The following is a 72,089-nucleotide window of genomic DNA, read 5'->3' on the forward strand; positions in this document are numbered from 1 at the left end:
ACAAGGTGTGGAGAATTGTAGAGAACACTCAATGCTCTCCTCCAGTGATTACCACACACAAACGCACACAGACCACACGCACGCGCACACACACCCCACACACTTATATAAAAACTCCAACAATTTCCTATCTGTGTTCTTTAGAGTTTGCTTTTCTTTGCTGCCATGAACCATACAGCAATGTTCCAACCAGTGAAGAGTATGGAATGTATGTATAATAATGGTCCAATGGGATTAGAATGAGACGGAAAAGATTCCTTTCACCCGGAACCAACGTAGCCATCGCAGGGCTCAGTGCAATGCGTCACTCACCTGTCTGGGACACTGCTACTATAAATAAGCAGGCTGTACAGCCAGTTATGTAAGAGTTCAGCATGTGCAATATGGGAGAAGGGAGCATGTTTCTGGTTTATTAGGCTGTAATTTTTATTATTATCATTTTATAATGTATTCCTTTTATTTTTTTTGTAACTGATGTATCAATTCAATCACAACAAAATTTAAATCATATATCCATATAATAAATTAGTCCTGTTACCTTGCGCAAGCAAGTATTTCTGTGTATTTCTGTGAAGCCTTTAGAAACAGAGGACAGCAAAGACATGTTCATAGAAGATGCAGAGCCCGTGGGAGGTGCTGGGTGGCATTAGATCACTTACTCCAGTGAACAGGTGCAGGGACCGCCTTAACCCCGAGTGTCTTCCGGGAGAAGAAACAGTACTCACACCCTGAAGAACTTCTGGCAGCAGGAACACGTCTACTGGGGAATTAAATGATCTATGGATGCTTATTGTAAAACAAGGGGCCACTTATGCCAGCAGCAGCCTTGCACAAATGTTTGCTAGACTCCTTGACTGCACGAAGAGATCACGTGACGTGACTGACCTGTGTCGTTTGTGCTTGGGCAAATACACTCCACGATGATGAAACACCCCATGTGGCGTGTCTCCGAATGTATCCCTGCTGTTGTCTGAAGCATGACTGAAATCCAGTTGACTGCAAACGTGTGTTATACATGACATCATACATGTCGATGATTTAACTGATGAGATTGCAAGGGGAGCAAGTTTGAAATTTGTAAGGCAGGCTTGCCAACTGGAAACTCTCAGGCAGGGGATATTATTAAGGCTGTGAGTCGCAATTTCCTCTCCTCAAAGAAAAGTCATTTTGTGCTTTAGTCTTTTCTACTGGCCTAATGGGAGTCACTCACACTGTCAAATACCTACTTTCTTTCAAGGTGTTATTGTAAATCTTAACCTATCTCTAGTGTGCCTCCACATCAGTGTTAGTATTTTGTTGAGGAAGGAGGAAAGAAGCCTTGCAGAGCTGTCATATAAGCAAACAATTACTTTATAGCTTAGCTTAGTCCTCTATCTTGGGTGACTAAAAGGTAGCTGGAATTGAGCAATTAAAACACTGCTTGTCTAAACTGAAGTGTGCTGGAAGGACAAAATCTGTGCCAAATCCATGAGTTATATGACAAAATAAAACGAATATAAAAGATCTCATTAATATTTTATTATGATTACATGTTAAAGTGATAGTGTTTAGGTATGTTACATACATTCTAATTACTGAAATATTTTCACTGTTTCTACTCACTTTGCTTTCATTTTACTTACATGTGTACACTAAAGATTTTAAATATGAATATATGATACATGTTACTTTTTAATGTTCTCTTTCTAGCCTCTATGTGTTTTTTAATCTAGAAATTAGACTCTATAAGATTAACTAGAGCTTCATTTCCCTAGTGGGCTTATGTTATAGATGGTATTATACACTTGATTATACAGTAGCAAGTATCACCTGGACTACTGTTAGCTGTTTAGAGTGCAGCCATTAGCCTGAAGGATGCTCTTTTAATTTCTTTTTTGATAAAATTACATTTTTGGTCCTTTAGTCAGGTAGCGCTTCATATCATGTTATGTTGTTGCCATGGTTTCTCATCAATAATTTATCTAATGATTTTAATAGTAAGTGCTAATAATTAGCATACATTATTTCCTAAATTAAGTTAGCCAGCTTGCTTGAAGGATCCCTTGTCTCTACCTGCTATACCTGGAGACCCTTTGTGTGACAGGCACTTCATCTGCTGAGCCATTTTCCTAGTCCCACTAAGAGCCATTTTATTAGCGTTTGAAAGACAAACCATAGGTCAGGCAAGCTATAAATACTGGCAGCTGCCAGAATGAAAGAGTTGGAGAAGCCGGCACCAAAGTCATGCTCTAAGTTGGGAACAGCAATGGGTTCTGCAAGCTAAAAGCAATAAGAAGGCTCAGCATCAGGGCAAACATTCTTGGGATTCCTGCTGGTGTTCAAAGAGAAGAGAGAAAGGGGAAAGAATGTTAACACGGGGAAGTGGGCAGACTTGGCAATGATCTGGAAGCAACTGTCTCAATAGAAGGAATTCTAGTGTGTGTGAGAACATTATCCCATTACAGGGATAATTATCCTCTCTATCTCCTTAGCCTGTCTTCAGGTAGACCAGCCTGCCTGAGAGCCGCTCTTCTAACCAGGAGACTGAAAAGCCGTGTTGATAGAACTCTTATGGGAGAGTCAATAATCTGTGATGTTCTAATGTTTGGGGCAGATCAGAGTGTCATGTTACCAGCTAGAGCCAAAAGTAGAACTCAGAATCCAACAGACAACTAACTCTTAGCAAGTTATCTTAATCTGCTCTAGACCTTTCCATTTGTTTGTTTAGATGTGGTTGGATTCAAATGCAAATCTAGGTCTTACTCCTTTCTCTGAGTTCCTTACCTCCAAAGATGGTATTGACTTGGGAGCTGAGAAAGGTGCCTTGTTCATATGAGAATTGCCAAGTTCTGTAGATGAAAGCATATGACACCCCCTTTCAATATACCCACAGCAAAATCTGTGTCCTCCACTCTGTCACCAGGTATTTGTAGGCTACGCTACATCAACCCTGTGGCAGAGAGAAACTGTTAGGTGTGGTAATACACAACCACTACCGACACCTGGTGGGACAGTGACAGTGTAGGATACTGTGACCCTTCCCGGAGGCCCTGGAAGGTACAAGAGCATCTCTTGCCTGTTCCTCTCATTTTTTCTTTAATGCTGGCTTCTCTTTAAAATGTTTTGTCTCCCATCTAATGCAATAAATACAACTAGTTTTGAAGTACAGGGCCAAAGAAAATTAAAACAAAAACAAAGCGAAACAACATTAACATAAACAACTTTGTGTTAATGTTTCCATATTTATTTTGCTGAAAATGTCTCAGGAGACATTTGCCACTTTGTACCTTAGCGTCTGCTCTTTTCTACCTCTGAGATTTTGCTAATATGTTCCTTTTACACAGAGTAAACACTCTCACCCCTGTACCAGGACTTACAAAAAAAGTAGACATAAATATTTATCTCTTTCTTGTCTATATTTCAGGTCTACAGTTCTGTGACACTTATTTTATAAACAAATATTAAGTATCTGTTACCAGAGTTTATTCTCTTTTATCTGAACTAGATTGCATGTATTTTGAAAGGAGAATCACCATATGGCTCATAATTTTTGTTTTTTAAAAAATATTTTTATTAATTCTTTGAGAATGTCATATAATATATTCTGAATATTTTCACGCCCTCCCCCATTTCTCTCATAACTACCCTTTCCACTTAATTTTGAGTTCTTTTATTTTTTCCCTCCCATGGAACTCAATGCATACTACCCAACTAGTCCTAAGAGAGGGGTCTTCCCTAGTTTGTGATCAACCTACCAGGGGTTGGTTTAAAGAAAACTGACTATCACTCTTCCAACAGATATCAAATGCTAAAAGCTCCTCAGCTAGAGGTGAATGGCATGCTCACCCTCCGGCTCCATGCTGAGACTTTGTCTCCTTGAGTTTGCAGGGGTCTTGTGCACACAGTCACAATCACTGTGAGTGCATCTGTGCAGCTGCCCTATTCTGTCCAGAAAACTCTGTTTCCTAGATGTCATGCAACACCTCTGACCCTGACAGTCTTTCGGTCTCCTCTCCCAAGACTCTTGAGCGTTGGTGGAAGACATAGGATTATGTATGTCCCGCTTAGGGTGGAACACTCCACATTCTGCACACAGACTAGCTGAGAATGGGTTGCCTTCTTTGGAGTTGTTGATCACTTTACTTTTTCACTCAGAAATATTTTGGAGTGAAACCACAAGACACAACAGGAACAGTAAACATAAAATGCCCACTGCCCAGATCACAAGAATCATCCTTCTCTCTTCCTCATCATATAGGTTCATGATGTCTCAGTTCCTGGCTTCTTTCTCTTCTCTTAAAACTTATTTTCATCAGTATCTTTTTCATCTGTTCCTTGTATGTATTTCTACAGGAACTATGTCCAGTCTCAGCCAAGATTTTCTATGAACCTTCTAGTCTAAAGATAATCTCCTCTGAATCTCCCTGGGACCCTGATGCACAGTGAGCTCATTCTGCCGTGTCTAGTGTGTTTGCGCTGGTTCTTTCCACTCAGGTTCCAATGTGCTGAACCTTTAAACACTCCACTCTTTGCTCTGGAATATTGCTACTGCAATATCTCATCTCTTATTAGACCATCCCAAAGCTGTGCTCCAGCACTGCTGAAGTCTCATCCCTTGGCTCCCTTCTCTTTGCTTCAGGTGGTCTTTCCATTATTTTCTTAAAGAAAACTTAGTTTTTTTGCATGCGTTCTTCATGCCTCAGCTCAAGCATTCAAGGCTCTGTACAGTCTTGTAAGCCTCTTACAGAGGAGGACTCACTCTCTCCCCTTTATAATTTCATCTTGAATCCAGTTGTATTATTTGCTGGAAACTCGGCCTTACCTTAGTTATAAGGTCCTTACTAGCAGCTGGGTCATATTACTATGGGTACTTGTACTGGCTGCCTATGGTCGGAGGTGCTAAACACTGGAACTGAATGCTTGAGATGAATCATTTCTCTACCTATAACCAGTGCACTGAACTCAGGAAAAGAATCCCATGATCAGCCTCGCCAGTGTGCTCCTCCTGCAGCCAGCCCTGGAAAGGGCAGCATGACCTTGGCAAGGTTGTGTCAGGTACTAAATAGGAAATTAGCTAACTTTCCTATTTGTATAGTACTCCGGCCAAAGGAAAGAAGCCTGTGTGTGGTGAGGCCAGCAAATGAAAAGGCCTTCTGTGCAAGGAATGTTCCTCTCTCTCATCTCATTCAGAGGTGGCGCCTCCTTGGAACGAAACCCTCGGCAGAGGAGGGTTAAAGCAGATCTCGCCCACATGGGCAAAGACAAGGACTCAGTCATGGAAATCTTTATCTAATGTCTGAACCTTCTGGTAAATTGAGCTGGAAAAGCAATAAATGCATGATCACTCATCTTGGTTACCAAGTCTTTCTACTATTTATTGTGAATAAAACCTGTGTTACGATCCTTTAAACTCATCTAGAAAAACCAAATCACTTTCCCTGGACAATTCACATCATAAGGATGACCTAGAGCAATATTAACTAACTTGGCCAAGATCCCACAATAATAATACACCGTTATTTTTTCCAACTTGGTAGCACATTCTTTTCTACTTCATTATGTTAATTATATGAATACATTTAAAAAAAACTACATGGAAATAAGGGGGTGACTGAGATGGTTGAGTTGTGTTATGGTATCATGAACATAACAGTGTGGATGTGCTTCCAAATATTGCTGAGCTTGCTATATCCTTATATGGGTATGTGGTATATTATTGATCTTTTCTAGCCCTGCAACTATTATTAGCTTGGAAATAATTATGTGTGTCTTGGTTGTTGAGTTATAAAGTACATGATTCTGCTCCTGGAAGGATTGTGGAACAATGGCAGAGGAAACGAGAATCGTGGCATTTGTTAATCAAGCCGGTGATTTGTCATGTGGGGTAGCTGTGAAGAACTGGGGAGAACCTGGGATTTTCCCGCCTTTTAACCTCACAGCAGCATCATGGATGATGGCAAAGGACATAGCAGTCCTGCGTAGGATCAAACGCTTACTTAGCAGTAGCTAGACTATAGGAATTCATATCAGCTTCCTAAACCTCAGTTGCCATGGAGTAGGCAAAGAAGACCGGCTGCTATCTGCACTCCCAGGAGGGAAGCCTCAGCTGAGGGAACTCTTCTAGGAGGCATTAAGATTATCTGCCCTTTGCCCCAGAAAGAGAGTCACCAACTCTGTCTTCCAAAGCCATCCACTGTACAAATGGACAAAACTGTCTGTCTTCAAAGATCTGAAACAAAGAGTTTGGGGCCACAAGACATGCAGAAGCAAGAGACCCACAGAGTACTGTTCCCCACTGACCTTCCTTCCATTTCGATATGCAGTGGCTTCTGAATTCATCTGTGCATGAGTCACTTCATTATCCATCACCTAACATAACACATGGGGCGATGTCACACAGCATCTAGTTAAGGAGAATGGTACCAAAACATCCGGCAACATGAAGAGGTCATTCTGTAGTTGTGATGCCAACCATGCTTCTGGGGTCTCAGATGCAACTAACTGTACCAATCCCGTTAATCAGCAGTATTTTCTGAAGGAAGGCATGTGGGTTCCCTTTGTGTTTCTTGGCTTGAGACTTTAATGTAAGTGCAGTGAAGTGTCTCAGAACGTACAGGTCCACTTTGACCAATACAATAGAAGTCTAAGGCAATTGTGTCATCCTAAACAACTCTGGCCAGTGACTTCATGTTCACCTAAAATCCAGGTAGTGTCCTCGATAACCTTGGCTGATGTAAGGAGAACATTTTGTGTTGTCTTTCAAACTGGAGGATTTCCATTGTAGGGAATTTGACCCTAGAATTCACAACAATAACAAATGAGTTACGGCTCATCACAGTTGTCTGAGGAATACAAAATCCATAGGTGACATGTTTGAAAACACTTCCAGTTCTCTTACAGCTACATCTAGGGAGCAAAGCATTATGTTTTAAGCAGGGGTCTACTGCACAGTTTGCACAGTCCTGGGGAAGTAGCTGCAGTTTACAGTCATCTGGGTCAAACAGTGAGGCTACAGGTTAAGGGTTCCTCCTCAGTAAGCACAGGATTCTACACTTATTGAAATAATTAAGTCGAAGCCTTCTTTTGGAGAGGGTGTTGGAGGTAAAGAGGGTTTTCCAACCTCCCTTATTTGCTCACCGCAGCAGCTGGGTGGCATTTACCCCTCCCATGGGTGAGTGAATATTGACTGTGGGGATGGGGAGTATTTGAATGGAAAGTGGGGCAGATGGGGCTCCCTTGGGCTGTTCCTGAGGTCTCTCAGGATTAGCAGAAGTGGTACCCACACCAGGTCAGATCCATCTGGTGGTGACTGGCAGACTTAGGAGTTTTAAAATTTCATGTTGCCATAGTTATAGTGAGAGCCACATGGAGGGATTTTCTCCCCAAGGAAAGCTCCTAGGTAGATCTGACAGATAAATACCATGAGTGTCTTTCCTTCCTCTGTGACTACTAAGATCTAATGCACTTCTTCTCTGAGAGTCAGCGTGGTAGCTCTCACTCCACGGCCGTAACATCCTATTTTAGAAGCAGTAACTCTACTTTCAAAAAAAAAAAAAAATCACCACTCACTCCTAGGTCTTTACCCAATGTAAGATAGTGAAGAACATCTTTATAAAACATGGACAGTTTACCCCCTTCTTTGTTCTTTATTAGACACTCAGCAAGCAGACTAGTCTTTATGATCAAGGACCAGGACCAAAGAGAACCATGTAGTTCTGACAGAATTGAGTTTGAATTCTTCAGGCCCTCTTCTGGTCTGGCTTTCACCTGGAGGGTAGCCCAACCAGTCAGTCTGTCTTGAAGTTCCCTTGAGAAAGGAAGAGGCTTGAGTCCACGTATAGTGATGACGAAATTGCAAGTTTTCCAAGCAGATTTATACAGTCCTGGGGCTTTCATCAGATTATTTCCCAGGATGCAGCTGAGGAATAAGTTCTTTCTAGAGACAGCCACAAGAGGAGAAAGAAGTTGTTTTAAAATTATATTTCAGTTCTGGGGATATTGAAGGCAGGGGACCAGGCAAAAAAGGTAAGAACTGCCACCGGATTTAATCCTCAATTCTATTTTCCCTTTTACTTTTAAGCCAGGATTCAAGTTGAATAGACTGCTCTGAGTTTCTACAGTAGCCTGGGCACAGTAACATCAATTTCATTGTCTCAGGCTCTCTTGTAGCAAGGATTTCAGGCCTGTGTCCACCAAGACCAGGCTGTCTTTGGAGAAGATTTTCCCAACATTCCACACTGCAGAGTGCTATACTTCCTCTACTAAGAGGAAGTAAAAGGCCCATTAAATACTTCAACAATTATCCCATTGTCCTGAACATCTGTCGTTGAGTGGCTTTATGATAGATGACAGACATTTTTTAGACCCTAAAATTGATCCAAAATGAAAATAGAAAACAAATTGATTTCAAGGGTCATAATGGTATGGTTAGAATTGGCTGATAGCCTTGTGACAATGACACCAAAAAAGTGTGCCAGTGCAGAAAAGCTGCTGGTAGGGGAGGATGTAAGGTCCAGCTCAGCCAGTCTGTTGGGAGCGGGTGGAATACACACAGCTCACAGGGTAGTTTCATCCATGACAAACAGGTCAACTTTGAGCCACAGTTGCAGGCACAGCCTGAGGCAGTAGTGTTGACAACAGAAGCAGAGATCCTTACTGCTCTCCTGTTCTTTGATGGTGGGTACGTTGGCATGTCTGGTAAGATCAGAGCCCTGAGCAGAGATGGCGGCAATCTGAGAGACACAGAGACTTGATTCTAGTTGATCTTGTAAAAGAACAGGCTCTTCCTGTGGGCTTCTGCATGAGTAGCCCAGATGTTCAGATGAACAGCTACAATTCCTTTTCATATCTTCATAGTAGAAATAGCCTATTAGCAATATCTCAAGACTGAAAAAAATGAAGCAAGATGTATCAAAGGGAATATTAGCTAAAGTGCTTACAAAAAACGGGCTTGTTTTCTTCTGATTGAGACAATGATTATGTCTGCTTTGGGCTCTGTATTGATGACATCGAGGCTAATGCCTCCTGGTTGCAGGATAACTGAGTCATGAATGAAACAGGTTCAGCCGTTTAGAAGAACGTCTATGAACTGTGGGGATTTCATTGAGTCAGCAGCTTTGCTTCAAGCAGCATACCCGGGAATAAGGCTTCCCTCGTGAGCTTAGCTGCCACTTCTTCATGCAAAGTCAAGATCCTGCTTGGACAAGGATGGTGTTTCCATTTGATCAGTGAGGCTAGTTGTGGAATCTGAGCTGGTTTAGAGCAGGATTGCCAGGCTGGAGAATTACAAGGTCTCCACTGATTGGATGCTCACTGTCAATAAGAGCCCCGTAAGCCAGTAGCTGCTTCCAAAAGGTGTGCCCTGTGAACCATCTGAGGAAAGTGGCAAATCTGCTCCCAGTGTAAACTCCTTTCCCCAGATACTGCAATCACAGGAACTTATAGTTCTGATGTGGGATGTCCTTCTATATATGTTTTTCTCTTATTGGCTAATGAATAAAGTTGCTTTGTCTTATGGCAGGGCAGAATATAGCCAGACTGGAAGAGAGCTATATAGAGTAGGCAAAGTCAGGGAGACACCTTGTAGCTGCCAAAGGTGACAGGCACCGGATCCTTACCAGTAAGCCACAGGCTCATGCCGATACACAGATTAATAGAAATGGTTTAATTTAAGATGTAAGAATTCATTAATAAGAAACTTGAGCTAATAGACCAAGCACTGTTGTAATTAATATAGTTTCTGTGCGATTATTTGGGTCTGAGTGGCCAGGAACAAATGAGCAGTCTCCACCGATACAGTTCACAGTGTTAATGTCATTGTTGGACCTGTCTTGGGATGGTGAAGAGAGATGGTTTACAGTCAGCTCTTTACGTGGTCCTTTGCACTTCTAGGTATGCCATTTTCCCCTGGTAGGACTGCTTCTAAAAATAATGGAATTGGGAAATAAAGCATAAATCGTTGATTCTGGATGTTGCTTTAGATGTACTACCACCAAGCACAATATACTGAATTGGTTCAGAAGGCACACTACAAAGTCACACGTATAGTCCCTATGTGTGGCCCAATCCTTATTGGCATAATTTTTGTAATAGACCTTCATGTGTGCTGAATTGAACACCTGGACCTAATAGAACCAAAAAAAGTTTCTTTTCAAAATTTTCTTTAAAATAAAAGTCTCCTTTCCTCTGTGATGTGTCTTTGCTCATTCCTACTATTGTATCCAAGCACCAGAAAAAGGGGAGATTGCAAACAAATCTTGATCATTATTACTCTTAAGGCAATTTGGATAGGGAAGAAGGGACATAACAAGGGGCCTAATAGGTTGAAATGCACCCAGACCCTAAGTATATCTGCATTTGCTTTCAGTTACGAGTGTTGGGCTGTGGCTTGTGACTCAAGCGAAGAAATTTGAACTATTTGGGGCTTGCCTAACGCTCTGTATGAGAAGGTGGGATCATCACTTGGAGAGAATCTATGATTGATAAATTGGATGACACTGCTATTAATTAATCCATCTTAATCTATGCTCCTTTTCCATGATGGCATCTAAGAATCCATGTGTCAGGATTAACCCTAATAATCTACCTATATTTTGAATACATTTTATGTAGTGAGTTGCCTGCACTAGCTTTGTAAACCCAGCCCAAGAGAGCAAAAGGTGATAGAGTATTCAACACCTAATCTGTTTCCTCTTGAATGTTTAGCCTCTTGTATGTTATATTGGAGATATAGGTATATTTAAAAGGATTCAGTGGCTAGGCATATATCAAGTAGTCAGCCAATATCCAAGTCCCCTGTCCTTCAACAGAGGAACAATAGAATGGATTAAATGTGAGCCCTCAGTTTAGGGGTCTGGGTTCTAGAAGTCTGAAGTTAGAAATAGATATCAAGTATCTACTAGGTATTTATTTTCATTCATCCATCGTGATGTAAAGGAAGAAGAATAGAAAAGGAGGAGGAAGAGGAGGGAAGAGGAAAGAAGGAGGATGAGAAGCAACTTGATAGTGAATTGAGCTTCAAGGTTATAAAGACCAAATGCAAAGGAGTAAAATTTGGAGCTAAAGGTAAAAAACCTAAAATAGATGTGAGAACTCTTAGTGGCTGAGTAGACTGAGAAGCTAGAGATTTGAGGCAGGAAGTCTTTACAGGCCAGTGGGCATCACACTCTCCTGGGAGAACAGGTTTAAGATAACCATCTCTCTCTTGGGCTTCTGAAATTGTCTAGCTGGCTTCCCTGAGTCCAAACTTCGCTGCCAATTCCTGCCTCGTGTGGCTGCCAGAGTTCCATTTATGAAATTCAAGTCTGGTTATGTCAGTATGCAGCTTGCAAACCGTTCTTTGGCCTCCCGCAGTTAAAGGACAAAGTCCAAGCTCCTTTGTATGACATTTAATGTCCTTTCCAAGTGCAAAGTTTGCTTTGCAACCTCATCTCCTTTTCTCCCTGTTATGCATGTGGTGTTCCAACAACATAGAGTTACAGGCACGTCTTCCTTCTAGGTATACTTTGGTCTTTTATACTTGTTTGACTTCGTTTCCTTGATTGGGATGACCTTGTCTCTCTGTGCCTGGGAGAATACAAGGCTAAGCTCAGTTAACTTAATAACAGTTCTCTAACCTGCACACTGTGCTTCCTTAATATCATATGCACAACAATTTTGTTATATTAGTGTACTCTCTGTGACTAAATTGCCCATCAGACTGTAACCTTCCTCAAGGCTTTATTCATTATAGCAACCTACTATAGACTTTATCGACTTCTACAATCAGCATTTGTTAAATGAGTTAACATATATGATGCATCAAATTGTTTCTTTCAGGTAATAAACATTTTATGTGTTAACCATCATACGAGAACCCATATGTATATAGACAGCACAAATTAGACTCGGTAGGTTATTTACAAAAATAAAGTCTCAACATGGCTGCCTAAGCATGAGCTAAGCAAGGACAACAATAGGAATGTCAGAGAGGACAAGGAAAATCACACAGTGCCTCAGCCTTTCACAAATAACTACCAGCAGCCACGGAGAGCTGAGAGCGGGAGGAACAGTCTTTCCTAGAGAAGAGCACACCAACTAGGGATCCAACACCGAGTGATCAGCCCTCACCACCTACATACAGGCAACATTTCACATACCAAGCAGGTTGTATCAAAGAATACATATGTGCATATATATGTAACAACAGTTAATAAAAAAAAGAGGCCATGAATTTAAAAGAGCAAGGAGGGGTGTATGGGAGGTCTTGGAGGGAGGAAAGGAGGAAATGTAACTGAATTATAGTCTTAAAAGTAAAAGAAATAATTAAAAATAAAGAACATGAAGTTGGGAAGGGGTAGGAGTATTGGGTGGATTTGAGAGGCATTAGGGGTGGGAGTGGAGGACGAATAATATCAAAATACATTCTATTCATGTATGAAATTATCAAAGAATTAGTGAAAGTACTGTGTTAAAATCATATAAGGGATCTTGAGTCTGACTACTTCATTTTGGATACTTATTTTTTTGTTTCTAGTACAATCAAAAATAGTGCTGCCCTTGTGTGATCTAATCCTGATGGCTGTTGAGGCTGTTAGCCCAAGTTACCCAAGTGACAACAGGTGAACATTTAGGGATGTGTTGTAAAGAAAGACACCTAGGTCACAGATACACTGACCACATCCTGTCTTCTGCTACTACTACCAGCTCCCAAATGTGGGGCCTCTCCTCATCTTCCTTCTCTCTTTGAACATACTCCAGCTTTTAATGTCTATGGGTTAGAAACCAAATACCAAAAAGAATAGAATGTTTTGGATCAATGCTTAAAAATATAATGTGTTCATGGATACAATATTTGAAGTTCTGAAGGAAACTTTCTAAAATGTATTTATTGTGTCTCCGGCAATAAATCCAGTCTGGTGAGTGCACAGACAACTGACCTGAATGACAACTAGCACGGACATTTCATGCAAAATCACAGCCAGTGGATGCCCACAAGCCTTGATGAAATGGCATGATTTCCTGGTGTCTTGGGCATTGTGTAGCTATTTTGTTAAAAAATAAAAGTTGACAATGACCTTATCTTATTGTAGTATTGAAATAAATTTAGGGAAAATTTTTGTGTCCCTAAATACTCTTTTGGGTCTTACACCCCCTTCCTTGTCCCTAAACGGATAGGTGGGACACAAAAGGTGTGTGTATCACTCACATTGGTGGCTGTTCGTAGGAGTGCCCACTCACCCACAGTAGACCCTCATCAATATGCATTCAAACCAGCAAAGGCTCTCAAATATATGTAGAATTCATTGCTACTGAGTGTGAGGAACAACTATTAGTGAGCCTAGGAGGAAATTTCCATTTTCCATTTTTCTCTAGGGAATAAGGTTGCACTTTCAAGTGAGAAAATACATCCCAGCTGAAGTGAAGAAAATCAAACAAGTATTAAATGGGTAAGGTGACGTGTTTTGGGGCAGGCTCATTTACTATGCTTTCCATGCCTTTTCCTACTTGCTGAAGGCAGAACACCACACTTCTATGTAGCATGAATTCTAATTGTTCTTAATAATAGAAACCTAGAGTCAAATATAGAGATTAATGCTGAAGATCAGAGAAGCAGAGAGGCTAGCCTCTAGAGAGTTCTTTTACCTCTACCAACGCTCAAATCGAAGGGGCAACCCTGTCCTCAGACTGCATCTCCAGACTGTATCTGTCTCCACCAAACCTCAGACTGCACTGAGCTCCCATCTCTTACTGCCTTGTATTCATCTCTCTGCCCAGCCATATTACTCTTGTCTCCACCTCCCTAGTGCTGGGATTAAAGCCATGGGATCCCAAGGTCTGGGACTGCCTTTGTGTGAACTCTGTTTCTCTTTTAGACAGATTCAATCTTGTGTAGCCAAGGGTGGCCTTGAACTAACAAAGATCCCTCTGCCTGTCTCTGGAGTCTTGGAATTAAGGTGTGTGCCACCAGTGACTGGCCTCCAGTGGCTTAGCTCTGCACTCTGATGGTCAGGCAAGCTTTATTTGTTAAAACACAAAATATCACAATGCTTCTACACTTCTTTCAGTTAGTGTGCAGCGATGGAACTTACTTAGATTCTGCTGCCAGATTTCCCTCAGGAAGAAGGGAATTATAAAAGAAGAAATCTGGAGGTCTTCCTTTAAGGAGAGCTCTGCCGAGCCTCCAGGACCGCGAAGCTGGTCCTTCTGGTATTGCTGAAGGGTGGGAGATGTGCTGTCAATCTGTAAGCACTGGGTGCTGTTTCTGACTGCAGCATTCTTATCAGTACATTTTGTGACGTCATTGGACACTTTTCAAGTTTGCCTTGCTTGTGGCTAGGTAGTAGCCAAACCCTGTGCTCTAGCTCTTCTGGAGATTTGTGAGTTACCAAAACTCCCTCTGCTGTTTTCTGTTTGTGGCCAAGAATTCTGCCTGCCTTTCCTGTATCAGTCACAGTCTCTGTTCTCTGGTTTATTCTAAGCAGGGAAAGAGATTAAACACAAATGAATAAAAGTCTCCAACTGTAATTAGCAGCCACAGAGTTGAAAGAACAAAGTGGTACCTTCGGGAGGGAGTGCAGCTTTAAGTTGTGGCCCCACCTTTCTGTTATTCAGGAGTGTGTAACGGATGATTAAGACAGTTTAATGCAAAGCTGGAGTCTGCATACTTCATAGCCAGACTATGACATAATGGCCTGAAATCTACGATAGGAAACAGGTTTGGTCATGAGGTCTCTAATATATCTTCTCTGATTACAAGTTAGCTCAAGATCAACACATGTACAAGAGTAAATTATGTGTGTGCCACATCTATCGAATGGGTCTTAGCACGTGACATCACATTCTTTGTCAGCTTCACAGAGTTGGTTCACTATAACCAACGCACTCACAGCTCCATTCTAAAACACTGTTTTGCTGAACTAACCCAGAAGTTATAAACAGTAGATACAAAGGGGATCAATCCAGACAGCGTCTGATCACTGAGAAGGGAAGTGGACAGGAGTTGCCACCCCAATCAAGGAACTATTTCCAATTGTTATCTACTTGAGAAGGAAAAACTAGCTTTCTTCAATGGAGGTTGGTATGTCAAGCAACTTAAGAGAAGGCTCCATGCTCATCAGTGGACGGCCAACACTAAGGGAACCCAATGGCATCTTATAGACTTTTTATAGACTTTTATTTTGTTTTATACTGCTTTGTTTAGGCACTTTTTGTCTTACTAGTCTTTTTGTTTGGATATTATAGTCTCCAATTTTGTGTTTTTATGGTGTGTGTGTGACATGCTTTCTCTTTGTTGTTCATTTTTTAATTTTTTTTTTTTTTGCTTTTTAAGGGGCTGTTTGTACAGAGAGAAAGAAAGAAAGAAAGAAGGCATGGAGTTGGGTGGGTTGTTGGTGTCTTAGTCTGTGTTCTGTTGCTGTGAAGAGTCACCAAGACCACAACAACTCTTTTTTTTTTAATTTTTACTTGGTTTATTAGCTATAAATATCCACTCTAAAATAATATCTTCCCTCTGCATTAGAATCCCTGTAGGAGAAATTCTGGAAGGCAATATGACTAGGATGCAGCTAAGATTTGGGTTCACCCTATCCACATGTGCCTCCTGTAATTTTTCCTCAATCATTGTCAGTTCCTTTTCTGCTTCAGCTGTCAGTTTTCTTGGGAAAAAAAAAAAGCAACTCTTATTTTTAAAAAAGCATTTAACTGGGGCCTGATTGCAGTTTCAGAGGTTTAGTCTTTTATCAGCATGGTGGGAAGCAGCAGTACACAGGTAGACATGATGCTGGAGGAGCTGAGAGTTCTATATCCAGATCCAAGGCAGCATGAGAGAGAGAGAGAGAGAGAGAGAGAGAGAGAGAGAGAGAGAGAGAGAGAGAGAGAGAGAAAGCACCACTGAGCCTGGCTTGGGCTTTTGAAACACTAAAGACAACCACAGGGACATACTTCTCCACAAGGCCACACCCACTCCAACAAGACCACACCTCCTAATCCCTCTCAAGAAGCCCTACCCACTAATGACCAAGCATTCAAATATTTAAGCCTGGGGGGCCATTCCTATTCAAATCATCACAGGTGGGGGGGGAGGAGCTGGGAGGAGCTGGGGGAGAGGAAATCATGATCAGAATATATTGTATAAATAATTTATTTTCAACAATAAATAAATAACTAGAGAACAACTTAATTAAAAAAAATCTATATATCTTTGAAAAATGAAGTCCAATTTGAGTAAATTTTCTCACCATACTCAAATTTGAAATATAATATATTTCAGATATAAATTCTGGCATGAATGTGGTGGCATGGGTGAGGGAAAGACGACCTTCCCCCTTTCCTTCACCAACTAGAGCAGGTAGGAGAGGTGGCCCAGCCCCTCACCAACTGAAGCACTAGGGAGAGCAAGCCTAGCCTCGCACCTGAGAAGCACAGTGGAGCTGACTGTGTTGTCAGGGCTGAGGGTGAGCCCGGTGGAGACTGAGAGCATGGGAGAACTGGTCCTGCTCCTCATCTGATGCCTCTACCCCTGCACTCCTACCCCTCATCACCTGTGGTAGGTGGGAGACCTGACTCTGAGATCTTGAGAATTAGTGAGATGCCCAGCATCTCACTGACGACAGCACCAGGGAGAGCAGGTCCTGCACCTCACCTGGGAACCACAGCACGGCTGACCCCATTAATAGGGCGTGGGTGAGCTGGCCCGAGAACATAAGCATGAGAGATCTGACCCTGCCCTTCATCTTCCCTATGGTGACATAGGCAAGGGAGAGAAGCCCCCCTTCTCTGCACCCCTCTTGGCCTGTGGAAGGAGGAGAGCCGTCCCTGAGGTCATAAGAGCTAGAGAACTGGCCCTGCATCTCACTAACTGAAATACTCTTCAGAGTGGACCCTACACTTCACCTGGGCAACACTGTAGAGCTGGCCCTGGTGGTGTAGATGTGGGCAAGCCAGCTCTATGTCATGAGAGCAGGAGAATGGGCCCCACCCCTTGATGCTTGCTATATAGGATGAGCTAGCGAGGGAGTTGTTGGGGAGCTCACCCTGGGATTGAGGATGAGGGAGAGCTGGCAAGCCGACCAATAGAGGAACCACACAGACCCAAAACCAAGGTTATGAGTTGGCCCATCCCATCAACCACCCCATCTATGATCTGATGGAGCACGTGAAGGGGCCAGTCCTGCAAGATCCAAAGCTGAAGGATCTCCACAACACAGGACAACAACAGGATGTCCAAGAGGAGTCCCAGTGAGGGTGCAGGATCGATGGTGTATCAAAATCCGGAGCCTTGAACCAAACCAGTGACTCTTTGCAATGAACACTTGGCAAGTAATGATACATGGACTAAAGAGTCTGCTATATGACTCACTGTGTCACGCTGCAACTTCCACAATGAGGGTTTTCTTTTCTTTTACATTTTATTTTGTTTTATCCCAGGGGTGGGGATTGCAAGGGCAGAGGATGGATGGGAAGGGATAAGGAGAAGAGTGGGATTAAGATGCCTGAACTGAAATCCACAAAGAACCAACAAAAAAGTAAAATTGGAGAGTAATTCTGGTATGGACAATAATAGAATTATTTCCTCACCAATTTAAACATAAATCTTTGTATCTATTTATGGATGTGTCTCTACAGCTAGGAAGCAAATTTATTTTAAATGTGGAAGGAACTATTTGTGTCTCACTCTTTCATATATTACCTCTAATATCATGATAATGTTACTAATTTCTAAGAATATCATTTTGCAATAAAAAAATAATATCTGCTGGGGTTAGACTTTAGTGAGTATCACTTCTTTTTGTATCATTGCCGTTGTTATCCCTGGATCCCAAAGAGTCCAGGGATGTAAGCACTTGTTTCATTATTTTGCTAATCCATTACATAAATATTTATTTGTTTTATGTATTTATATGAATAGTGCCATTATATCTTGAAAACAAATATGAACACTTAAAAATACCATTGTACCCTAAGAAACGTTTCTAAAAACTCATTGGATAACCTCCTATTTTTGTCTGACTTGTGGGATGATTTCATTACATCAAGTAAAAACCTGAGATAGGTCCATTGTTAATAATTTTTTATTGATTCTTTGAGAATTTCACAGAATGTGGTTTGGTCATATTCACCCCTGGTCCTCCCCATAACTCCTCCCCTGTCCTCTTCCATCCCTCTCAACTTTGTGGCCTCCTTTCAGGAAAACAAAATGACCCACCAAGTCCAATTGGTGCTGCTCATCCCTCCTGGGTGTGGGCCATCACTGGAGCCTGGCCGGCTACCAGGGGCCACACCCTTTAAGAAAACTGACTCTCCCTCCCTGAAAAGTCATCAATTGTCAATAGTTCCTCAGTTATTCAGAGGATCTATTGAATTAACCCTGGGAGTGTTAAAAAAAAAAAGGAATCAATTTAGTGACATTTTGAAATTCAAAATCTGTATGACTGGCTGAGGTCAGCTCAAACACTGACCTCAGTCAATCATAATAATGGCTCATAAATGCCCAAGTTAATTAGTTATTTTATTAACAGTAAGTTATAAATCAATCTTAAAGGATTTTTTTTCTTACATGTGAGTCATTTTAAGGCCAAGGAAAAACATATAAAATAATATGATCTTGCTATGATCAAAAGGCAAAATTTTTCCATCAAAAAGGACTAATTATCCCTCCTTCTGCTCCTCCTTGGGACAAGAAGTCAGGACCACGAGGGGTGCACCCACCCACGGAGACAGTGGGGCTGATCTATTGTGAGCTCACCAAGGCCAGCTGGACTACGACTGAAAAACCATGGGATAAAACCGGACTCTCTGAATATGGCGGACAATGAGGGCTGCTGAGAAGCCAAGGACAATGCCACTGGGTTTTGATCCTACTTCATGTTCTGGCTTTGTGGGAGCCTAGCCAGTTTGGATGTCCACCTTCCTAGACCAAGATGGAGCGGGGAGGACTTTGGACTTTCCACAGGGCAGGGAACCCTGACTGCCCCTCAGACTGGAGAGGGAGGGGGAGAGGAGTAGGGGGGAGGGGGAGAGGAGAGGGAGGAGGGGGGAAAAGGGAGACGGGGAGGGAAATGGGAGGCGGGGAGGAGGCGGAAATCTTTTTTTTTTCAATAAAAAAATTATATTTAAAAAAAAAAGGACTAATTATTTCCTCAAGTTCCTCCATCCCTTTCCAGCCTCTCTTCCCAGATGTTATCATTGCTGAAATTACTGTTGATCACTCTTATGATAAATGATTGGTAACTGGAGTATGTGTCTGTGCATTTAGCCATTGTTATGGTCCCCATGCTTGTAATAATATGTCTACTCATCAAGCTTGCTTGTATCACAGACTCGACAGTCACGGAGCTCTCTTCAGCCAGCGGCAGACGTGCACACCGCGGTGGGAGTTTTAAATCCTTCTTGTGTCAGCCGTGACCCTTCTGTCTGTGTAGTGCCGAGTTCTCCACATTTTCCTGTGCACCTGTTGATGATGTATCCGCTTGGAGTGGAACCCAAGTGGTACTGGAGTGCAATCCAGCGCTCCTAAGTGGAAGGACTCCGTGAGGTACCTCATGCAGAAAATATGTGTTAGAGAAGCATTGGTAGGCACGTGTTCCTGCGGTGTTCATCATAAGTTCCGTGCGACACACCTACAAGTGTCTTTAAATAAAAAGCATGTAAGACAAAGAAGTGTTGATCAGTTCATTGAAACGTGACGAGAGCATTTCGGGTCCTCTATTTCCCCCAGGAGCAATGGTTCAGCATTTGCTAATTGTTCATGGAATCTTTGTCAAACAACCACAAATAATGAGAATAAACTGTATTTATAAATCATAAATGAGCTGAGTAGTGGTGGCGCATGCCTTTAATCCCAGCACCCCTGAGGCAGAGGCTGGTGGATCTCTGTGAATTTGAAGCCAGCCTGGTCTACAGAGCAAGTTCCAGGACAGGCTCCAAAGCTACAGAAAAACCCTGTCTCAAAAGACAATGACTTAAAACAAAACAACACAAAACAGACAAACAATTTTTTTAAAAAAAGATGCAGTTTATATTTCAGGTTAGAATTCTATACTATGTTCTATTTATCCTTTGGAGACTGTCTCCATTCAACACTACTGTTAAGATTTGCACATGGGAGCTGGAGAGAGTCCAGTGCCCTTTCTGACTTCCTTGGGCACAAGACATGCAAGTAGTTTACATACAGATATGTAAACAAAATATTAACACACATAAAATGATAAAATAAATATTTTTTAACTTAAAAAGATTAAGACATGAGGAAATAAAAAATACATTATACTTTACAGTATAAAATGATATTAATTGTCTAAGAATAAATTGATCTACAGCATAAAATAATATTAATTATCTAAGAATAAATTAATCAATTCAAAATTCTCATAATTTTCTATTGTACTTTCTTTCTAATTCATCTGTTTCTTACATTTTGTAAGGCAGAGTGGGGAAGATTCCTGTAAGTTCAAGGCTGCTCGGTCTACACAGTGAGTTGTAGGCCATCTGGGAGTATGTAATGAGGTCCTTTTAAAAAGAAAATGGTAAAAAAAAAAAAAGAAATGTGATAATTTTCAACTATGTGGAATTTTTCATTTTTCTCTAAATTAATTTCTTGCTTCAGACAAAGCACACTAAATAATTTCAATTTTTTTCCTGAGATTGTGCATTACTGATGCAATTATGACAGCAAGCCATGGTTGCTTTATTGTCACTGATACAATCACCTGCTTGCTCTAGTTCAAATTATTTATTGAGAAGCAGTGCATCACAGTCATTGGTGACTGTGTATTTCATACACCTATAAACACCATACTTGAATAATGAGTGTAAGATATGTGCCTACAATTTCACGGGTGCTACAATTTCCAAAGAGATGGGAGTGGCTTATTCTCCATGTGTGAGAAACCAAAGATTTTGGTAGTTCAGAAGCTTGGCATCAGTAGCAAGCCTTGAACTCAGAGCTTCCCTTCTCAGCCTCCTGAGTGTTAAGATTACAGGCATGTGCACTCATATCCACCTCTGCCTATACATGTTAAAATATTTTTAATTTTTAAGGAAATTTTTCATAATTAAAAATATTTTAATGTGTTCAGGTAGAGATGGATATGAGAACACATGCCTGTATGTTCCTAGCAGCATTATTCATAATAGCCAAAACCTGCAAACAACCTAGATGCCCCACAACTGAAGAATGGATAAGGAAAATGTGTTACATTTACACAATGGAGTACTACTCAGAGGAAAAAACAATGACATCTTGAAATCTGCAGGCAAATGGATGGAACTAGAAAAAACACCAGATTGAGTGAGGTAACCCAGATCCAGAAAGACAAATACAATATGTACTCACTCATAAGTGGCTTTTAGACATAAAGCAAAGAAAAACAAGTCTGCAATCCACAACCCCAGAGAACCTAGACAACAAAGAAGACCCTAAGAGAGACATGCATGGATCTACATAGGAAGGAGAAAAAGACAAGATCTGAGTAAATTGGGAGCGTGGGGGTTACGGTAGAGGGTAGAAGGGAGTAGGGGAGGAAGGGAGGGGAGCGGAGAAAAATGTATAGCACAATAAAAACAACAACAACAAAATACTATTTTGATTATCTTGTTCAAAAAAATCAATTTATCACTAATTATCTCTTTTCGGTCTAATCTATTTATACAATTTCAACTATAGCAAGTATTTTGGTTAAAAATGATATGTGCTGTAGGTAGTTTCATATTTCTTCAGAGATTTATTTTCCTAGTTGGGGGAAATTTAGGTAAATGGTGATGGGGTGTGGGGTTTTTTCCATCTTCAGCACACACATGGGACTCTGGCGAATGTCTCAAGGGAGAGGCAGCAGATTACAGGGCCACGTTTCCCAGACTCCTTGTCTTTCCAGCTCTGTGGAATTCTGCATTCCTTTGTTCTTCTGTCAGTTTTTCTCATTGCTTTTATTCCCTCTACTAATCTTTACACTTCACTGCTGACTTCAGCTCTCCTCTGTGACTCCCCTGAAGCCCGGTAGTCTCCAGTTCTTAGCAGCTATGAGCCAGCCCGCTTTCAGATCAACAAATTTCTTTCTGGAAGATTCGAGGATAACCTGCCTTTCCAACCCTTTGTACTTAGCACAATCCTTCCAGCCTTTCTGAGTCTCCTTGGTTATTCTTTTAAATCTTGGTTTCTGCTGGTGAATGGAGATTTGCTTGGCACAGTCATGCTCCAGAACCCTCAGAGCAGACAACGCTGTGCCTGAGCACAGATGCTCAGTAAGTACTGTTTTTGGATAGACAAATGGATGGCAGTCAGTCTAAGTTTCTAGACCTGGGGAGTACTTCAGTTTTCTGTCTCTCAAAAGATGATCAGAAGTGAAAAACAAACTTCGAGATGATGAGACATCAAGACACTTCTGTCCCTGCTTTTTCCTTAGTATAAAGTTATTCAGATGATGTGTAATTATTTCCACTTTATTAGAGCCCACAATAGATCCTGGTACAATGATGAATAAAATATCTTATTTGGATGCTTGCCTGCTCCTTGCACCTTGACTAAATGTTTGAAAATTTGTGTAAGTGAATAGATGAGTCATAGATTTCACTCGCTTTGCATAATTTGCTTTCTTTTACTGATCATATCTGCAGGTGTTCAGTGTCCCAGATAAATATATCAAATAATCCGAGAGTACTGTATTTGCATAACTGAAACGTGTGCTCTTTGATTTGCACACGACAGCATGCTTGTAGCCAAATCCCAGCCAAGCAAACCCTTATGCAACAAGGGAACCAGGCTGAAGATTTGTCTTTTCTTTTCCCTCCCTCCCCTCAGTAGCTGGAGATTTTAAGGCCCTTTCTTTAACATAAGTCCACTTTCAGTCTTGTGACTGACTACCAATGCTTTTTCAGAGCTCTTACTAACGTTATTTAAAGGTATGCACACAAAGGTATAGTTAAGCCAGAGTCTGTATCTGTGAAATCTAGAATATACTAGATTTTCCTCCCCACTCCAAAGGAATAATAGTTTTTCCCATGCTTATGCCTCCTGAGAGGATGATGAAATGCCAACCGGTGAACTGGTAATGCGATCACTCAGCACCTGAAAAGTTACCTTGGGAAGTTGAGATAAGAGATCTTTTGAATCCCAGGCCGGATGGGCTCATAGTGAGACACTGTCTCAAAAATAAAAAAAAAAAAAAAGAAAAAAGAAAGAAAAAATCAAACACACAATCTTTTTTCTCTCTCTGAGAATTTTATTTCATGGAGCAGCTACTAAAAATAATGTGATTCATATAATCCACATAAACTTAATGAAATTACATAAAGCATACCCTGAAGAGTTTAATTTTTTATGGAAATCAGATTTTGAGACCGTGAAAACATTATAAAATTAGAGGTTAAGTAGAGGAGGAGATTATTACTATATCTAAAAAATCAAACAGAGGAGACATTTGAACATAAATTCAGTCTGACTTTGGACTGTGTTGTTATGCTTTGTCTTTAAGACAAATGGAGATGCTGATTTGGAAAACCGTTCTTGTTAAGGCTGTGTATTGAAAAGTGCCGTGACAAAGGAGAGACTTCTTCGGGCCTGTTGTCATGATGCCAAAGCCTTGAGGACTTTGATAGGACATTGTGTAGCGGGAGTTTCCCCAGAGAGGCCTCACTGGCTAGGTAATTTGGAACATTAAGTTGCTTGATCTCCGTGGGTCTCAGAATTTTAATTTGGAATAAGGCCATTACAATGCCCATTTCACGTGTTGATACTCAAGTTCAAAGAATATGCTTCCTGCTTATAAAACCACAAGCAGAGAGATAGAATACAGTGAAGTAAATAAAAGCTGCCATTTAGGAGGCCAGGTCAACCTAGGTTAAAATCCAACTCAGTGACATAGTGACATAGTGGCTGCTCCTGTGGCCGAAGTCTTTGGCTTCTCACTACGCACAGAGAATGAGCCTCTCCCATGTCTTTGGAGACTGTAGCACATGGGAAATTGTAGGCACATGTCGTACACTCATTATTAAAATGTAATATTTATAAGTGTATGAAGTACATGGAAACGAAGGATGGCAATGTGCTGCTATTACTGCCGCTCTCTTAGCAATGCGCATAGCTGTGTGGAGATGGCATCTTTGGGCTATAGAGCCCGAGCATCAGCACAGGGGAAGGCTGAGCCTCCCAAGTACTTACATGAAAGTGACATTTTGTTAGTTTTCTTTTTCCTTTCTAGTGGAGGGTTGCGAACATAAAATTTTATAAGCTTTGAAAGCCCTCCCCTTAGGTCACTGCCTTAAACTGCCCAGCAAACCATTGATTGCAGTCTAGAGCCAGGCCTTGTTTCCACTGACAGTAATAGTGAAGTAATTTTTCTTCATTCTACTCTTTTTAGTTATAGTAAAAGAAGAAATTGCTAGATAACCATAAATCTTAAAATATTTTGTTTTTAAAAGGAAATGCTTTAAGATCTTTGCTTAGAAAGATCAAAGTGAATATTAAAAGTATGTGGGCCACTGTATCTTCCTTCCTTAACAATGAGAGTGTAATAATTTTTTAAAAATGTTTGAGAGGTCAAATTGAAATGAAAATATTTGAACCCCATTTCATCTACTTGAGAAACATTAGTTTCTAATTTTAAAATTTATTTTATTGTTATATTTTATGTGTATGACTTCTCAGCGTGTGTATCTGTGCACTATGCATTTCTGAGGCAATAAAGCTTAGAAGAGGGTGTTGGGTTCCCTGGAACTGGAGTTACAGCTGGTTGAGAACTGCCATGTAGGTGCTGGGAATCGAGCCTGGATCCTTTTGAAGAGCGTCAGTACTCTTATCTCCTGAACCATCTGTATAGCTTCAAGTTCCATTTTCAAAAGGTCGTTTTTGCCTTCTGTGTATTGATCACTGTTTTTTGGGGACCAGGCGTTGGTAAGGAAAAGGCAGAGGGAGGATTACATCATCAACTCCTAAACTTTCTGAGAGGAGAACAAAACCCTTCAAGATGAACCCCAAAATGTAGGAACAGTAAAGATTGGAACCCAATTTGATCTCTGATTTAGCAATAGAGATTCTGAATAAAGACTTCACTGATGTCAATATAAGAATAAATAGCTCAGGTGGATAGAAGGTGAATCCCACTCCAGAGCACTCTCACGCTGTATGGGCAGCACGTGCTTGTGGAGATGGTGAGGCGTTTACATCCTGGGACCTGCCAGCGTTTGCTACTGAAGGGAAAGCCAGATTCTGATGTTAGAACTCTGAGGATCTCTCTCTCTCTCTCTCTCTCTCTCTCTCTCTCTCTCTCTCTCTCTCTGTGTGTGTGTGTGTGTGTGTGTGTGGTGTTAGGAACAACAAAGTCCTCTTGGAAAAAGGTGAGATCTCAGTTACAACAGTTACAAGACTCAAAACAATAATCAATTTTGAATTTTCTGAAGGGAGGCGGTAGTGTGAAGTAAAAGTGTTCCACGAGCATAGAAGGAACCCATATCTCAGCACTTAAAAGATCGCTCTTGTGGTGTTCGATAGTAATAGAAGTGGCAGATCCAGGATTACCCAGAGGCTAGCTTTATAGAACAGCAGGCAAAAGCTTGGGGAAGCAGAGATGGACAGAAATGGCAAGAGAGAGACCAAAGGGAGGCTCTTGAAATGCAGTCTGGGGACAGAAGGAAGTCACAGTTAGAGGGAGCTGCCATTCAGGAGAAAAAGGAAGTGAAGCCAGGGCTAGACTTCACAATATGTTTTCTCAACATGTGCTTTTGTGTCCTACGGTGATTTCATGGAAGACGTCCCCCAGGGAACAGCGGGAGTCGATTTTCTCAATTAATTTACGGAAAATTGACCAGATAAGCCAAGTCATTTTCAATAAATATGCATTTCCTGTCATACACTTGAGAGAATTATTTCAGTAAATGTTCAATCTCATTCATCAATCATGAGCCTAAATACAGGACTTACGTAATTTGGTAACAATTTTATAGAAAAATAAAGACTCAATGTACTCTATATGCAAGGAATCTACGGAGGAAAGCAAAACGCTCCTCCTCTGACAAGATGGACATTTTGTGGAATTCATGCTCTAGCAGTGGCGTGACACAGAAGGCCCACTGCAGTCCTGCACGCTGAAATTGCTTTGACTTCATGCTTCTTTCAAAAGAGATTATGTTTTAATATTTAATGGAAACAAAGTAAACCTATGAAAAGCTTTTCAGGGTTACAATGCTGAAATTCTTGGGTTACTTCAAATAAAATGTCAGGTTATTATAGTGTGTATGTAAATAAGACTGGGATTGTAGCCACACACTATAAATTATGAAAATGTAGCAAGCTATACAGTTCCTTTTGTGTAACTGGCTTGTGGTTCAGGAGTGAGGACATTGGTCACAGTCCAGGTGGCACCCCTGCTCTGACTATTTTACCGCTGCCCAGGAGCAGAGGGTCATTAATGTCCAACTTGAAAATGCTCACCTCATACTTGCCTATATTTTCCCGCGTCTTCTTAGAGATTGTTGACTCACGAGTTTTGCTGGTGTGGATAATCGTCTGCTTTGCCTGTGTATATGTGTGTTCCTCCCCTCCCCCCAGTCCCTGCCCTCCTGAGCTCTGCTTCAGATGGCAACAGTGACTCAGAACTAATCAAATCAATCTGATAGGGGAGTCTGTGGCAGTTATTAGTTAGCCAGAGAGATATCCAGAGAGAGACGTAGCTAAACCTAGGCAAAGGGATCAAGGAGCAAGCAGGAAAGGAGGAAGGTCTAAGTGATGAGTCTCAGTTATAAGAAAGGGTACAATGATGAATCAATGGTCTCGACTCATTCACCTGCCTGAAGAAAAGAGAGGTTTACATTTTGTTTTCAACATTGACTGTTTCCTACCATGTAGGAAACTGAAGGCATAATCCTAAATTCAAATTAAAAACAAAACAAAAAACTCTCCTGAAATGAGGTGTCTAACAGGAAGGAAGGAGCAATTACAGTAAGATTGGAAAAGGATCTGAGATGATAGCCCACATGGGAGATGCTTCGTGTTTGGGTATTATTAAAATAAACGTCTATTGCATTCTTACACGCAAGTGCATGCCAAGTGTAGACATGAGAGAAGGAAGAACTTCGCTTCAGGAGGCAGGAAACCCTGTGCCCATGATCAGAGATAAGGACGAATACAGGGCTCCTCAGAGGTTGCAAAGCTGGAGCAAAAGTCAACCGTGTTTGGAAAATCACTTTTATGCCTGTTTAAACTAAAAGTTGAAAATAAAAAAGTTAGTTTTAGTATGATTAGCCTTTTTCTGCTTTAAACATGCTCTTTTCTTTTTTACCTTTAGGTTAGAGTTGGAAGGTGAACTACTTTGTCATTTTCTATGGAAATTTTTATGAAGTTATAAAACATGCATGCTAAAAGATTTTTTAAATCTCCCCAAACTTCCTCTGAAATCTTAAGTTGCTTTGAAACTTCTAAGCAAACAAGCAATTTTCACTCAGTCTTACCCAAATAAAATTAATTTATGAGTTCTATTATTTTTATTGTAAAGTTTTTTAAAAAAATATGCTACCTTAAAAGTAAAATTTTCATTATTAGAAAATTAACCTGGCAGGACGACTAGAAAGTGTGTGTGTGTGTGTTTGTGTGTGCGTGTGCGTTTGTGTGTGTGTGTGAAAGATCTTAAGGAAGGAGGGATAGTAGAGTACAGTTGATATGAAGGGGTATTATAATAATAATAAAGAAAAAGGTTTAAGTGGGAAGAGGGTGGGAGGGTAGACATAGAAAGGGAAGCAGTAACTAACACTGAGGATGTTGACAAATGCCATATGGAAATCCACTATTTAATAAGCATCATGTACACACACACACACACACACACACACACACACACATACACACACATTCATATGAAAGAGACAGACAGACAGATTAACTGGAGTTACTGTACACAAGGTGTTACGCCCATCTAAATAAAAGCCATAAACTGGCAAATCAACAGCCCAGTGCCATGTGTGGGATACCTCCTCTAGAACCATGGGTCAGAGATGTCCCGGAGACTCCCCCAAACAATGCTGTCCTTTGCCATTGCTCATGACTACCTACCTGAACTTGGTTATAAGTTCCTATTGCTGAAGCTACCACATACTTTGGCTACAGAACATGAACACATCAGCTTTATCATCTGTTGTCCAGAAAGCTTCTTTTCTGCTTGGTGTGTTCTGCAGGAGATGCTTCGCCGGCCTCTGGGAAAGAATAGCACCAGCAGTCTCATCCCGCTGCGAGCCTGTGAGCTACAATGATGACCAGCCAGGCAGAATATGCCATGCGTGTAAATGGCATGGGTATTGCGGGGAAACTGCTTTCCGACTGGATTAAAGATTTGCTCTACAGGGAGAAATGATTACTGTAATTCTAACCAAGGCTCTGTGATGGGGAGCTCAGAGGTCCCGGGGTGAACGGCTATTATTATTTTGCTAAATAGACTGGCATCACCCTGCCCTTCCAGGGCTTAGCTCTGTGCCATTAGTGCCGTTCTCAGACACGAGGGAAGCTGCTCTGTGCACCGAAAGGGAGATAATGCAGACACCTGGAACTGGTCAAAGTGCCGCGAATGGATGCCTGTGGAGTGCTCAGCCGTAAGTGGGGCATCTGTAGCACACTCCCTTTCTTGAAGGCTCAGGAAGCATCAGGGAAGAAGTGAAGATAATGTAGCAAGAGCCAGAGATCAGAGAGGCTGGGATCAAAACTGTCCTGGACTTGACAGAACCCAGGTGCTTCTAGGCCTCAGCAGCTGGGTTTGCCTGCACAAGATCCAACCAAGATCAACCCAATCAGTATTCCAGCATGGAGGGTGATAGGTTCGCAATTCCCAGCCCCTGGCTGGGAGCTGTCTGACAGGTGGTGCTGCTGAGAGAGGGAAAGTCGGTTTTCTTTAGTGGTTGGCTCTTGCTATGTTGACCAGACTCAAGCGTATGGCCCCACACGCAGGCATATACGGGCAGCGTAAACTGAACTCAGTGAGTGGACTATGCTTTTTAAAAAGGGGGACGAGAAGTTGAGAAAGGGTGGGGGTCGATCTGGAAGGACCAAGGTGACTGTGATCAAAACACATTGTATACACGTATGAAATCCTCAAAAATTAATAAAAAATACTATGTTACAAATCAGCATGGTAGGCCAGGCGGTGGTGGCGCAAACCTTTAATCCCAGCACTTGGGAGGCAGAGGAAGGCGGGTCTCTGTGAGTTGGAGGCCAACTTGATCTATAAAAACTAGTTCCAGGACACCAGGACAGGCTCCAAAGATAAACAGAGAAACCCTGTCTCAAAAAAAAAAAAAAAAAAAAATCAGCCTGGAGATTAAAAAAACAAACAAACAAAAAAAACCTTACATTATGACAAAATTGTACCCTATCATTTACATAGTGCTGTAGCTTCCAGGCAAAATTCCTTCATGTTTATTAGTTATGCCTAAGGGACATCTGAAAGAAAGGTTAGGGCTTGTTATTCAACAATGATCGAATAACCTGATGGGACAAAATAATCCGAGTTATTTCTTCCAGCTTCTATGAGAGACTGCGTTAAAATTGAGTTCTAACGTTGAGACAACAGGTGAGAGGCATGGCAGGTTATCTGGAAGTTGTTTCTAAGGTGAAGTCAGTATTAAGAAACATAAAGTTGTTTTAAACGATAAATTAGTTTTAATTACCTAACACGAAGGCTTGTAAAGACATCAAAATTTGCCAGCCTGGATTTTTCCTCAATAGGCTTTCCAAGTTGTGAATTCCCCAGCACAGTCTGTTCCTCTCCACAAGCCAACAAACCACACCAGGCCAGGCTCTCCCCGGAGGTCTGAGCAGGACCCTGGCAGGACTCAGAGTGCAGCTTCCAGATTTGGAGGGCCCCTTCCCAGATCTGCTGCTCCCTCACACCTCTAATTACCGAGACCTGTGACCGGAGCCACACTTTGGCCCACTTTTAGGGCAGAGGCACAGGGGCCCATGCAAAACAAATTAATAATAGCAACAGCAACAATAATTACTATTGTTATAATAATATTCAAATCCTTCTTTAAAAAACAATGCTAGAAAGCTCTTTTAGATGCTTAGTAGCTTTCTCATATTAGATCAAGAACTATACTATAACAAATCTACTAATTCTCAGTGAAGAATTGTTTGCTCCCTTTCAAAAATGCTAAATATGACAGTATATAGACATACAGACATCTAGCTGTAACCTATTAACACACACACACACACACATATAATTTAGTTTGCAAGACAGGGAACCACTGTGTCGCCCTAGCTGTCCTGGAACTCACTTTGTAGACCAGGCTGTCCTCAAACTCACAGAGATCTGCCTGCCTCTGCTTACTGAGTGCTGGGATTAAAAGTGAGTTTCACCACCGCCCAGCGCCCAAACTGTAGTTTAGCAATACCAAAATACACTGTGATGATTTGGTATGTATATAAATGTACTGTAGACTGACTTAATCAATTTAACATGTCTGTTATAGTACATATTTAATATTCTTATGGTGAGAAAAATTGAAATCTCCTAACAGTTTTCTAGTATCCAGAATATTATTGTTAACTATAATTAGCATTTTGTACAACAGAGCCCCTGAACATTCTAGCCAAGTCAAACGGAAACTTGGATTTATCAGTTAACATTTTGTCTCATTTATGAGTATATTTTTAAAACTCTTCTCTCTGTGTGTAAACATACAGACTTATATATTTATTTGCCCAGCCATTTTCCTACTAAGGTATTTGGAAGCCAGTTGTAATCCCTGTAACATTCTATCCTCAAGCGTTCCAGGATGAAGCTATCAAAAAGCCTATTTTACAACACTTTCCTCCAAAATGGGGGGGGGGCCTGAGGTCAATCCCTTTTGCCCACATAAAAAAGTGGTATGTGTGTGTAACCCCTGGGCTGAGGAGGCAGAGATAGGTGAATTTCAGGGGTTCTTTGGCCAGCCATCCTCACCTCATTGGCAAGTTTCAAGACCCATGGGGAAGATCCTCTTTCAAAAATCAAGGTGGGAAGCTCCCGAAATATGACATCCAAAGCTGATCTCTAACCTACATACACACACTCACACACACACACACACACACACACATGCGCACGCACACTCGCGCACGCGCACACACACACACACTGTGAGATTTAATATTTATACAGTTCTATTGTGCAGCACGAGCTCACTCTCTAACTTCCTTGCACCGCTCTTGTTTTTACTTTAGGGTGAGATCCGAATGTGAAGTTGCTGGGCTGAGGAATGCAAGCCTTTGGACTGTGTACCTGGCAGAGCAGCTGTGGAATTCTGCCCTCTCAGCTGTGAGGAGTGGGAGTCTCCTGCCTCTACACTGTCAGGCTGCTCAGGTTTTATCAGTGTGATAGGGGGAGACAGCATCTCCATTTAAACTGCATTTACTATGTCATGGGTGAGACAACCTTTTTCTCTCTTTAAACGCTTTTTAAAGGCGGTGCACATCTTTATTCCGGCACTGGGGAGGAAGCTTCCTAGGCCTGGATATAGGAGGGGGAGGACCTTGGACTTCCAACAGGGCAGGGTTCCCTGCCCTCTCTTAAGGAGAGAGGGGGAGGGAAGAGGGTGATTGGGGGAGCGGGAGAGGAATGGGAGGAGGGGAGGAAGTGTAAATTTTTGAATGGAAAAATAAATAAAAAAAAAAGAAAAAACGAGAAAAGAAAAAATATGAAATCGTTTTTCATAGGCATTCAATCCATTTAAAAGGTAAAATTAATTACAATCTTCAAGAGAATTGCTCTGTTTTTAATGATCTGTGCAGAAACACTTGTTGAAAGAGAGGTTGATTGCTTTGGCTAACGTTCAGATAGTGGTGTGCTTTCAGGCTAACATTTTCTATGTCATTTTTCTTGATTTTATTGTGTTTGCTAAACTGTATTTTAAAACAGTATGCTGGGGTGGGGCGCTGGGAAGATGGCTCCGTGGATAAAACACTTGCCCTGCAAGTATGAGGACCCGAGTTTAGATCCCCAGGGCCTGTGTCAATGCCAGGCCAGTGTGATGGTCCATCTGTAATACTACCAGTCAGAAGGCAATAACCAATGAGATCCCTGAGCAGGCTGGCTGGATAGTCAAGCTGTATGGAGAGAGCTCTGCTGTGTTCAACACAAAGATCCTGCCTCTGTGAACATTGTGGGAAGAGATGGAGCCAGGCTCCCAGTACCAGCATCAGGCCTTCACACCTGCACATTCACCGTATACATGCATCTCCACACACATGTGCATGTGACAAACTACATAGGATCAAGGTATGCTGATAAAGGCCCAGCTTCTTTTACAGGGAGCCTGGCTGTGTTACACGTACAGGCCTTCCTGCCTCCCACCTTTCATTTTGTCTCTTCTGCAGAAGGCTTTGCACCTCTCTCAGAAGTGGCTCGTGTTCCTTGACATTTTCAAGAGTGGATCCACTTTCAAAGTCTTTAAGTTTGGGGACACCTGACTAATCAGTCGCCAATTTCTTTCACCCAAGATGAACCGCCTCAATGCTATTCTTTCTAGCCTGTGCTTGACAGTCCTTTATGCTCACTGAGCTTAGCCTTCATTGCATCTCCCCTGAATTTACCCTCAACTCAATTCCATTGCCTTTCAAGACTCTACTCGGATCTCAAGCACGCCCTTCCTAACTGCTCTGAGCGGTAGGGTCTTTGGCCTATGACAATGATTACTAAAAGTTGTGCATCCAAATCCTCTCTCACAAGCTTACATTTCAAAAAGGTGTAAATGTCTGGGCTCTCTGTCTGGAGGTTGTGATACAGTAGGCGCGAGGTATATAGTCTGATAAATTTCCTTTATAAAGTTGTAGCAGGATCTAGAGATGGCTTTGCCATTAGTAGGGTCCCATGTAAAACAAAACTATTAGACCTTTTGTTCAAAATCAAGGGGAAAAGGTGCCAATGAAAGTACTAAATTGGGGTGAAGGAGAGGGCTCAGTTCTGCAAACATAAGCATCAGCGTTCAACTCCCCGGCAAGACCATAAAAATCCAAGTGTGGCTGCATGTACCTGCAACTCCAGCATCGGGGTTAGGGAGAGAAAGGTGGATCCTTGGAGCTCCCTGGCCCAGTCTTCCCTAAGTTCAGTGAGACCTGCTCTCAAAGCAATAAGGCAGAGTGAGAAAGAAAACCATCTGACCTTCTGCTCTGACTTCTGCATGTTCCTGCATGTGCATTCATATATATATATGCACAGACATGCACACACTAGTACACACATACATGCACACACAAATGTGCACATACACCCACACATGCACATACACCCACATGTGCACACACATAGTACTAAAGTAGAAACCTTTCCCTCCAATTCAAAATCTTCCTTCTCAGTTTGCTAGGATACACTACACTTGCTATGTAATTAATGCCATTATATAAAGTTATAAGACTTGCAATGCATGAAATTCTCAAAAATTAATAAAATATTAAAAACAGAAAAAGTAAAAATAGTGCATCACTAGAATAAATTTTTTTCCATTTATATATGATAAATTTTCATTTTTAAAAGAAATTGTCAGTGAATTTAACTCATGTGTAGAATCCACGGTATTCTATAGTTTGGGCATATATGTGCATTTTTCAAGTCAAGGTGACATAACAAAATCCATTATGTCGTACACTAACTTCAAAACTGAGTAAAATTAAAACCGCAGATAGTGGGAAGCCACAAGGCTAACTCACTGCTTTTCCTCAGTTCTTAGCAGCAGGCAGCCATTCTACAAACACTCTCTGTCATGTGCTTGCTGAAGAGGAAAAAAGGGGAGGCACTGAGGAGAAAAGGTGCCTTTTCATTTCTTTCCGTGTCGTGTTTACCAGCATTGATTGGCGAATACCGAGAAGTAACACGAGCAGAAAGGACATGGCATCCTTCCTTGGTGGCCATTGCCAGCTCTGTGGATTTACAGTAACTACTGCTTGAATGGCAGCCTGATCTCCTGAGCTGTCAACACAGGCTCAGACCAGAAGGTCTAAGTACATCTTAAAAGACTGCTTCTCTCTTGTCCGAAGTGGGGAGAAAAATAACTTCTTCCCATTCCATATAATGTGTAGTTTAGGACGCTTACAAGCACTGGTGTTTGGAGCATACATCCTGTTATGAAGCAAAACTAAGTTTATTAAAATGTTTTTAATATAGAGACGAGGGAAAGAAGGCACTCAGGAAAAGGATGCTGTACACACAAATATGGGCACTGACTTCTCAAGATGTACCGAAACATATTAACAATAGCACTTAGAGATTTTGCGATGTTTTGACGGTGCATGTCAAGGGTTGCTAAGATTGCTTACTTCCCCTCTAGTACATGAGATCACGGGATGATTTCTGAAGTGGGAGGAGCAGCATTAGAAGCCCACTGGGTGACAACCTGTGCTGTAAGGGGAAGCCTGTATTTAATTATGCCTTTTACTAGCTCCATAACCCATGGCTATCATTCACAGGTCCACAGAATCATTTCTTGGAAATGCAATCAAGGAACATAGGGCCCAGTCTCCTGCTTCCCGTGGACCCTCACTTCTGCAGACTCTGTTTCACAACTGCCTCCTTGTCTAAAGATGTCAATGCTCATTGGTTTATTTGTTGGCAAAAGATTATTATTAACACAGATGGCCAAATGGATTACCAAGTGAATGGAGATTTTTAAAAAAGAGTTAAATTGTGTTATCAATCTCAAACCAAGCGTGGGCCTTCTCGTCACAGATTGTGGGGTATTTACTGCAACGGTAGCATGACCAGGAGGTGTGCCCTCTGTGTGATTAACCATTACCAGTTTACACAAACCTGTGAGTAACTAGTCGTAGAACCTATTAAAAATATTTTAAATAATAAAAATCCATTACTTTTGCTTGTTTATTTTCAAAACTATATTTTATTAAATAGGAAATCCCATTACCAATGATTTTTGAAAATATATTTTCCCTCCACTGAATTTCCTAATATCTACCTTTATTCCAGAGAAATACTTCTCTGGCTAAGTCTTGAAAATCTTTGTTACCAAAACCTTCTGAAGAAAACAACACCTCCTTTGATTCTGTTTACAGTTCTGAACCAGCAAGCCACTGTGTCAACTAGACAATTTGAAATCAGAATCAACTTACATTATAGCTGAGATCTTTACCTCTTTCCGAGGACAGAGTCAACCTCAGAATACCACGTAAACATTTGTATGTTCAGTGTTGGCCCAAGATGCAACAAATGGAAACACACAGAAATCTGGCATAGTGAAACAGAGGAAGAAGACAAAACCAGGGGGAAATGTAAAGAAATTAAATTATTTGTGATTAATTATCTTATGGTTGAAGGTTCTCAGATCTCATAAATTCCATGTCAGATTAGACAATGAGGTTGCAGAGTTAAAAATAAAAGATTAAGTTATGCATGATATATTTTTATTAGCAAAGACATGGAATTATGTGCCCAATTTCTGTGCTGAATTTTTAGAATGTTTGGGGCTGATGATTTAATTTCTCATTTTTCTCTGACTTCATGCAAATAGCTTATACCAATCCTATTTGTTGAAATTAACTTTGACCTATGTTCAAAAATCTAGCTCTCTCAAAAGAGACAAGATATTCTTCCCAAATAACCACTATCTATCATTATAAATTTTGCAGCAAAATATTCTAGTTTGGTTTGAAGGGAAAATGGATAATTACCTAATTAATCTCAGTGACCTGTACTCAGTGCAAAGACCTGATCGACAATACAGAGGCTGCAAAGTGGCTCCTTCTGTAGACCTGGTGGCTCTGCCTGTGGGTGTCCACATATGAGGCTTTCTGGGTCTTTGCCCCTCCACATCAATCTGCTTCTCTGTTCAACAAATGTCTCCCTCTAAACTGTTTAAACTCTTATCTCATGGGACAGTTTCTTCTTCCTAAAGAAACCAGTTTCTCTAAAGATGCTAAGACCCCAGCCCTCATCATGGTTTCGCAATTGCAAGACTGTTCTGAGTCGGGGAGGCTGCTGTGGGCTCTCCTATCTCTGTTAAAATCCCGCTGGTACAACTTCAGACTCCTCTGACATCTGAGACTCTGCAGCCCAGTAGCTTTGCCTTGCTGTCCTTTCCAGTTCAGCTGAAGAACTCTTCGAGCTTCTGCAAGATTATCAGCTTTATATTTAGTATCAGAGAGCATATATTTAGATATCAGGCTCCATAAATTCAGAGGAAGACAGGCAGAACATGGTACTTGTAAGCTCTGTACTCCTGCTCTGAAATTGTTCTTTAGATTCTGGAATTTGGAGACCAAATCCTAGAACTCTTGTTATCTCTTCCTGAGTAGCATGGATTAGAATTCCACCATCATAATTTTGGGTGGCAAACAACAAATACAATCGGAAAAGAATAAAATGCCACAACATAAAGATAAGTTATAAACAGTTCAATGTTTTGTTTTTCCTGACACCAGCTTGTGCACTGCCTAGTGTAGAACAGATTCTATCATCCGTCCAGCCACCTTTAAAAAAGAATGCGATCACACCTACACCTTCTTGTCTTCCTGTACCCGTCCTCAAGACTCCACTATTATTCTTAGAAGTGTGAACTTCATTAGTCCTTCAAGTTTTCCCGTTTTCTAGATTTAATGTTGTGACAGCAAGCCCTCAGATACGATTTTGTCTTATTTACTACTTGCGTCTGGCTCATGATTTCATGAAGGCTAATACTGTCTCTGCAATATGACTTTAAACTTCTTGAGAGCAGTGAAAAGACCACAGATCTTTTATATCCCTCTGGTGACTCATAAAAATAGTGGGCATTATATTACAAATGTTCCAATGACCAAGTCAAGTGAGTCAGCTGCTAGCAGGCATTCATTCACCAAACAGTTGTTAGGACAGATTGTAGGCTTGGAGCAGGAATTTCGTTAAAAATATCTCCCCTTTGCCTTGCCTGACTTGACTCTTGCACTGTGGCATAGGTAAGAATTACATGACTGAGCAGAGAACTTGAGACTTGGATCTGCCTTAGTGGCCTGGATGCGGGGATGCCAATGAATATGGTGGGTGTGAGAGGAATTATTCCTCAAAGACATTTGCATCTCAGTGCCCAGAGCCTTAACTATGCTTTCTTACCTGGCCAGAAGACTCTGTGTAATTTAGCTGAGGAATTTAAAGTAAGGTGATCATCCTGGGTGAGCCCAGTGGGATCACAGGGTCCCCAAAAGAAAGAAGGTGCTATGATGCTGATCTTGGAGACGGAGAAACTGCCACGAATCAGGGTACAGCTGACTTCTAGAAGGTGGAGAAGCCAAGTAAACAGTCCCCGAAGGAGGAATTAAAGTCTACTTTCTTTCAGTATACTAAAAGACTTTCAAAAGCCCTTCTTTCAGGCACTGTATGGCATGGTTTAGTCTGTGGGACCCCATGACAGCAACTGAAACCTAACACAGTGATTGAAATTCAAACTTTGTTTTTCTATGACTCAAGTTTGCCTCAGTCTCCTACCTGTACAATGGGGAAATGAAAGCCACTGCCTCTGAGATCGTTTAGCTATGCCTGAAAATTAACAAATACTAATACGCACTGTGTATTTTCTTCTTAGTTGACTTTTAAATGTAGACTGTATCTTTGTGGATCTTGAGTCATTAGTGCTCCCAGGAGTAATACATTTTATTAAAATAATGTACTATTAGCTGGGCCGTGGTGGTGCATGCCTTTAATCCCAGCACTTGGGAAGCAGAGGCAGGCGGATCTCTGTAAGTTTGAGGCCAGCCTGGTCTACAAGAGCTAGTTCCAGGACAGGCTCCAAAGCTACAGAGAAACCTTGTCTCGAAACCCCTACCAAAAAGAAAGAAATAATGTACTATCAAAATACTAATTTTAATGTATGAATATTTTATTAAACAAAAAATAAATGACTGAATTTGAGAATTAAAAGTACATATTCTCCATTTCAAATATTAATCATACCATAAAATTTTACTTCTTTCACAAATTTTTGTTGAAATTAAATTTTTTGTATAGAAAATGAAGATTAAATTTGTTAGAGAATTAACTTAGGCTAGGGACTGTGTACCTGATTTCAGACCCTTAGCACCCATGTACATGGCCAGATGTGGCCACAAGCACACCTATGACTCAAGCAGGGCAAAGACTGGTGGATCTCTGCAATTTGGCAGTTGTCACCTCAGATCTGGAGTAAGAATTCCTATCTCAAGGGACCAAAGTAGAAAGTAGTAAATAGGACACCCACACTCTCTTCTGGCCTCTGTATGTGTACATTGGCATGAACACCTGCACACACATGTGCATATATTGCTTGTACACAAACATCTATTTATAGATGGGTAGGTAAGTAGACAGACAGACAGATAAATAGGCAGGTAGATACTTAGAGAATGAGACAGATGAGAGAAAGACAGAGACACATACACAGGAGACAGAAAGAGAGAGGAGAGAGGAAAGAAGAGAGAAGAGAGGGAGAGAGAGAGAGAGAGAGAGAGAGAGAGAGAGAGAGAGACTTGAGCTATAAACAGAATGTAGAGATGAAATCAAAAGAAAGCTTCAGAGACTGTGGAGAAAGCTTGCAAAGGGAATATCGTCAGAATAAGTCATATTCGACTCATGACTTGAATCTCCAAGCGCAGGCTGTTTCCACCACCTTCTGCCATTCAGAAATGCAACGCAGAGCCAGCAAAGCCACTGTGGTTCTTCTAGGAATCAGAAGTCTTGAGTGGGTAGTGGTGACAACCCTGAGACAGCTAGTCCACCTCTGGATACTGACATCTTCATTGTATTGATTCTTGAGCATCCATCTATAACAGACCCACTCTCATCTGCTTGTACAGTAACAATACAGAAATTGCAGTATTGGAAGAATGTTGATGTCCTTTCATTGAAGGGGTTGGACTGTATGTAAATCAAAGATACTTAACATTGGTTAGTTTTTATAAAGCAAAACAATTATATTATATTGAGTTATTTGTTAAGTTTTTAATTTTATAGTGGAGTTTTAGAATCACAGAGTTAGACTTACCTCATAGTTTTGTTTGTTTTTTGTTTTCCCCGGAATGTCATATAGCCAGAATCAAACTTTAACAAAAGCATATTCCAATTGGTCCCTTTCACTTGGAGATGCATACTTAAGATTCCTTCATGTCTGTGCATGATTTGATAGCTCTTTCTCTTTCAGGGATGAAAACAATTCTATTGTTTGAGTGTGCCTCCGTAGATTTATTGGAACACCCTGGTTACTTGAAAGTTTTTTCAGTTACGAATAAAGCTCCTACAAAGAGTTTCATTCATAATTGAACAAAACTCTTCAGTTCTATAAAATCTGGTTTCCAATTCTTTTGAGTAAATAATGAGAAACATAAGTGCTGAAAAATATGGGATGGTCTATTTAGTTTAATGAAAAAACTATCAAACCGTCTTCCTAAGGGAGTTCTTGTTGTTCAGTTTCACTAGCAGTTAGTTCCTGCTCCTCTCAAACCTTGCTGCTGTTTGATGAAGTCAGTGTTCCTGATTCTGGATGCTCCAACTGTATTGTCTTAAGTCACGTTTCACTTTTATATTCAATTCTGAATGGAAACAATGATTACAATGTATTGTTTTTGTTTGCTTAAGATGTATGGTATAATGCCCAGCGTGGTAGTACACAACATTAATCTTGGCACTCTAGAGGCAGAGGCAGGTGGATCTCTGAGTTTGAGGCCAGCTATGGTCTACATAGGTCTGCTAGGGCTATGTAATGAGACACAGTCTTAGTGAGGAAAAGTACATTGCACTCAGAAATTTTAAGTTTCTTCATTTGTGTACATTCATTGTATAAAGAGATGGGCTTCATAAGGCATGTGTAGAATGTGTGTTGACCATATCCATCACATTTCAGGATTTTAATAATAATTATTCACCTCAGCCTTTCCTGGCCTTTGCTGAATGGAGACAAATATCTTCCTGGTGCATGGGGGAGGGTGGAGAAGATTAATTTTATATTCAGACTTCACTAAGCTATGATGTATCCCTTTAGTTGGTGTGGCTGTGAGGGTGTGCATTGACAGTCTACTGTCCCAAGAAGATCCATCTCAGTAGAACAAAAAAAGGCACAAAGAGAACTCTCTGTTCTCCTGTGAAAAGGCATCTCATCCTAACCAGACATGGATGCTTCTGTCATCACACCAGTTCCCCTCCCCCAGGTTCTCAGGTCTTCTGTGGTCACACCAGGGCTTCCTCTACCATGTTCTGATGTCTTCTGTGTTTACACCAGGACTTCCTCTCCCAGGTTCTCAGGTCTTCTGTGTTCACACCAAGACTTCCTCACCCAGGTTCTCAGGTCTTCTGTGTTCACACCAGGGCTTTCTTTCCTAGGTTCTCAGGTCTTCTGTGTTCACACCAGGGATTCCTCTTCCATGTTCTCAGGTCTTCTGTGCTTATCCCAGGGCTTCCTCCCCCAGACTCTCCTGTCCTCTGTGTTCACATTAGGACTTCCTCCTCCAGGTTCTCAGGTCTTCTGTGTTCACACCAGGACGTCCTCCCCCAGGTTCTCAGGTCTTCTGTGCTCACACCAGGACTTCCTCCCCCAGGTTCTCAGGTCTTCTGTGCTCACACCAGGACTTCCTCCCCCAGGTTCTCAGGTCTTCTGTGTTCATACCAAGGCTTCCCTCCCCAGGTCTTGGGTCTTCTGTGTTCACACCAGAGCTTCCTCCCCCAGGCTCGCATGTCTTCTGTGTTCACACAAGGTCTTCCTCACCCAGGTTCTCAGGTCTTCTGGTGTTCACACCGGGGCTTCCTCCCCAGGTTCTCAGGTCTTCTGTGTTCACACCAGGGCTTCCTCTCCCAGGTTCTCAGATCTTCTGTGTTCACACCAGGGCTTCCTCTCCCAGGTTCTCAGATCTTCTGTGCTCACACACGGGCTTCCTCTTCCACGTTCTCAGTTCTTATGTGCTCACACCAGAGCTTCTTCCCCCAGGTTCTCAAGTCTTCTGTGCTCACACAAGGGCTTCCTCTCCCAGATTCTCAGGTCTTTTGTGTTCACACCAGTCCCCCTCCCCCAGGTTCTCAGGCCTTCTGTACTCACAGCAGTGCCCTCCTCAACCCAATTCTCAGGTAGTCGTTCTTTGGCTGAATTCTGTCTTGAGTTTTCACAATATCTCTTTGTAGATGGTATGCTGCAGGCTATCCTCAGTCTCTGTAATCACATAAGCCAATTTCCATAATAAATCTCCATTTACACATCTTTCTATAACTAATTTTGTGTCTCTGGAGCATTCTGACTAAAACAATCTCTGAAGCCTGACATTTCATAAAGGACAGCACAATTGATAAATGTCCATGTTTCATCTGAATTCACAGCACCCAGTTTACAGGGTAGCTTGTGGCAGCTCTGTTATTTGATGTGCTTGGTTATATTTTTTAACTGGTGACCATACTTCGCTTTCTTCTCAACAGCCCATTTGTATTCCCTAATCAGCTTAACTTTGAAGTCTGGAGAGTGAGAAATAGAAACGAGTCCCAAATAAAAAGAAACATCAGAAAAGAGTTTTCCCATTTTAATGTGGCTTCTCCTATGCCCCTTTAGTTCCCAGTCATGTAGCAAATTGAACACACAAAACTAACTTGTGGCTGAATTATAAGCAGGATAGGTTTTGTATGCATGTTTCATTAAGTCAGTTTCCTCCTCTTCATTAAAACTTCAACAAAAACTTTTCTTTTGCTCCTTTTCCTTAATTTTGAATGCTGAAATACTATCAAAATGCCCCTACAGAATTGTCACATCTGCTTCTCTTCCCTCCCAGAGTATAGCAGATATTATTTCTATAAGCAGTATGTGCCGTGTGGAAAACTGAACTTAGCTGTTGTCAAGCACCCAACTTTCAGCTACCCAACTTTCTATTTACTATTTTAAGGCATTCATAATACATGTATTTAGTTGATTTTTAAAATATGACTTACCTTGTTATATAAGGATATTTAGGGGTATTCTGTCAGACTATAAATAAAATGATAAAAATTTAAAATAAAATTTGACTTGGAAAATAAAGCAAGGTGGCTGGTTAGTGTTTTCCTATATAGGTTAGTAGGTCTTGCATTATTGGCTATAGAATGGGCTCTGTGATAGAATTTCCTATTATCAACAATATATTTACATAATATAAAGCATTACAATGCATTTCTTCAGGATAAATAAGCATATAATAATTTATTAATGTCAACACCTAAAGCAAATCATGTGGATGAGAAGGTATAGATGACAGTTTAAGGTTACAAAATATTTGATTTGTTCTTGGCATCTTCTAACAAATTTTCTCATTCAGTTGTTCTAATAATCATTTGAAGTAGGAAATATTTGATTAGCATTTTAAAAGCTAGTGGATGGAGTCTTATCAAACACAACAGAATGGGAGACTCAAGGAGCAGCACAGCTTGGTCATGCTTAGGCTGTCTCAAGGAACGCACAGCAGCTCTGAAATGTTGAAGTCAAAATGTCATCAGTCTCCTCTCAAAAGTGAAATCAGAGGAGTTGAGCTCACACAAGCAGAGCTGAGTGGTGCTTTCCAGGGACAGAGAAAAGACGTGGAACAAGGCAGGGGATAGGAAGACACCAGTCACAACACTTAGTGTTTCAATTTGAGAAGAAGAACATTTTAATATGCTGATAACAACATATTGTGTGTTTGACAATTGGTATCAGAATAGAATTTAAACATTCCCACCTCAAACGGGTAGTATGTGGCAAGAATATGTTGCAATGCTTCATTCATTCATTCTACAATGTGTGCTGGTATTAAAGGCATGTGCCACCACCATCCAGCAGAAACCCATTATGTTTTACAATGTCTATACATTATTTTTAACTAATGTAAATATTTAAGGTCTAGGTTTAAAAATTAATAGTATAAAAATTCCTCCAGAAAAACCAGAGACTCCATGTGACTAGGCTTCCTGCTCTGGGAGGAACAAAAAACAATGTATAAATAGGCTCTGGCTTGACCTGGAACATACAGCATGATGTGACCAGGCCTCCAGCTCTGAAGGTACAAGAGAACACCATGAGTGACCAAACTTCTAGTCCTAGCGGCCTTAGAGGTTAGTACAGAATCAGAGTTTCAGCTCTACTGGGACTTGGTTTCTAGTGGTCTCAAAGGTCAGTGTTAGGGTGGGGTTTTGATTTCTGAGCTTCTAGTCATCACTCCAGGACCAGAAGTCTATATCTTATGGTCCTAGAGGTTATTTTGTACCAGTTACTCTAATCTTGTTCTCCATCTACTACATAGACATTAATGGGTCTGCTGTTGGGCTCTTGCCCATAGTGAATTCACATAATCCCAAGAGTGAGCAGGAGTTTGAGCTCATCTGGTCCCCTTGGTGTTTGTGTTAAGCCTTACTCTTGGTCATGTCAGAGCATGTCCATGATGGAATCATCTCAGCAACTCCATTTAACATTCAACACCAAATTTTATTAGTCACTGTAGCTTATTGGCATGCCTATATCTCTCTAGGAAGTGTCACAGAAAACAAAACACCTGAATAGTCTGAAAACAACCATCAAACATATGGAAATTTTAAATAAATAGGCACAGCTATTCTTATGTCCGATACTGTAGTCTTCAAGCCAAGCTAATTAGAAGAGATGAAAGGTGTACTGCACGTTAATAAAAGGGAAAACTCACTGAGGAGTTGTAACAATTGTGAATACTTAGGCAACAAATGTTGTAGCTGATAGTTTCATAAAAACAAACACTAAAAGATCACATAGGTCCTGATATTATCAAATTCATTCTATGAAACCAGTAGATGTCAAAACCAGGTAAAAGCACAGCAAAGAGAAACACCCCCCAGCCCCCACAGAGACAGAGAGAGACAGAGAGACAAAGAGAGAGAGAGACAGACAACAGAGGGAAAACTAAAAATAAATTTCTTTGCTGGACATAGATGCAAAAATTCTCAACAGAAGACTTGCAAACCAAATTCAGGAACACAAGAAGATCATATGCTATGATCAAGTGTGCTTCATCCCAGGGATGCAAAGTTGGTTCAACATATGCAAATCAGTAAAAGTAATATACCATATACACAAGTATAAGGATAGAAACCACATAATCATTTCAATTGATACTGAAAAGACTTATGATAAATTTCAACATACTTTCATAAGAGACTATAGAAATAGATAAAACATACTTTAAAATAATAAAGGCTGTATGTGGCAAACCTACATAGCCAACATTATACTAAATGGAGATAATTTAAGAGTATTCCTATAAAGCTAGGAATAAGATCCAGATGCCAAGTCCCCCCTTTTTATTCAATATAGTGCTTGGAGTCTTGACTGTAGCAGTTAGAAGAGAGACATGAAGGGGATTAAAAAAGAAAAAGTCAAATTGTCCCTATTTGATGATGATGATGATGTAGAATCTACTGAAAAAATGTTAGGCTAATAAAGACAATTGCAGGATGTATCACAAATAATAGAACCCCAGAGACAGATATTGGAGTTCATCTTTAAGATCAGAAAAGAAAAGCAACCAGCCACTGGCTCTTAACTCTACCTCAGACTAAATATGGGTAAATCTGTCTCCACGAATCCTCAAACTGAGACTGAGCATGAGACCTGTGTCCTCCCATTTTATATTCCTCTCTAGTGCTGGGACTAAAGGTGTGCACCACTACTGCCTGGCCTCTATGACTAACTAGTGTGGTTGCTTGGATTAAAGGTGTATGTGTAACCACTGCCAGCCTATATGGCTGACTAGAGTGGATGCTTTGCACTGATCTTCCGGCAAGCTTTATTTTTTTAAGACAAAATAATAAACCATTATATTTCTCCCTTTTGTCTCAAATAAAAAACAATGCTATAATTAATAAAAGAAAAATCATATATAAGTATAATAGATATATGCAATATATACAGGCAATAAATACATCAACAATGTCTAGTTCATTTGCATTTGACAATTCAGAGAAAATTCTCCATTATCTAGTCTAACTTGGTGAATCAATAGTCCTGTACCTAATTTGTTCTCTATCATAACTTGATTTCAGCATCTGGAAAACAAGGAAAACTCTGTTTAGTTTTCAACTCCCTCAGAGACTCAAGAAGGAAATATTATGAACTAAACAGGAAGCAAGCAAGCAAATTCCAAAAAATGTAAGAAATGATAGGAATATCTGGCTGCCTGGACACTCACCCAAATTTCCATTGCAATGTTGGGGAATTCATCTTAGCATATTCAACAGATTTTTCTGTGAAGCAAGATATTCTGAAGGGAAGTCCCTCCTTGTCTTGACAATACAATCACTTTCTTTGGTGTCCTGTTTATCCAATTAGGACAGCATACTGTCAGCAGTAGAGTCAAGGGCATTTTCTTGGCCAGTGGCTTATTTTTCCACAAAAATAGTAAACTCCATATAGAGTTTCTTCAATGCCCATTATCTTCTCTGAAGTAGATTTGTACTGCTAGGAGCAGACATGTCTCATTGTCATTAAAAAAAAAAAAGAAAGAAAGAACCTAGGTTATTAACACATCTTAAACACCATATTCTGTAGATCTCTGAAGTGTTTGAAGATGACTTATCTAAAATATGTCTTTGTTTAACCTTTAAAGCATACCTAATGTGATTACAAGTTCGATTATAATAGGTGATTAACTACTAATCTGCATTTCCTTATTATCCTAAACAGTTGGTAATAATAATTTTCAAGGACTAGAAACTTGCATTTTACCTTGTTAAAAAATGTATAGGTACAATACATTGAACAAGAGTAGAAATATGTGTAGAGTATGTTCTAACAAAATTATTCTTAAATTTGTGGCAATATACAAAATTTGTATGTAATATACAAAGGTACAATCCAATGTAAAACACTTAAACTAGTAGCTACTTTTAAAAAGTAGATTCAGTAATTTACCTTTTTATCCTATCTCTTCTATAGCCTCCGTTTTCTCTTTTCAGAGTAGATTCAATAATCTACATTTTTATCCTATCATATCTATATATCCCTTCATTCTTTTCAAAACAAGAACTCTAAATCTAATCTTCTTTGTTCAGCTTTTCTCCTAAACATAACCAATAAGAACTTTTAACTAACTCCATAAGCAATGATAAATATCTATAACCATTGACCAACCAATTTTCCCCAACCCCACTTCTTGGCAATGTGTGCATTGTATTCTTAAATTTACTGATGTAGGAGGTCCTTCTTTCTATGTGTTGTTTGTATTGGTTAATGAATAAAGAAACTGCCTTTGCCTTGATAGGCCAGAACTTAGGTAGGTGGGGAAAATGAAAGGGCATGCTGGGAGGAAGAAGGCAGAGTCAGAAAGCCACCATGGAGCCACCAGAGTCAGATATGCTGAATCTTTCTGGGTAAGCCACTGGCACATGGTGATATACAGATTAATAAAAATGGGTTAAATCAAGATGTGAGAGTTAGCCAATAAAAGGCTAGAGCTAATGGGCCAAGCAGTAATTTAAGTAATACAGTTTCTGTGTGGTTATTTTGGGGCTAAGCTATCCAGGCAGCTGGGATGAACAAGTGGGGCCTCTTCCTGTAACAATTGGCACCCAACATGGTCAACTAACTCCGCATAAAACCTGAGAGGGCTTAAAAAGAAATTCTAGACAGACAGACAGACAGACAGACAGAGAGAGAGAGAGAGAGAGAGAGAGAGAGAGAGAGTTTAACACAGGTTTTTCTTGTTTGCTGGTGGTGTGCCACAGAGAGATTTCCCTGACTCAACAGCTACAGGGTTTTAAAATGCCGGCTTTCCTGTAACAATTTACTTTCTGCTATCTGGAAATGACAGTATCTTTATGGGATCCTGAAAAGAAAAACTATCAAGTCCTGGGAGAGGAAGCTGTATCATTTGTTGTTCAGTCTCTGTATAAAGGGGAATTGCAGGGCTTGTTTCAAGTCCTGGCTAGAATAGTCTCTTAGGCTGAATCATCTCAGCTAGCTACCTCAAAATTGTTCTGAGCAGTTTGAAGTGCAAAGCTGATCTTTATGTGGTGTTTTTCAGCTTAGTGGTGTTATCAGAGTCCTGGATGAATCATCATTGTGGGCCCCTATGCTCCCTTTGGAGACATCAAAGGTTGCTGTTAGGCATGCTCATGGTTCACTGCAGAAAACTGATAGAACCTCAAACCTGAAGCCATGTACAAGAAGGTAAATGAAACCTTTTTCTAGAATTAGGTAGTACTCTATATGACCCTTAATATAAAAAAACACACACATATACATACATACATACACACACACATGCATACATACATATGTATATTAGGCTGGAGAGGTGGTTCAATGGTTAAGAGCACTGCCTGCTCTCCCAAAGGTCCTGAGTTCAATTCCTATCAATCACAAGGTGTCTCACACCATCTGTAATGAGATCTGGTGCCCTCTTGAGGAAGAGACTTGGTCAGTCATCTTCAACAACTTAGATCTCAAATTTATGGACAAGTTCAAAAGAACCACCATGCATGTTTCAGCATTGCTGGGGCATAAATTTCAAATTTCAATTAAATTTTATACCTTAAGAAAGGCTGTTAAAGACTCAGTGTAAAACCAAAGGATTATAAAATTAAGGGTAAAAAAACAGTCCTTATAATTTTGTTTTTCTCCTGTCTCATATCAGGTGACTCTTCAGACATTAGTTAGAGATTTTGGATTTTATTTTAGCAAGCATACTCCTGTTTAGAGAAGGAAAGAATCATACTCCAACTCCAAAGTCAGCTCTTTTTAACTGGACTGGAGCTACAAAAAGAAAATTTGAATATATATCTGTAGAGAATAGCAGAAACAAACATTTGGGAAAATTTATGAAATTTTATCCTTTTGGAAATGTGATATACCAATAGACCAATTTACTCCTTTTCTTGGAATACTTTTTCTGGATGATTTGTTCTTTTTCTCCAGATGTCTCATTTGTCCAGTGGTCTTTGGGTTCCTTATTGGGATACCTTTATTCTCCTGAAAAGACAGAAAAAAAAATCCTTCCTCAACCTAATTTTGGGGAGTTCATATTTTGGAAAGTTATATCTGATCAAATGAAAGGCATTTGTTAGTTTTATAGGTTAGTTTAGATTAAACAGCCATGCTGGATAATGAGCTGATTAAGATGTGTCTCTTGTTCAAATCGAATCTTTATCAATTTTGATGTTATCTATAGCTTTTCTTCTCCTGTGGAAACAAAAGCAAAACCCCTTACTCTATGTAATACATGTCCTGGTTTCCATTCTGAGGGCAGTACACCCTTAAAGTATATCAGCTGATTTAATTCTGTTCTGTAGTCTTTCATACTATACAATGTCTCTCTGCAGCTGTTATTCCTTTCTCAATAGCATTTAGAAAATTCCAAGTTAATAAAGCATTAGGAAATCTATTTCTGGTAGTCTTTCTAATCCTTTTCTGTTTATTTAACATATCCTCCAGAGTTCAATTTGATCTTTCTATAATTGCCTGTCCTGTAAGATTATGTGTTATACCTGTAATATGCTTTATATTATAAGAAGAAAAACACTGTTTCATTTTCTTAGAGACATATGCTGTTTTTGTTTGTACAGGTATACCCATAATGGTCATAATTTCTAGCAAATGTGTGATTACCAAATCAGCCTTTTCTTAATGTAAAGCAGTTGCCCATTGAAAACCTGAATAGGTATCAATGGTGTGATGTACATATTTTGGTTTTCCAAATTCTACAAAATGGAACACATCTATCTTCCATCTAACCTTTTGGGTTACTTTTCGCAGGTAGTGGTATTTGATTGTATAAAGAACATGTAGGATATTTCTTTATAATTTTCTTGGCTTGTTACCATGTGATGGAAATCTTTTTTAAACATTTGCCATTCACATGATGTTTTTATGAAATTCTGAGGCCTCCAGCACGTTTCCAATCAATAACTGATGAATTTCTGCATTACTTTGTGCTAGAGTACCTGACAGATTCATACAGTATTTGATGTTTGTTATATATATGGGATGATTTCTATTCCTGATTATATCTTGTAACTGAATAAATAATAAAGTCAATTCTGCATCTTCTAGTATAAATTTGGCAGTTTAAATATGCAAAACAACTCTTTGTGCATATTGGGAATTAGTAACTATGTTGAGTTCTTTAAAATCCCTTTGTACCATGAGAATAACATATAATTCTGACTTTTGGGAAGAATCATAAGGACTTTGATCCACTTTACTTAAATTTTCTGATTGATAACCTGTCTTTCCTGATTTATTTGCATCAGTATAGAATGTAGGGCTCCAGTATTGGTGTCCCATACAATGCAAGGAAGGATCCAGTTAGTTCTCTTTATGAGTTGATTTATTTTTTTTCTCTTGGGATAGTTGTTGTTATCTTTTCCAAAAACTTTCTACAAGCTCTTTGCTAGAGTTCACTTTCTGCCCATAATTTGTCAATTTCATCATTATTAAAGGTACTATATATTTTTTTGGATCTATTCTTGCTAATTGACAAAGTCTTAAGTTTCTTTTCAGAATTAACTTAGATACCTTTTCCACATAAGTTTTTTTTTCTTGGTTTATGTGGTAAAAAGATACATTATAAGATAATTTTTTCTGCATTAAAATTCTTATAGGGAAATGCTTAGAGGGTAATATGATCATAATGTACTTAAGATTCGTATCCACACTGGGCAGTGGTGGTGCACACCTTTAACCCCAACACTTGGAAGGCAGAGGCAGGCAGATCTTTGTGAGTTCGAGGTCAGTCTGGTCTACAAGTTTCCAAGACAGGCTCCAAAGCTACAGAGAAACCCTGTGTCAAAAAGAAAGAAAGAAAGAAAGAAAGAAAGAAAGAAAGAAAGAAAGAAAGAAAGAGAAATAAAGATTCATATCCACACAAATCACATTCTGTAATTTCTCTTCAGTCAAAGTCAATTCTTTCTCAGCTTCAGCTAATAATTTCCTGGGATTATTTAAATCCTTGTCACCATCTAAGGTTTTGTTTAAATTAATCAGTTCATCTAGTTCTATCCCAATAGTGTGCTGTAGATGGGCAATGTCTCCTAGCAATCTTTGGAAGTCATAAATCACTAATAGTATGAAATCGATCTCTCCTAATTTGCACTTTTTGGGGTCTAATTTTTGTAAACCTATTTTATAGCCTAAATAATCAGTAGAATCCCCTCTTTGTATTATAGATCTAGATACAATATCTCAAGAATTCATATAAAACCACAAATCACCACAAATATCCAAAACATTTCTAAGGAAATAGAAAAAAGCTAGAGAGTCATAACCTTGGATTATACTACAAAGGCTTGACACTGAACTAGAAACAGGGCAGGCAGACAGTTGGACAGATTGGACCAGACCCAGAAATAAAGCAACAGATATATGGTCACCATTTTTTTAAAGTAAAGAATGCAAAAAATGTGCTATTGAAAAAAATCCTATTCTATAAATGGTGTTGTACAAAATTCAAGTTAAAGTGGATCAAAGACCTTCATTTAAAACCTGAGCTGCTGAAACTGGTAGAGGGAAGCTTGCATTGTTTTCAAGACATCAGGATGGGTAAGAGCTTTGAGTGGCACAGGAACCAGCCCTAAGCATCCCTAGATGAGACTACATGAAAGCTCTACAGAGCACACAGACCACCCACAAAGAGGGAGAAGATGTTTACCAGCTGTGATTCAGACAGGGAGCTAATATCTAGAATTTACACAAACTGCAGAAATTAAATACCAAAGATATAAAACTGTCAATCAGCAAATGGGCTAATAAAATGAACAGAAGGTTTCTGAAAGAAGAAACATAAATGGTCAGTACTATTTCGAAACGTCTTCAACATAGCTAGTCATCAGAGAAATGCAAATTGAAACTACTTTGAGATACCACCTCACCCCAGTCAAAATTAGTATCATCAACAAATCTGACAACAAATGTTAGAGAGGATGTGGGAAAAGAGGAGTCTTTTTTCACTGCTGGTGGGAGTGCAAATTAGTACAGCCATATGGAAATCAATTTGGGGCTTTCTAAAACAATTAAAAATAGCATTATCATATAACCCTGCTATTTCACTCCTGGCCATACACCCTAAGTGTTCTATATCCTTCCACAGATACTTATTGTTGCTCTATTTACAATAGTACAGATATAAAATTAACCTCTATGTCTATCAACAGATGAATAAATAACAAGAATGTGGTACATGCAAATGGGATATTCAGCTGTGAAGAAAAACAAATCATGAATTTTCAGGGAAATAGATGGACTTAGGATGTATGATATTAAGCTAGTTCATCTGAATCCAGAAAAAAAATTTTGCCCTCATGTATGGATCCCAGCCTGTAATGTATGTATTTTTATATTTAAATAGCTGTTAGTATCTGCATAATTTATTTAGAATAGAGATCAAGAAAAGACAATATTAAGAGATAAGAAAGTCCAGAATGCATGCAAAAGACATGGGTCATGAAAGAGGATATGAAGCTAATTGTTTTTCTGTTCTCAACTGTATTATAGTTCTGGGGGGGGGGCATAGATAAAGCCATAATGTGTAACTGATAGTAAGGCATAAAACTCTAAGAGAAGCTCTGCCAAAAACTGCAAATGTTCACTGAGATACATGGAGCTTGGAACTTGGCATGGGCTAGTTTGAGAGGCTTCTTTACTCGATCTGTGCGATGTCCTTTGAAGGGAAACTCTCCCCATGTGTTGATCACTTGCACTTCTAATTTTGTGAATTATGTATGCTCTTTGGTCCTCTATTATCTGTTAGAAACTGTTCTTCGTAGATGATGGTAGTATTCAACAACTGCCATAGGTTGCACTCCTACAGTTAACGTGACACTTGCCTTCCCATTTTGCTTGTTTTTTCCTCTATATAGATTTTTATTTGGTTTGTAGCCGCTAAACCCATCAACCCTGCCCTTCAAGCTTTATGGATTTTTAGGCCATTGCTATAAGTCTCTTTTATAACTGATCATATAAACTGCCAATAATCTCACATTAGTAAGAGCCTCTCAAGGTAAGAAAAGAAATACGAACCATACTGTGACCTGCTGGAAAGCTATAGCCTTATTAGTGGTCTAGACTCATGTTACAGAAATACAGGCTATTTTTTCAGTGGATTGACCATTTATAATGTCATGTCCCATTCTATAACCTCCAAGATACCCCTTAAAACACTGGCTTAAAAGTGAAAAACCACAAAGTTTTCAAAGCAAACTTTATTTATAAAATATACAAATAAAAGTCAATTTTAAAATGATTTTTATCTCTGTATTTTAAAAGTTCATATTTGTAGGATCTCCATTCTGAACATAAGTCTACTGAAAATAAGATGCGAGAATGGAAAATTCACCAGAATTGAATGTGATCACTTGATTATGGGCAATTATTTTCCATGACATGTTTGATTGCATCTTTTTTCCCCCTGATACTTGACTAGAGAAAACAAAATCTTAGACTTCTGAATCTTAGACATATGAATAAAACCAAGGATGGAAGGAGAGAGAATGACAGAGTGGGGGGAGGGCATGGAGGAGAGATAAGGACTTGGCAGTTAAACAGGCTAGCAAGGCCAACTCTGGAGAGCCAGGCTTGCATCCGAAGGCTGGAGTCCACTGTAGGTAGGGTCAGGAGAATAAAATGGTCAAGCTTGTTAGACAAGAAGAGCTTATGCTTCAGTTAAAATGGCATTGGGCAAAGGAATTTTCTCTTACTCAGGGACTCGACTTTGGTCTAGTCAAGCTTTCCACTAAATGAAGAGGCCATTCTATGGAGAGTGTTATGCTTTAGTTGGTCTACTCATTTAAATTTTAATCTCATCTAAATGTATACTAACAGAAATATGCAGAATACTGTTTGACAAATATTTGGATAACCTTTGAGCCAGTAGAGTTAACACATAAATTTAACCACTGCAGTGTGTTTTACTTTGAAAATAAAAATCCATGTAGCTGTCCTATCCTTTGAAAATCAAATAAAGTCCGTCCAAATTCCATCGTTATCCAGGAATTCTGAGTGTCTGCAACCGAAGTACATTCTTCCAGTTTGACTTTAAACTCCAGCTTGAATTATCTTTCTAAAGGATAGCTCATTGTCCCATGTGTGCTTTGTCTTTTCTTCACACTGTCCCAGCAAAGGCTCAACTCAGTTTCTTCCCCTGGTTTCCACATGAGACAGATCCAATCCTGCAGCAACCAAAGTCTGAGAAAAGGGCAAACCTCTCTGAGATCAACCTAAGTCTCCTGTCACAGAAGATCACAGCTGAAAGACCAATGACAAATCTTTTAGGGAAAAGTAGACAAAGTGGCATTAAATCATTTCCCTGACCCTCGAGGACCAACAAAGACATAATGACCCCTTCATTCTTCTCTCTAGAACTTGCTCTTGCTTTTGTGATCTCTGCACACACCTTCTTCCTCTGTCTTTTGGTGTGGGATTCCCTTCTGTATGCTGTGAATATATTTGATTACTATTGGTTAATAAAGCAGCTGCTTCAGCCTGTGGCAGGCAGAATATAGCAAGGCTGGAAGAGATATGTAGAGAGAGTAGGCAAAGTCAAAGAGACACCATGTTGTTACTTTAGGAAAAGGACATGCTGGAACATTATACCCAGTAAGTCACAGCCTTGTGGTGATACACAGATTACTAGAAATGGGTTAATTTAATTTAAGATGTAAGAGTTAGGTAATAAGAAGCCTGAGCTAATAGGCCAAGGAGTGTTGTAATTAATGCAGTTTCTGTGTGATTATTTGGATATGGGTGGCTGGGAACCAAAGAGCTCCTGTCCCATCGTGACCTCACTCACAGTTCCTTCCATCCCATGTTTTTCCAATTTAATAAGCAGGTAAATAAAATACAATTTTCACCCCTTTTCTTCTTTCTTCCGTTATTTATCACTCCATGGGCCACTGATATATATAGATGATAGAGGTGAAGATATAAATTCAGAATCTGATCCAACATGCAGATATTTCTTACCTATATTTGCTTCTAAAGCTGGGAATAAAAAACAATACGAGACTGAGCTCAGCATTTCTATGTTTACCAAAGTTAAACTTTTCGATAAAGAAGATTTTTTTCTATAAAAAAGAAAATTTTTGATAAAAAAGGAAATTTTGAGTTTCAAAGATTCTATACTACGGGAGGAGATTTAGCAGGGATTTTGGTGATGAATTGATGTATGGTTCACTTCCTTTTTTGTGGAAATATGGGTTACATATTCTGGCTTGAAATTCTTATACATTCCTAATCTTTCTTTTTCCTAATTTTTATATGGGGTGTTGCTATGCTTGCCAGATGGCCCTGAGTATCTGCATACAAGTGGTCCCCCTGCTCAAACAGCTATTCCTGAATAGCTGAGAACCCAGTCATGTACTACCATGCCCTCCTACACATACTTGTGTTTCAGTAAAACTCATGTGTTTGGCAACTTCACCATCTATTCCTCCAACTGAGAATAGCAGAAGGCTTCTTCAAATGTTTCAGGGCATCCATGGAAGGCAAGCACTGGTAGTGTGCTTAAAACTGAAGACTGTTTCTCCCTCTATCCAAATATAATGTAGGGTTGTCCACCCTTACTATTTCTGTAGAACAGGGTTCTTTTTGGCTGGCTTATCCATTGACTTAAGGGGGTGGAAAGGACATAAAATTCATAGATATATAAAAACCAAAACAAAATACTTTAAAACATTCCTATGTAAAGATTTTATTGTTGTAGATAATTTAAAAACTCTAAAAATCACAGCTAGAATTGGAAAATTCAATTCATTTTGATCTCAGGATACAAAAGTCAATTGCATAAGATTGCTAAAATTTCAAAAGTAAGAAAACACCATTCATAAGAAAAATGGAGATTTGAAACAGACTTCACAAATGATGATAAATGGACAACTAGTGGCTACCAGCATCATCAAAGGGCAAATCCAGCAAGCTGACTACAAAGCAATTACATTGGCTAACGTGTTGAAAGTTCTGATGATGCCAAGTGTTAAAGAGGAGGTAGAGCAAGGACACTCTCGACTACTCACGACACTTTCTTAGAATTAATCATATATCTGTACAGTATGGCCCTTCTATTGCTTGCTATTTGCCCAAGGGGAACAAAAGCATATTTCCTCACAAAAAATTATTCACAAAGATTGTTAGCAACTTTTTCTGTAGTATGTCTAATTTAGAAGAGACCCTAATACCTATGTAGTGCTTTGAATAAGAATGTCCCCCATAGACTCACATACTGGAGCATTTTGTCCCTGGTTGGTAGCACTCTTTGGGGAGGTGGAACTTTTCCGGAGGAAGTAAGTCACTGGCGTAGACTTTGGGAGTTTGTAGTCTCACCACGCTTTCAGTTTGCTATCTCTGCTCTATGTTCGCTGGATGTGACCTCCTAGCTTCCTACTGTAGCCATCTGCTGCCAGCCTCCCCTCTCCCTTATAGACTTGAACCCTAAGCCAAATTAACTCTTCCCATAACTGATTTTGGTTGTGGTGTTTTATTAAATAACAAAAGAAAACTAACCTATTATGAATAAATCGGTCACATTTTTATTCACGCAGTGGAATATTATTTACTACCACATGGAAATAACCATTAGGGTAGGAGACAAAGCAAATGAATAAAAGAAGACAGGTAGAACACATTCCTTAATTAAATTATTACACCCAAATGAAATCCTAAAAATGAAAAATCGTTTGGCACAACAGAAAGGAGATCTGTGGTGGAAAATGGATGGAAATGCAGGCATGGCAGCTTCACGAGGGCCACAGCGAGCACTGGGGGTAATGAGATATTTGTTATCTTGATTCTGGTGATGACTTTATTATATGTATATATATAAAAACACAATTATGTATTTAGAAGGATAATTTTATATATTTATACATATAATATGTTTATTTTATTATATATCATATCTATTGTATTATATACATGTATTATGTATTTAATACATGCTATTTATTATATTATAAATTATATAGTATATACTTTGTTATATATTATATGTGCTAATCAGATTGCATAGTTTAACCATGTGAAACTTGTTGTATTTTACCATAATGGAGTTGAAAAAGAGCAAATACAAATTGACTTGTGGCCAGTTTCCACTTTTATTTTGTATCATGAATTTCAAAGTCAACTTGTTCATCTCTGAGAAATCTGGGTAAGTCTGCACACAGAGAGAAGGATCTGGATAAGTCTGCACACAGAGAGAAGGATCTGGGTAAGTCTGCACACGGTGAGGGATCTGGGTAAGTCTGCACACGGAGAGGAATTACTTAAGAGCAAATATTTTCACTCTCCACAATAACCTTAGTGACTCGATTCTGCTGTGTGCCCTGAACAATGAAGTTAAAGCTAAAAATGCCAACTTCAACTCTTGAGCCAAATAATTTCCCAGTGTTTAGTCCCTCTTCAAATAGAAGACAGCGACGAGGTGATACTGGGGAGCCTTTCAGAATTTTCAGTAAATTAAAATCTCAGACTGTAAAACAGCAGACCAGGACTTCACGGGCGGGGCGGGGGGTGGGGGGTGGGGGGGGGTGGGGTAGGTCTGACTTGCTTCTGTTTCCTGCGCCTCCTCTCAGGGGTGCATAAAGATTTTAAGTGGTGCAAGGTGACGACTCTGTAGTTGGCAAGTCTACTGAGCTCGTCCCCTATAGCATGGAAGTTGTTTCCTGCTGATAGTGGGGAACAATGGGTCTTTCATAGCATGAGTTCACCAGGAGCCTGGGGGGAAAGTCTATAAAAAATACAATGCATTTCTTTGTCGTGCTATATTCATTTGCTTGAATTTTTCCATCTATTGTGTTTTTGTGGAAAATCAGGCTTTTCTACTTCACTCATCAAAATGTTAGTTTTAGAATTAATTTGGAACCATCAGATGCCCAGGAACTCTATTCTCAGCTTCATTTTACAGAGCAGTCAAACATGTCGTGTGGTTAAGTATAAATAAATTCAAAATCTAAAAATGTAGGAGTCTCATTTGAAACACAGATTCCCCAGCTATGACTGTTTCAAGGTTGGCAAAGGCTACAATCACATCACGGAGGCTTGCGGTTTATACTCCAGCACAAGCTGGGATGAGTCGGGGGCATTTCAGGTTGCAACCTAACAAATGGTTTTCAGATGAGAACACGCTCAAACATGTGTAGAGGTTTTCAGGCACACTGATAAACTGAAAACTCCACCCGCTACAGAACTTCTGTTCTCCACGAGGAAGATCCAGAATCCTTAGCCATGGACCTAAGAATGTGGACACCAGTAGCGTGCGCACACACCATTGCGGAGTGTTACTACAGTTACAGCCTGCTTCGAGGCCATCACCTCGCCTAAGAGCGATTCTCACATTATTAGCAAGAATGTTTGTTTTACTCAGAAATGTCGTTAAGCTCTTACTATGCACTTTCTGTCAAAACTTAGCTTTCCTTCTAAATGAAGAAAATGAGGCAAAAAAAAAATCAGATTAGATACACAGTCAGTATAATCATTCAGTGGAATCTAGAAGAATTATTTCCTTAATTATTTAAGACACTTAAGGAGATTTCTCCTTCAGCTTCTATTTTCTTTCCTAATTTGTGTTTTTAAAAATAATGTCTATTGGCATGTACTCATGTTACATAATAGTGAGTTTCATATAGACATTTTCATAAAGTTTATTCTGTATTTTGACCATATACACCCCTTCCGCAACTTCCTCCTTCTCCTCCTCCTCCTATTCTACCGCAGGCCCCACATAGTCTCACTTCTTTATTTCTGTTGTACAAACACACTTATCTATATATGATTTTATATATGTTTATGAAATCTAGGGTTCAAAACTGAAGTAAATGTGATATTTACCTTTCTGAGTCTGACTCATTTCTTGTAGACTCCAGGGCAATCTGGCTTCCTGTAATGGCATGATCTTCTTCTTTTTGGCTGAACAAAACTCCATTGTGTGTAGAGAAGATCCTTCCTTTATACATTCATCTGTTGTCAGGTACCTAGACTGAGGGTGAGTGCATAGCCACAGACACGCATGAAATGTCTCCGTGATATGCTGACTTAGAGCCTCTTAAGTCTATGCCACAAACGTGAAACGGAGTCCTGTGATGGATAATTTTTTCAGTTCTGTGAAGAGCCCCATATCGATTGCTTCCTTCCCTGTGAAGAGGCTTTTAATTTCATGTAATCCCATTTGTCAATTCTTGGTTTGTTTCCTGAGCGATCAGAGACTTTTGAAGAAAGGTGGCCTGTGCCTGTGTTTTCAAGTATGCACTTTAATGTTTGGGAGTTTCTGACCTTCCATTAAGTCTTTGATCCATTTTGGTTGGTTTCTGTACAGGGTGAGAAATACGTGTCTAGTTTCATAATTCTAGCCTCTCTCCATTTTCTCTTCCTAGAAACAATCTAGTCCAGACCCCCTTTCCATTGCCCTGATATCTTTTTATCTTTCAGGGAACACAAGTCTTGAAGTACAAAGAATTGAGTTGGAGATCTAACAAATGTCATGAAAGCAGATATGATGATGTGTAAAACCTGAATTATGCTCAAAATGCTCAAAAATTCAACACCAAATCTCTCTCTCTATCTCTCTCTGTCTCTCTCTGTCTCTCTCTCTGTCTCTCTCTCTATCCTGAGAACAGGACATATGATATATTATGTTTATCTGTTGCTACACCATTAATTATACAAACAATGTAGCAACTTGAAACAAGAGTGATTATTTGCTACTTCCATGGCTCTATCTTTTGAGTCAGAAATCTGTGTCCACAGAGATGTCTGTGCTGTGCAGTAATGGATTCTCAGTTGGAAAATGCTATGACAAGAAGCTAGAGCCACAGCAGCCTTGGTTACCTGTATTCCTAACAGTTAATGCCAACTGGGTGCCTAGCTGGGCCCATTGCCTAGAAGACATCTACCCATCCACATACACGCAGCCTTTCCTCACGGCATGGGCTTCCTGTCCTTACACCGTGCAGCGCTGTCTCAAGTGCAAGCCCCTTAAGGGGAAGCATGAACCAGAGGACAGCCATTCTGCCTTTCCCTCCTAGTCCCAAAGCCACGCTGCCTTGCTTCCACCTTACTGGCGGTTGTGGCCCTTATCATCTGCTGTTTCAAGCAGAAAGGCTGTGGATTCTATTCTTTTTATTTCTGCTTTCCTGACACTTACCTATGTTGTACATATGCACCTACACTTGTCATGGCAAGCATGTGGAAGTCAGGAAAACATGTTGGAGTCTGTTCTCTCCCTCTACCGTTGTGTGTCCCAGGGATTGAATTCAGGTTGTCAGGCTTGGCAGCAAGTGCCTTTACCTGCTGAGTCATCTTACTGGTTCATATTTTTATTTAATCTTTGAAATTTTTAATCATGTCAACTTTTGTAATCTTCATATTTAAAAAACTAATATAAAAATTTCAATAAACTATTTTGAGTATGTTCCTTTCCCATTACCTCCTCCTTTCCCTCTGGCTCCTTTCTTCTTTGTGTGAGTGTGTGTGTGTTGAAGTGGTCCACGGAGTTTAATAAAGGTTGCTTGCTTGAGTGTGGGTGTTATTCACTAGAACACAGGCAACTTACCAGTTGCTACACCACTGAAGAAAACTAGCTCCTGCTCCTGGAGTAGATCTTAAATGCCAATAACTCCTCAGCTGGGAGGGACTCATAGGTGTGCCCCCTAAGTCATTCTGGAACGTTGATGGGCTCCATCTTGTGCAGATAGCACAGTTTCTGTGTGTTCCTAAGTGCAGTGGTCATGCCATGTCCAGAGAATGACATGTTGCAGCACCTTGCTCCATTCCCCAGCTCGTCCACTTAAACTGCGATGGAAATGTGACAAGGTTCTCCTGTGAAAAGAAAACCCAGGGTGAGCAGGACAAATTGGTGCTGCCGACTTTACAATGCAAAGGTTGTTACGTTACAAAAGAGCAACAAAGAGGAATTTTTACATGTCCCAGTCACTGGTGATGCAGCGTCTGCTTTTGTTAGGTTAGTTCAGTCAATTTAAGTGTTCTGTATGCTATTTCCCTCTTGTTTTGAAACCTGGCCTTCTTCCGTGATTAAGATGCACAAAGACTCTTTCCCCGGTCAAACAAACACAAGAGTTCCCTGCGAGAGTGCCGAGAAATAGCTCCATGAGTTTACAGCTAACTGACTCTTCACAAAGGTGCCAAAAATATGCATTGCAGCAAGGACAGCCCTGCAACACAGGTCTTGTGAAAATCGAATATTCACATGCAAATCTTAGGCTGTACCTGCCTCCCTGCAAAAGTCAACTCAGAGCAAACAAAGATGTTAATGTTAAGTCCTGAAGAGGAAACATAGGTAGCACTTTAAGACACGGGCATAAACAATAACTTAGAAAGAAAGCAGGCTCCTTAACACAGACAAAAATAACCTTTCGTTGCTCATTGTAAGAATGAGTGGTTTGCACGTGGGAGAGCCTCAGTTCAATCTCTCCCACCCAAAACGCGTAACTTCATAAAGGCAAATGTTAATAAAGACTGTTCCCTGTCCTCTGCAGCGAAGTGGGTGGGACCAGAAAACATCTGCCCAGCAAAGCAAACAATGGATGCGGGGAAACAGACTTCATGGGAGGAGAATGTTTTGCAAACTGATCACTGAGAAAGGATTAACATGCAAAATAGATAAGGAGTTAATACATGTAATGTAAAAATCAAGAAGAAGGAATACAGTTAAGAACTGGCAAATGAGGGCTGGAGAGAAGGCTTAGTGGTTAGAGCATGGTGCGCCCTTGTTGAGGCATGGGTTCAGTTTGGAGCACCCCTGTCGGATGGCTCATGCCTTCCTGTTGACTCCAGCTCCAGAAGATCTATCAGCCTCTTCTGGACTCCACAGGCACAAGCCCACATGTTGCCACACCCTTATAATCATCATTAAAAAAGAAAAGAAAATCTTTGAAAAAATATTTATTGGCAGATGATAACCGACAGTTACTTCTCAGAAGAAGTGATTCAAGCGACCAGGTAGTTCAAGAAAAAAATATTCCACATCAATGCCCATGGGAGAGTATGTCAAAACAGGGAGCTCTTGAGTCACCAGCTGGCGTGGTAGCTATCTAGGACACAATGAAAAGCAGGGGAAAGGGAGCTCCTGTGCACTGCAGGCTCAGTGTTCATAAGGAGAGCCATTGCTGAGAACAGTGTAGACCCCCTCTCATATACGCTATCGTATACATGTATAGCATATGATTTATCACATGATCCAGCTCTCTTTCTTCTGCATATATTTCCAAGGCAAATAGTGTTAGCATAAAATGACAGTTGCACAACCTTGTGTATAGCTGTACTATTTACAGTAGCTAAGATCTGAAACCAACATAGAATCAGTTGATGGATACATAAAGAGAATTGACATACATTCTCCATGGGTCATAACTGTGAATTATGAATTGTGAATTATGAGTAATGTTTCAGCCATCCAAAGAATGTTCTCCAGAAGCTGAGGGTGCACTCGATGGAGGACTAAACGCTTATTACTTCGTAACTACACACAAGACTTTGTATGTTGTCCCCAGTCGTTAACAAAACTTAAGAAGAAAAGAAATGCCATCTTCTCACTTGTAGCAAGAGGGATGGCATTCGAGGACATTAAGTGAAACCAGACAGAGAAGACAAACACTGCATCTTCTCCTTCTCAGATAGATGCTGAGATCTGTTGAGCTGCCTATAGAACAGTTCTTACTAGAAGGGAAGGGTAGAGGAGGAATCCAAGGAAGGTTGGATAATAAATATTAAAACACAGATAGTGATGAGTTCTCCAGCACAGTAGGTGACTGTGCTTCACAATAACCTATTATATATTTTATAGGTCATAAGAGGAGTCTAACCATAAAGTAACGAAGATGGAAACCTTAGTAACTCTCTTCGTAAACATGTATTGAAACTTTATAATGGGTCTCATAAATATGTAACTATTATTTATTAGTCAAAAATAGTCTGGTGCCAAGGGGGATGAAAATGCTAACTATTCTGAACTGCTTATTACCTATTGTCTACATGCAGTAAATTACCATCTGCACCCTATAAATGTGCATACTTACCATATAATTATAAAAATTTAAAACCCTCATTAAAATTTTTTTCTGTGCTACGGACAGCATTGCTTACAACAAAGAATGGATTTATATCACAGAAAAGAAGACCGTTTAAAAGACAATGCTGGAAACCCCACTTGGAAGTGCTCTAATGAACTCTTTTCTGTGTTCCATAGTTTCCCTCGTCCCTCGTTTCTGCCTGTTAGTTGTCTTCCTATAAAAGCAATGCAGTTAGACTTGCGGCCCCTGCACACCCACACTCAGGGCAAAGGCAACTCTGTGCACTCAAAAGCCCATTGACGCAGTCTGTTAAGCCACGGCCACCTGCGCCGAACCGTACCCTCACTTCCTCTCCGTTTCATCTTGTATGGGAAAGGGCACTGATGAGATTTATTCCCTCCGTATATGAATGAATCACTCCTCTTCCTGCTCTTGTCTGCTCCGCCGAAAGGGCAGAAGTTGCTACATTCAGCTGTGGTTTGAAATACCATTTCCCCCTCTGCTTCCAACTAGCATGCATTGGCTTGGGGCCAGTGCTGGCCACTTAAAATTTCCACCGCTGATTTCCAAAACACTGGGGGTGGGGAGCCTCAGCTCAGACATTATGAATATTGCTTAAGGCAAAAAAATCACCACCCATTGGAGATCTGACTTTGAGTTTAAATTTTTCTCTTACCTGAGAATCATTCTCTCTCTCTCTCTCTCTCTCTCTCTCTCTCTCTCTCTCTCTCTCTCTCTCTCTCTCTCTCTCTCTCTCTCTCTCTCTCCCCTCTCTCTCTGACTGGACTCCCTTTTCTAAGCCCATCCTTCAATTTAAACTACACACATTTTAGGAATAGATCAATCTAGGAGAGGCTTTTATGGAAATACTAAATGTAAAAGACATGCTCTCTAAATTAGCCCCTAAACAGCCGGGCTCTGGGAGGATAATGCTTCCCACATGACAGCTATAATGTGAATTGCAGCCATTTGCCTCCAGTCGTTGCTATCGCTCTATGCTTTCCTGCCTTCTTAGTGAGGCTGCCCTAACTCTTCCCGTTCTCCACAGACCGGCTAAGGGTCGTGCTGATCGGAAGCCCTCCATACCTGTCTCCAGCCAAATGCCTGACTCAACACAATCCAATCAGATCGTTTTCCTAGGACAATGATAAAAGATGGAAAGACAGCTTTTAAAATGCCTGAGCTTAATCCCAGCACTCGGGAGGCAAAAGGCAGGTGGATCTCTGTTAAGTTCAAGGTCAGTCTAGTCTACGAAGTGAGTTCCAAGACGTGCTCTAATGCAGCAGAAAAAAACCCTGTCTTGAAAAACTGGGGTAAAAAGCCTAAGCAATGCAGAACAAAGCCACTGAGGGCAGCAGAAGCACAGAGGGGCTGCTAGGAGGGGAGACGTGATGGGAACTGGCTTTGGACAGTCGCGGAGAGAAATGCCCTTGTGGAAACCAGGTGATCCCTGCCACCTGACCTTGCGGAGTCTGGGGGCCCCTCATGCTGAAGGCTTTGCTGATGTTCTCCAACACTTACTGCTTCAGCTAGTCTGCAACCACTCGAAGATTATTATGCTTCATTTCTCATGAGAAAGGCAGTGAGATTTTTTTTTTCATTTTTGTTGCCGGTAAATAATTAACTATTTTCTGAGTATGCACGCTGTCAGTGGTGAAAACAATTGTGTGAGTGGATTTCAAGGAAGCGTGATGGCTGTTCCTCTAGTCTGGGAGTTTCATTATCTGTTATTTCCCTGTTCAAAATCTGAGAGTTCGTCTGTCTTGAAATCTTTTGACAATTTTATACGAGTAGATAATGCACTTTAGCTATTTTTATCCCCTCTTCCTTTCCATCTTACTCCTCTTTTTCCCAATCAAACCCTTCTTCTTCCCAAATAGTTGCCCTCCTCCATCCATGCCTTCTTATTTGTGACCCACTGGGTTTAATTAGAGTAGTTTGCAGGAGCGTTGGTGAGAGATTGCTCACTGGACAGTGGTTGTGCCACTGAAGCCAATGGCATCATCTTCCCCAGCAACCATGAACTGCCAATAAACACCCAGGAGGAAGATGGGCCTTATGGACCCCATCTGGGACGAAATATTGATAGATTTATGTGTGATAACCACTGTTCTATTGAGTGTGTGGAGAAATCAAATGTACTCTAGTACTGAATGAAGTTGCCATGGTGAGCCTCTTTTCTAAAGTGACCTAAGAATAGTTTTGATGGCTTAGTTTATGTGACCAGACCCTACTATGCTGACTTAGATAGCTTCAAATTCTTGGGTTCAGGGGATCCTCCTGCTTCAGTCTCCTAGAAATCAGGTGGGCGCACCGTGCCCAGCTCAGAGAACTTTCTTACGAAATCATATGATCTTGGAACTTCTCTGCACATATTTGACAGCTGGAACTTTTGAAGGGTGGAATGGTTAATCTCAGTAGTCAGTTTAAAGAGTTCTGGAATCAGCTGGGAGATGGCCTCTGAGCACGCATGTTTCCACTGCTAAATCACAAACATGAGCATCCTAACTAATGCACAGCTACACCAAAGTATTGTTTTATTGTCTTCAGCGTCTCCTATTTTATATCTCTCTACCATATTTGAAGGGAAATTTATGCTTGCACTCACATAGCACACAGTTCCAATTGTGCAGTGTGTTCTACGGTGAGAAGTGCATTATCCGGTTCCCTCTTGAGACAATCACTGTTGGTTTCATGTAAGTGTATATGTAGGGTTTCATGTAAGTGTATATGTAAGCTCATACTCATAAAATGCGGTAGAGTGCGCAGCCTCATTTAGGGTTTCTTGAGAAAATAAAACTCTCATAGCCTACGGCATTCATTGTATGTAATATATTTAATTTTGATTCTGAGCACCAGGAATGGTTTTAATTATATGTTCCATGGGAAAGAATCATAAATAATCTTGTGTGTACTGAGTTTCAAAGGAGAAACGCCGTACCAACTATTGTGATAAAAGTTGAAATGGAGACTTCACACTACTGAAGCCATATGTGGATCTTTCTTTGCCCCCTCTGTAGGCTTGAGTGATTTTCCATGTTTGTGTAAAGACTGATGTTTCCATTGGGCTACTGTTTGTGTGGCTAAGTATTATTCCATTATATGAATGGACTGATGTTTATATGCTCATCCTCCTGTTGATGAGTAAGGGAACATTTCTAGTTTAGGGTTAATTTAAATAATGCTGCTGTGAAAAGATTCGTAATGTCGTTTGTTGATACACACACACATTTCTCTTTTATATTCTGGTCTGAGGATGAAGTTCTATGTGTCTGAATCTGTGCTTAACCCTTCTGGTTGTTCTGAGCATCTTAGAATTATTGTATAATGTAGGGGGCCAAGGATAAAACAGATTAAAGTCTGGGATGACACAAGACAAGTATGACCCGACAGCATCTCTAGAAGAAAAATACAGTGAAGAATAGGGAAGACACCATATTTTACCAACATTAGTACAAAGTAATGGGTTTCATTACGATGTTTCATAAATGCATTATGCTTTCATCATCTTCAATCCCTTGTTATCATGTCCTGCCTTTCCTTCCATGCTCCTCCCCAATTCCTTTCCTTCCAAGGCCACCTCCCGCGTGCAGGTATTCTCCCTATTTTTCTTTACATATTACTTGTTACATATGTGTAAATATATGTGTGTGTGAATTCATTTAGTGTTGTTCATATATATCTATTTTGGGCTGGCTATTCAGCATTGGATAGCCAGCTGAGGGAGCTCCTCCTTGGAGAAAACTGTTTCCTCTTCCTCTCAGCAGTCATTAATACCTGTAGTTCTTCATCTAGAGGTGTGGCCTTGTGAGATTCCCCCAACCACCTTGGCAGGGAAACTAGTGTGGCCGTTATGTAGGCCTTGTTTAGGCTACCACATTGTTGATATTTTTGTGGGTATAATGTCTATGTCCTATTTATAAGATACAGTCTCTCAGCAGTTGCCTTGCTCCTCTGGCCCTTACAATCTTCTCACCTCCTCTTCAAGATGCTTCTTGAGCCTTAGGTACAGGGGTTGTATTGTAGATGTATCAGCTGTACTAGTCCTCTGCCTATGCCCGGAGGACTCAGCATCCTCCACAAATGCTTGCTCCCCATGGTCGTTTCTGCTCCATGCATAGACAGAAAATGGAAACAGACTAAAGTATCCTTCAGCTGACGAATGGATAACAAAAATGTGCACACAGACAATGGAATTCTATTCTGCTATAGAGAAAAATGAAATGATGAACTTTTCAGGTAAATGGAAGGAACTGGAGAATCCCATACTGAGAGAGGTAAGTCAGTTCCAGAAAGACAATCACCACATGTTCTCGTTTAACCGTGGTTCCTAGCTCCAGATCTTCTGATGCAAGTACATAATTCTGAGTAACACAGAAACCGGGAAAGGAAAAGAGACCGGGGATGGGGTGGGAGGAAAGAAGGAGTTCTAGAGAAGGAAATAGCAGGACACGTATTCCTTGAAGGGAGAAATTAGAAAATTTGGAGAAGTGATAACTGTGGAAGAGAAGAGAGGAGAATACGGAGGGAGAAAGAAGAAAAAAGGATAAATAGCAAACAATGTTTGAAAAACTCACAGAAAAATATTGTATTTATCTAAAATCGCATTATATAGGTATACATATGTATGTTTGTTTGCATATAAATGTAACTATTTTGTATATATAACATATAAATGTATCTACATATAAATGTATATTTAGATATGTTTATCTAAAATTATATTATATATGTATCTATGTATACAGACATGTGTGTGTGTATGTATGTATACTTGCATATATTGCTTGAATGAAGTTGTACCATTTAGGGTGATAATACTTCCTACCAAAACCATAGTCTATCCAATCAAATCCACCGTACCAGACATGAGTACTATTTAAATTGCTGGTCAGGGAAGCCAAGAGACTTTCAAAACAATATAGGCTATTGGAAGAATTGAGCTGATACTGACCTGGAAGCCACCTCTATGAGGACCAGTACTTGCTGTACTGGAAGGTGCTATGCAATCTGCCAAGGGAGAAAAATCAGCCAGTAGTCTTAGCAACTGCTATGTTTACAAAATTCGACAATGAATGCAGGAGCAAGATGCCCCCAAAGGTATCTTATTGGCACGTCTATCTTGGCTATAACTAACAGGCACCTACTTGTATTTAAGGCCCACGTGATAGGAGGGAATTTATGCCTGGTCAACAACCCATGGCTAGAAAGGCTTGGAACCTACTGTTGCCACTTTCCTGAGCCAGTTTAATTTCTAACAGCATCCTTACTAGTCATCCTAATACCCGCAGGCGAGTGTTGCTCTCACTCCTCAACAGAGAAGGTTCCCTTTGCAAGAGACAGCAGCCATGACAGGGAGCCACAGCTGGCCAAATGCAGAGAACAGTGGCTGAGTGATGCTCAGAATTCTATTGTTATAAAGAAAAACGCTTCTCTGTAGGGACGAGGAATCTCAGATGATCTCAAACTTCGTCATTGGTCCTAGGGTCTCCTTTGTAGAGAGTAAAGCAACATTTCTGCATGGGAATTTTGAACATTTGAACTAACACAGGGGCAATTCTGACTGATCTCTGGTGTACAGCTGAAAGCAATGAGTCTTAACTCTTCCAACAAATTAAGATAACCCCTTTCTATTAACTATTCTTCGTAAGTAATCACCTCCAGATTTCTGGACAAATGACTTGGTGACTTAGTTTCTGCTCTGTGGTGTGAGCAAACGAAAGCCCCCCAGTTACCACTATTGATTTTTTATGGTCAAGACCACGAAGTAACTTTCAAATAATGATTATTCGGTTTGCTCTAAGATTCATGTTTTAATGGATATGAGTGATTCTACATCCCCAGTCATGATGGTTCAGAGGGCTATTCCTTCCTTGACCAAGGAATTTGCTCCTAATTCAAGAATACAGTATAGAGAGGGTCAAGCAACAATTTCTTTTAAAAAGTGAAAAAAAAAATAAGTAAAAGCTTGGAGAATTAAACAGAACACACATGCCCAATAGCCTGCACACTCCTCAACCATCTGTTTGCATCCAGAACAAGAGATGTGACTATATCTACCAGCTGAAAGAAAGTTATATTTTAAGAGTTAAATAGTATTCTATTTATATATGCGCCACATTTTCATCACTCATTAATCTTTTGATAGACAGCTAGGCTAGTACAATTTTCTTGCTGTAACGGATAAAGCAACAATAAACACGAGGGTGGAAATATCTCTATAGTGGTGCAGCTCCTTCGGTTTTTGCTTAGGTATGAAATGGCTGAGTCAAATGGTGGTTCTATTTTTAATTTTTTTGAGGGATCTCCAAACTGATTTTCATAATGGCTTGCATTAATTTGCACCCCTACCAGCAGTGAATAAATACTCCTCTTTCTTCACATTCTGTTCAAAATTGGCTGTCAGATTTCCTGATAGCTATTCTAACAAGGGTTAGGTGGTATCTCAAAGGAGTTGTGGGAAAATTTGTAGACTTAGAACTCTACTGTTCAGTGAGGCCACACAACCTCAGAAATAGACAAAAAAATGCACGTTCTCCTTTATATGCGGATCCTAGCTGTGCATGTGTGTGTGAGTGAGTGTGTGTGTGTCTGAATAAACCAAATAAAAATATATGTATGGTTACAGGATAACACATAGAAAGAACAAGGAAGGTAAATATTAGGCATGGGAAAGAGTAGAAAGTAGGTAATAGAAGTGTGTCATGAAAAGCAGGTTTAAAGCTAATTGTTTTTCAAGTTTTAACTTTTTCACGTGTCTTTTCAGGGTTTTTGGTGATGGATAAGTGCATAGAAATATGTGTATAGTGAAATTGCAGAGGTAACTGACATAAGATGTCCTTCTGTATATGTGTTGCTTTTATTGGTGCTCATTATTCACCTCTCCACCTGTAGTACACATTTTTGTGGGGTCCCTTATGTACTTTCTTGTATGCCTGGCCACACTTTTGTGCATTTTGGGGTTTACTGATCAGCCCCACGTTGAGCACCATATGTTGGTGCCTCTTGCTAGGGTCGGGGCACAGGGATTTAGAAATATAAGTAAGGAATATGCATCCATGTGAAAAATAATAAATAGAAACCATAAAATAGTACAAGGAGAGCATTTCAGTGAATACTGAAATCATCTGCATTTGATTTTTTTATATACTCTTATACCCCAAAACAAAAGAGGGAAGAAGGCAAAGTGATACAAAGGACCACTCAAGCAGTTAATTGCTTTAGGCATCAAGTCATTAGCATTTTTTTGTCATTAGCATTTTTCTTGTTTAGGCAGTGAAGCTACTCTAGACCAAGTAACCTGAAAACAGCCACTCCCCAGGTAACATCCACAAGTACACTTGCATATCCTGACCATCTGGATCTACTTGTATGCTCCATCTTAATGTCAAACAAAAACAAACAAGTAAACACATCCTGAGTCGGGATGTGTAGCTACACTTGTCAACCATTTTGAACAACCTCCAAACTCTCTGACCATCAGACAAAGTAACAATAGGTTCACATTTTTGGGCCTCCACAGTTACCTAGTCCAAAGCTTTTGTGCCATGAAACACAGATTAATTTGTATTAAACTCATGATTATTAATATATAATAAAAAGAATTTGTCTTTTCACTAAAATAACTTACCTGTGATGCTCTGTGAAGGAGATTTCACTTATGTTCTTCATAAGTGCCATACTGTTCCCCCTGGCCAACAGATCCCTGTCATGTGTTAATGGCTGTCTGAATGAGGCTTTTACGTATCTGAGGCCATCCACTTGTTCCTTGGTGGAGGGCTAGGCATATACTCATCAACTACATACTGATGTTATCCCAGACACCATGAGGATATTGTAATTGAAATTCTGAACTTTAAGAAAACTAGAATATTTGTTAAATAGAAATGTAACTTCTTTTTTTTAGAAGAACTTCTCCTTAATGATAAAATATTCTCAAAATTATTTCTATATACTTAGTGATATAAGATGGATAAAATATCAAAGAAATAATGTTTCAACTCTATCTAAGAACTCTAACTTTAAAGTAAAAAAACACAGCCTCTTCATCTTCTCATTTCTGATGATTTTTTTTGGGAGGGGGACTATAAATATAAGGTCTTGGTGGGGCTTAAAATCATAGTTTACAAGTCACAGCTCGAGGGCAACTGAAGTATTGCATTTAGGCATACAACATGGCTTCTACGTTTTCATACAGTAATTCTATCACAGATTCTAGTTCTGGGATTTTTGTGTTAACAGTGAAAGGAGTCTGGAGAACGTCCTAGTTTCAAAATTAATAAAACCTATAATATTGCCACTTCCTCTAAAACTTTTCCTATTTTAAAGGGAGATTTAAAAATCATTCTACAACCATGAATTTTTGCTCACTCACTGTAACTAAAGTCATAGAGATCTCTCTTATGAATTTTTACCTGATGTTGGTTTACACTGGAATAGAGAGATGCTGGTTTACACTGGAATAGAGAAATGCTGGTTTTTGTTGGCACAGTAAAGTTCTGTTTCTAAATATTCCACTAGAACATATATATATATAGTCACATAATACATGTGCATATATTCAAATTACATGTGTATATAACATATAATAAAACCTCTGGTCAGAAAATATTGCTTTTAAACCCTTTGTTGCTTATTAATTGTGTGTGTTATCTGTGATTTCAGCCAGATTATTTCTTTGGTAATCCAAGATCAGATTCAAAGAATTTAGCACCAAAAGATACACTTTCACCGCAGTTCTATGGCTCAGGGAACATCCTCGAAGAGCGGGTTCAAAGACTGCAAAATCCACAATACCAGAAAAACCACTGTGAACCTTTCTCTCAAGGAAATGGCTGAAGAAACAGGATCCAAAAAACAGCAGCACCATTAGACATGCTGCAGTGGGATCAGGAAAATATCAAGAAGTCACATCTCTGGACAGCAAACTGTGGGAGGAGGAGGATGGCTAAGAGAAGGAGAATTAGCCTCTCTCAGGAATGAGCCCTCTGATTGGTTGTCCAGTGCACAGTAGTAAGTGCTGACACTGTACATACACAAACAACAATAACAGACTCAGCAAGTTGTATTTTTAAATTTGTGTATGTGTATTTGTGTGTGTGTGTAACAATAATAATCAGGGAGGAAGAGACTATCAGTTTGAGAGGGGCATGAAAAGAGTTGGAAGGAAGGGCCATGGGAGGGGCTGGATGAAGGGAAGGCAGAGAGGGAAATAGTGCAATCACTTTTACCATATCTTAATTAATAATAAAATCATGCTTTAGTTAATAATAAAGAAGAATATATCACAACAAACTTTATTACATTTAGGGAAGCTATGCGAAGGAATGTGTTTCTACCGCTTCTCGGAAGACACAGACTCAACAACTATCCCTTTCAGTCTCTTCTCCCTCCACTCATTTTCTCTCTCCGCCTGCCTCCATCCATCTCAGAGTCACCTAGAGGCACTGACTGACATCCCGATCTCCTCTGCATCTTCCTATACTCTAGCCACACCACGTCGTTCAAACTGCCCCTATCTCATGGAAATTCCCACTAGCTCATGCCTGAAGACTTTTGCATTGACTTTCCACTCTAAGAAGAATGCTCATCCCTCAGGTCCTTCCATTGCTGGCTCCATTTCAGGGCTAGTGTCCGCTCAGAAAGGGTTTTCCTGAATCCATCTTCCGGTCCCCTTCATGGCATTCTTTGTCACATCATGTTATTGTTATTAATTTTCTTTATCTAAAAATAACTTACTTGCTGTTGTTTGTATCTTGTTGACTGTTTGCAGCATTAAATTCCACCAGGACAACGCAACTGGGTGGACACTGCTCTATCTGAGATGACTCACACCTTGTCTTATGCAGAGTAAACAAATGCATAGTAAACAAATGCTCAATAAATCTTGAAGGTAATTAAATGGCCCAGGGCGTGTAGGAGAGATATTGCGATGCTGAGGCCAATGCTTGAATGATTCTGTTTGATGTGCAGAACTTATGAACGTTCAGGATTGAGAGGAAGAGGGGTTTGAGGAACTTTTTTACCTTGATTAAGAGAATATGTGGGAAAGTGCCCATTTACAAAAATAGGGAATAGAAGATGGTCTCAACTTTTCGAGGCAATTTAAATTGAGATAAAGCAAGTTTATGGTGCTGTGGACCCTATAGATGGTGATGGGCTGGGGACACTTATACAAAAGGAAATCTGTCCACAAAGGTGCTGGACATCACT

The sequence above is a fragment of the Alexandromys fortis genome, unplaced genomic scaffold (genome assembly GCF_014885135.2).
Source record: "Alexandromys fortis isolate MF-2015 unplaced genomic scaffold, M_Fortis_MF-2015_v1.1 scaffold_25, whole genome shotgun sequence".
Taxonomy (NCBI): domain Eukaryota; kingdom Metazoa; phylum Chordata; class Mammalia; order Rodentia; family Cricetidae; genus Alexandromys; species Alexandromys fortis.